The sequence below is a fragment of the Neoarius graeffei genome, chromosome 12 (genome assembly GCF_027579695.1).
Source record: "Neoarius graeffei isolate fNeoGra1 chromosome 12, fNeoGra1.pri, whole genome shotgun sequence".
NCBI lineage: Eukaryota > Metazoa > Chordata > Actinopteri > Siluriformes > Ariidae > Neoarius > Neoarius graeffei.
Genome location: NC_083580.1, coordinates 74,201,300 through 74,262,247, shown reverse-complemented (window position 1 = coordinate 74,262,247; position 60,948 = coordinate 74,201,300). Strand labels below are relative to the sequence as shown.

Sequence of the window (60,948 nt, the reverse complement as noted above, 5' to 3'; positions counted from 1 at the left end):
ACTCATGAAGGAATCAATGAGTTAGATGAATTTACATGAAGAGGATGTAAGAGATGGAGGGATGAGGGTGATATTGTTTCATTATTTCATAGGCTTGCTTATTTATTTACTTATTTACTTAATATTGGCTTTAATGGCATTCCAGACAAGCACCCTGAACGTGAAGTTTTCCTGTTTAGGGAAGAGCGCCACCTCTGGCCAGTTGTGTCATCGCTGTCATATCACTGGAGTTTGCCTGAATACAGTCAGGCTGTAATAAAGTAATCTGGGAGACAGAAACAGAAAGTGTCTTGTTAGACTTTAATGAATGAATGTGCGGATTGCTGAGAGACTCTGCGCGGTTCATTTGGGAGCCATGAAGCTGTTTCACGTCTTACTGAAAGATGTCACGCATAAAATCGAGTATTATTCACGTTTCTCGCCTTCGCCAATGTCCATCAAGCAGTTCTTGGATTTCGGTGAGTACACTCTGACGCACAGGCTTCTCCTGAGTTCAGCCAAACCTACAGAGATGTTCAGAGTGCTGTGGATGAATGGTGTGCTCTGGGATCAGACAGTCTGTAGAATATAGCCTGATTATTATACTTCATATGAATTCTGGAGAGTCATGCACCATATGGGAAGCTGTGTTTACGCACAGGTGCATGGAGACTTTGCCAAGGAGCCCAGGATGGTGCCCAAGGATGCACTAAAAAAAAAAAATTATAAAAATGATTGCATTTTGGTTTGATGGATTTGGCTGTGAAAAAGTGGGATTGCTTCATCGTATGATGCTTTATCATCATAATATGAGGTTGATGGAGAGCCCATAGTGTCCCTGTTGTTTTGGCTATTATTTAGTAAGCTGGGGTGGCACACTGTTACCTCACAGCAAGAAGGTTCTGGGTTCGAGCCCAGTGGCCGGCGGGGGCCTTTCTGTGTGAAGTTTGCATGTTCTCCCTATGTCTGCGTGGGTTTCCCTCAAAGACATGCAGGTTAGGCTAATTGGTGGCTCGAAATTGACCATGAATGGATGTTTGTCTCTAATGACCTGGCGACTTGTCCAGGGTTTACCCTGCCTCAAACCCATAGTCAGCTGGGATAGGCTCCAGCTTGCCTGCGACCCTGTAGAACAGGATACACGGTTACAGATAATGGATAGATTCATTTTTACTTCCACCAGGAAGTGTTCTACAAGTACGAACTTTGATACACAGTATTCTACATGTGGTTGAGTGGAGAAAAATGGCCTATAATGGCTGGAATAATAATGTCTTATGATGATGATACATATTTGCCCTTTTGTTCTTAGTATCTGTGTGTCAAAATATTTTGCTTTGTAAATGTTTTTTCTTGGTGGAAAAGTTAAAAAGTTAAAGTATTTCAAATGCTATATGATCCTATTTGGTGTTGCAAGCCATGTAATGATGCAATGATTGGTGCAGGATAACCTAAAAGTATAATATGAAAAGTGACATCTAGTGTTAATCATGATATAAATACTAAATCTGCATTTATTGTTATTAAGCTATATTGAATTTTATTATATACAGACAAGTGCTTTACTGGGAAATACGCCACTCGTATTTTTCATACGAACTACATCTGGGACATTGAGTAATGTATTTTTCAATATCCTCTCTTGTGAGGAAATCAATGAATTGTTTTGATAAATTTGGGAACTTTTTGTTTGTGAATGTGTCGATATAATAAAAAGAAAATTACATGTTGGCTTGAAGATATGAAGTTTATCTTCTTGTCTTGAAAAACTCACATTTTTCATATGAAATACATCACGGATCTGAGTGACATTTACAGTGGTGCTTGAAAGTTTGTGAACCCTTTAGAATTTTCTATATTTCTGCATAAATATGACCTAAAACATCAGATTTTCACACAAGTCCTAAAAGTAGATAAAGAGAACCCAGTTAAACAAATGAGACAAAAATATTATACTTGGTCATTTATTTATTGAGGAAAATGATCCAATATTACGTATCTGTGAGTGGCAAAAGTATGTGAACCTCTAGGAATAGCAGTTAATTTGAAGGTGAAATTAGAGTCAGGTGTTTTCAATCAATGGGATGACAATCAGGTGTGAGTGGGCACCCTGTTTTATTTAAAGAACAGGGATCTATCAAAGTCTGATCTTCACAACACATGTTTGTGGAAGTGTATCATGGCACGAACAAAGGAGATTTCTGAGGACCTCAGAAAAAGCATTGTTGATGCTCATCAGGCTGGAAAAGGTTACAAAACCATCTCTAAAGAGTTTGGACTCCACCAATCCACAGTCAGACAGATTGTGTACAAATGGAGGAAATTCAAGACCATTGTTACCCTCCCCAGGAGTGGTTGACCCACAAAGATCACTCCAAGAGCAAGGCGTGTAATAGTCAGTGAGGTCACAAAGGACCCCAGGGTAACTTCTAAGCAACTGAAGGCCCCTCTCACATAGGCTAATGTTAATGTTCATGAGTCCACCATCAGGAGAACACTGAACAACAATGGTGTGCATGGCAGGGTTGCAAGGAGAAAGCCACTGCTCTCCAAAAAGAACATTGCTGTCCATCTGCAGTTTGCTAAAGATCACATGGACAAGCCAGAAGGCTATTGGAAAAAATGTTTTGTGCACGGATGAGACAAAAATAGAACTTCTTGGTTTAAATGAGAAGCGTTATGTTTGGAGAAAGGAAAACACTGCATTCCAGCATAAGAACCTTATCCCATCTGTGAAATATGGTGGTGGTAGTATCATGATTTGGGCCTGTTTTGCTGCATCTGGGCCAGGACGGCTTGCCATCATTGATGGAACAATTAATTTTGAATTATACCAGGGAATTCTAAAGGAAAATGTCAGGACATCTGTCTATGAATTGAATCTCAAGAGAAGGTGGGTCATTCAGTAAGACAATGACCCTAAGCACACAAGTCGTTCTATCAAAGAATGGTTAAAGAAGAATAAAGTTAATGTTTTGGAATGGCCAAGTCAAAGACCTGACCTTAATCCAATCGAAATGTTGTGGAAGGACCTGAAGTGAGCAGTTCATGTGAGGAAACCCATCAACATCCCAGAGTTGAAGCTATTCTGTATGGAGGAATGGGCTAAAATTCCTCCAAACCGGTGTGCAGGACTGATCAACAGTTACCGGAAATGTTTAGTTGCAGTTATTGCTGCACAAGGGGGTCACACCAGATACTGAAAGCAAAGGTTCACATACTTTTGCCACTGACAGATATGTAATATTGGATCATTTTCCTCAATAAATAAATGACCAAGTATAATATTTTTGTCTCATTTGTTTAACTGGGTTCTCTTTATCTACTTTTAGGACTTGTGTGAAAATCTGATGATGTTTTAGGTCATATTTATGCAGAAATATAGAAAATTCTAAAGGGTTCACAAACTTTCAAGCACCACTGTAAATAATATTGGCTGGAGTTGAGTGGTATATCAGATATAGTTCATTCAGATAGCATGATATTGAACGAGTCGAAGACGAGTAGCTGAATGGAATATATCTGATATACCACGAAAAAAGGCAGCCATTATTATTATTATTATTATTATTATATACACATTCCTTTCGGGTGTTCAATGTGTCTTTCTCTTTCAAAATTCTCTCAAAACCTTCCATATTTAACGATGCAAACCTGGCAACCATGTTTGTTTATAAATTGGCCCAGTCGCTCGCTAGTGCGGAAGTTTTACATCTCCGACGTGTGACGTCATGTCGTCTTGACAACCATGCAATATCGTAAACCATATTCAACACTGGGCGGCACGGTGGTGTAGTGGTTAGCGCTGTTGCCTCACAGCAAGAAGGTCCGGGTTCGAGCCCCGTGGCCGGCGAGGGCCTTTCTGTGCGGAGTTTGCATGTTCTCCCCGTGTCCGTGTGGGTTTCCTCCGGGTGCTCCGGTTTCCCCCACAGTCCAAAGACATGCAGGTTAGGTTAACTGGTGACTCTAAATTGACCGTAGGTGTGAATGTGAGTGTGAATGGTTGTCTGTGTCTATGTGTCAGCCCTGTGATGACCTGGCGACTTGTCCAGGGTTTACCCCGCCTTTCGCCCGTAGTCAGCTGGGATGGGCTCCGGCTTGCCTGCGACCCTGTAGAACAGGATAAAGCGGCTAGAGATAATGAGATGAGATGAGATATTCAACGCTCATTCTCCATTGGGTAGAGTGACGTAATACACGTAGGATAAGCGATATGCTAACAATATTGCATGCTATCAAACCAAATGAATGAAACCCACTAGAAGGGAGTAGAACACATGCTTTTACTCCATCGAAAAAGTGTCCTCTGTGGATAATAATTCCCGATATTTCCCTCCGATGATGTCACTCCCAGTGTTTTCCTGCTGACTAGACGTGTGTTGCCAAAATGGCGAATCGGTTCAGAATTAAAATTCTTTTGATTAACTTGCATTTTTTTTGTGTGGATGTGTTCATATAATAAAAAGAATATTACCCAGTGGCACAAAGATCTGAAGTTTATCTTCTCGTATGAGCTTCACTTGCTCGTGGAATATGCATTCACCACTTGACGATAAACTTTATATCTTCATGCCACCTTGTAATATCCTCTATATATCTAAAATGCAGGCGGCATGGTGGTGTAGTGGTTAGCGCTGTTGCCTCACAGCAAGAAGGTCCGGGTTCGAGCCCCGTGGCCGGCGAGGGCCTTTCTGTGTGGAGTTTGCATGTTTTCCCCGTGTCCGCATGGGTTTCCTCCGGGTGCTCCGGTTTCCCCCACAGTCCAAAGACATGCAGGTTAGGTTAACTGGTGACTCTAAATTGAGCGTAGGTGTGAATGTGAGTGTGAATGGTTGTCTGTGTCTATGTGTCAGCCCTGTGATGACCTGGCGACTTGTCCAGGGTGTACCCCGCCTTTCGCCCGTAGTCAGCTGGGATAGGCTCCAGCTTGCCTGCGATCCTGTAGAACAGGATAAAGCGGCTAGAGATAATGAGATGAGATGAAATCTAAAATGCATTTAATTGTGTTTCTTACAATTTAAATTGCACTCCAGTAGATTTAAACGTGTAATTTGTTGATACGATTGTTATCATATTTTAAGTATATTGTAAATACCGTGTTCTACTGCATATACTCACAGCATGCCTAAGTTTAAATGCTACTTATACTGTAACTGAATACACTTTAGTGTACAGTTTTAAATGATGCTTTTACTGTGCTGAGAAATCAAACAATAAAGTGTACATATTTTATATACTAAATCATAAACATTGCGCTTTATTTCATTGAAACGATATCCTTAAATGACAATGGCATGACAAGTAAATATAATTTGCTTGAGTATGCTTCAGTGTACTAAGAAATACTGTATATTTATTCAAGTGTAGTTCCTTCCAACATACTGAAGTATAATTTAAAAGTTATTACTTGTCAATAAAAGTATATTTTAGGAAGTGTATATTTCGCGAATGAAAAATATACTTTTAATAATCTGTACATACTTGTAGTATCCTGTTTACACGCTTAGTTTTGCTTGTTTTTTGCAACGATAAGCTATCATGCATGCTTTAGATTAGATTAGATTAGATTAGATTAGATTAGATTAGATTAGATTCAACTTTATTGTCATTGCACATGTCACAGGTACAAGGCAACGAAATGCAGATTGCATCTAACCAGAAGTGCATAGCAGTAACAACATGTTCCCAAACTCCCAATATGAAGGAACCAAAGTCTGCATGTAATTAACCTGTAAAATCCAGCATTGTTGTCTTTCCAATGGTGCTACCATTACAGCTTTAAGCTTTTGCCAAGTCATGGAGTTTAATTTACATAACATACAAGTTAGCACATGGAGGAGTTATCAAGTCCATTCCTGCCGAGTTGTTGCCCTGCATGGTTTCATATTTCTTTTCAGTTCGAACACACCGTGATAGCAGCCTACTTTCTTGAAAACTACTTTAGTAGAGAAAACAGCATTTGCTTATTTGTTTCAGGAGTCTTATAAGACTATAGAATTAGAGGTCATGCTCACTGTATCTGTTTATAATAAAAGTAAACTCTAATATACAAGTATAGAATATGCTTTCAAAACATTTACCATCCTACTGTGTATGTGGTCCTGGCAGATGACTCAACTAAAGATAGTAAAAGTGTATGCTGATACCAATGTTTAGTGTGGAACACTTTCCTGGCAAGGCCACTGGGCACTGACATTTGAAGGGCAGCACTGGGACAGATGCACATATACCATGAAATGTAACTGAAGAAAAATATAATAACCTACATGTACTCTTTCTCTTGTTCAGGTCGAGAGAATGCTTGTGAAAAGGTCTCCTATATGTTCCTGAGGAAAGAACTGCCTGTTCGTTTGGCTAATACCATGAGAGAAGTCGGTCTGTTGCCTAGCAAGATGCTAAATCAACCATCGGTACAGTTGGTCCAGAGCTGGTGAGAGGCGGGGCTTAATAAGGCCATGATGGTGATAAGTGTGAACCCTTTATTCCCCATTGCACACTTGTATACAATTGTCAACCACCTCACCACGGTTCAGGACATAGTAGAGTATACTCTTGAGTAACACAATAGAAAAGTGTTAGTCCTATTGCCAGGCCATTGGGTGCCATCTAGAGGAGTGTACAGAGCTTACAGTCTAGAGTTACACCTAGAGTTGTGTTCAACATTCAGCTGAAGATCATGGTGAAGTGGCATCGCTTGCCCAGGGCATCAGATATATTTAAGGTCAAGTTGGTTTTTACTGTCATTCTACTGTCCCCCTGTAGTAGGTAGTGAGAACAGAAAGAGATGATTTGCTCTTCTCCACAGGAAGTGAAAATGCTGAGATTATAAGATTATTATTTTAAATTGCATGTGTAACAGGTGATTTTTGAAATCGGGTGATTCTAGATTCACTGAGGTGAATTAGGTCGACATTTTTAAAATGGATTTTTGGGGGGGTTCATAAAAGAACACGAACACTTTGACAGCCACTCTCTATTCACCTTTCCTCCTTGTTTCTCACTCACCCCCTTTATACCGCTCTACCTAGAACTATACTTATATACCTGTCTAATTTAATTTGCTCCCCCCTTTTACTGTCCTTGCTGGGAAGCAAACTCAGGACCTCCTGCTTTGAAGTCCACCACTACACCACAGCAGAGTCATTTGTAAGAAAGAAACTAAATATTCCTCTAGATCAGCCAACCCTAAACCTAACCCTAAATCCTAATTCACCTAGGTGAATCTAGATTCACCTGATTTCAAAAATCACCTGTAACACATGTCTAGAAGAGAACTATCATCTATGTGTCTTTAGAAGGCCATAGACGATACCTGTGAGAATCTTGTTCTCATGCATGCTTATGTGAGCACATTATTATCCAGTGACTATTTTATCCAATAGTGAAATACCTGTATGATGTCTGTAAAGCTGTTGGATTAAAAATGGTTCATTTGATTTCTTAGGTACAGTCAGAGCTTTGAGGAACTCATAGATTATGAGAACCGGAGTCCAGAGGATCCTCGCACCCTTAATGAGTGAGTATTACTATTACTGTTTGGACAAAAGCAAAAATCTTTAGTACAATGCTTGTGATATAATATAATTTTTTCTGTTGGCTTTTCTTGGTGGGGGTTACAGTGACAACTGGGTGAGAAGATCTCCCAAGACTTCTCTATCCTTAGGCGTAGATTCCCACTCCTATTGGCCGACTATAGCTAGCCAAGACCTTTCCACTGTACAGATGACCTCAGGCTCTTTCCTGAACATTCCACTACAATGTTCTATCATTTGTTTGCTGACTGACTGACCCCCAACCATCTTTCTGACCAGGTTACGTGGAAATCCCAGTCACCACACACTTTCCAGCAGACCCCACCCAAAGGCCTGGTCCCCAGTAACCCCAATCTGGACAGAGTACTCTTTTTGCCCATCTTTAACTGGAGTCTTTATGGCTGTTCTTTGTCTGTGCTCTCCCCACAGACCTGTTCACCAAGAGTGGCCCCACAGGGAGTGTTTAGTTCTTGGTGAGATAGCCTGGAGTGCCACCAAAGTACACAAACCCCTATACATGAGAAGGCCTCAATCCATGAAGGGGACTATATATGTTTCAAGTTATATTTTTTCTAATAAACATAGTGCATGTGATTTGGTAGAGCCTTTGTAAGTTCATAAGACTACAGTGAAAGATTTTTATTTTATTCTGATCTCCTGGGGTTAGGGTTAGCTTAGAAGTTGAATTTGTGTGTAAATGTTTTGACATTTTGGGTGGCACAGTGGTGTAGTGGGTAGCACTGTTGCCTCACAGAAAGAAGGTTCTGGGTTCAAGCCCAGTGGCTGATGGGGGCCTTTTTGTGTGGAGTTTGCATGTTCTCCCTGTGGGTGTGCTCCAGTTTCCCCCAAAAACATGCCATTCAGTGAACTGGCTACTCTAAGTTGTCCATTGATCAAGCTTGGAGAAGGATGGGCTCTGCCAAGTTTAAAACGTCCTAGACACACCAATGATGGACTGTTAAAATGTCATCAGTGGTACCCTTGCTGGCTACGGGAAAAAGAAGAAGCTTTGTCACTTCATCAGTTGTACTAACTTAAAATCAGTTCACACATGTGGTAATCTGCACACAGATGTCCAAGTGTCTGAGTTTCTTACCGAGTTTGACTTTCACTGGAACCAAAAACGGTTTGCTTGTGAGATCTTATTGTTTTGAGAAGAGTCCAGTTTGTATAACCACATGCTTGAAAGAACTTCTCAAAGCTTATTGGTGCAGTTTAGCCCAATCAACATTGAGTTTGAGTGGATTTCAAACCTAGCCACTTAATACTTAATACTTAGATATACCTGGATAATTGAAAGCCTTCAAATGTATCATGGTTTCTTTGGCACAGTGGTGTAGTGGTTAGCATTGCCACCTCACAGCAAGGAGGTTCTGGGTTTGAGCCCAGCAGCTGACAGAGGCCTTTTTGTGTGGAGTTTGCATATTCTCCCCATGTCTGCGTGGGTTTCCTCCAGGTGCTTCAGTTCCACTCACAGTCTAAAGACATGTGGTTAGGTCAACATGGGACAGCCTTGGGCTGAAGTGCCATTGAGCAAGGCACCTAACCCTCAACTGTTCCCTGGATGCTGTAGCATAGCTGCCCACTGCTCTGGGTGTGTGTGTATGTTCATTGCTCGCATTTGTGTGTTCACTGCTTCAGATGGCTTAAATGCAGAGGACGAATTTCACTGTGTTTGAATGTATCTGTGACAAATAAAGTCTTCTTCTTCTTCTTTCCTTACATGTTCAATCTGTCAGTTTCTTAGACGTCCTTATCCAGATCCGGAACAGACACAATGATGTGGTTCCAACCATGGCCCAGGGAGTGATCGAGTACAAGGAGAAGTTTGGTTTTGACCCTTACATCAGCAGCAATGTGCAGTATTTCCTGGATCGTTTCTACACCAGTCGCATCTCCTTCCGTATGCTCATCAACCAGCATAGTGCGTGGGTTCATACACAGAAGCTGGCAAATGCATGCTGCTTCAGTAGGATGAAATGAACACTTTTTATATGAATATATGATTAACACTTCTAGTTGTAGAATTTAAGACTGTCACTCATCAGCTGCTTTAATAGGAACTCCTGCTCATTCATGGAGTTATCTTATATATTAACATCATCAAGTCAAAGTCCTTTCCATGCCAGCTCTTTGAGGTGCACAGGTGCTGCGTCGATCTCCATTTCCATAGCCCCCAACCTCTCACTTATACAGCTGGGGTTACAGTGAGGGGCTAGCCCTCTGGTAACCGTGAGAGTTTGACTTCCCTACTCGCATCTGTATTGCAGCGTGCCTTGCCAGATGGCAGTAGGTACCATTTTTATGATGGTCTTTGGTATGATCCGACCGCAAGTAGAACTCGCGATCTCCCAGTTGAGAAGCGGACACACTAACCACTAGGCCAACTCGTGGTCATGTTAAGATCTCATCTCATCTCATTATCTCTAGCCGCTTTATCCTGTTCTACAGGGTCGCAGGCAAGCTGGAGCCTATCCCAGCTGACTACGGGCGAAAGGCGGGGTACACCCTGGACAAGTCGCCAGGTCATCACAGGGCTGACACATAGACACAGACAACCATTCACACTCACATTCACACCTACGGTCAGTTTAGAGTCACCAGTTAACCTAACCTGCATGTCTTTGGACTGTGGGGGAAACCGGAGCACCCGGAGGAAACCCACGCGGACACGGGGAGAACATGTAAACTCTGCACAGAAAGGCCCTCGCCGGCCACGGGGCTCGAACCCGGACCTTCTTGCTGTGAGGCGACAGCGCTAACCACTACACCACCATGCCGCCCCATGTTAAGATCATATAACTTATTAAAAACACATCATACCTGGTCTTTTTCTAATCATCAGGTGAATCTGTGCCCATTTTATCTTCAGATTCCTGTTCTTGGCTGAAAGGACTGGAACCCAGTGTGCCCTTGTAGCCCATCTACCTTCAAGGTTGACATGCTTTTCTGCTCAGAATGGTTGTAAAGAATGTTTACTTAAGTTACTATAGTCTTCCTGTTAGCTTGAACCAGTCTGGCCAGTCTGCTCTAGTTAAAGTTCCTTCCACACCAGCTGTTTGAGGTGCACGAGTGCAACGCCGATCTCCATTTCCATAGCCCTCGGCCTCTTGCCTATACAGCTAGGGTTACACAGGGTCTCATTAACAAGGTGTTTCCACCCATAGAATTTCTATTCACAGGATGTTCACAGGAATATTTTCCACACCATTCAGTGTAAACTCTAGAGACTACCATGAGTGAAAATCCCAGAAGATTAGCAGTTTCTGGAACACTCAAGCCAACAGGACTAGCTCCATCAATCGTCCCACAGTCAAAGTTACTGAGAGCACATTGTTTGTTTGGTGTTAAAGGTGCTGACTGCAAAGTTGAATTCTGGGCAGAAATGTTCTATTTCTATTGCTGTTGGAGTTTCGAGATGCTTAGTGTTGAGTTAAAGGTGAAATTGACGACTTGCGCTGCTGCACACACTGTGTATCCTATGCGTAAATGTTTTGCCGAGCTAAAATGAGTCTCGCATTTTACAATTCCAGAGATTGCCAAAGCAAGTGAGCAACAATATCACGTGACCACCGTGGGGCGTGTTTGACCTACTTTTAACCAAAACAAGTCGGCATGGGTAAACATAGCGGACTCGGCTCTCCCGCCAGCTAAAAGCCAGCAGAAAAGGAAAGGAAAATATGAAAGCAAATCAGCTAGAAAGCGTGCCAGAAAAGCGGTGGAAACCAAAAGGTTGTTGTGAAGAAACAGATCGACCGCTGGAATCGACTGAAGGATGAAACGGGCGCGAAATCTGACGAAGAATGTGCAGTGCTTGTCTTGGATTGATGAGTCTGAGTATGGAGTTATACACCTAATGTTTTGATCTTGCAGAGAAAGAAATGATAACACAAAAGCAGTGACAGAGAAAAGATATATTCGTCTTTTGTTTCATGGCTCTGTTCACGAATGTCAACCACAAATTACATCCCTGTGACTCAAAACTCTCCGAGATCAATGCAGGGTCATGATGTTTTCCACGTTTCGCCATCTTAGTGTGACACAGCTCCATAATTATGCTAATTAATTAAAGCTCCTCGCGTTCAGCTGTTTCCTGTTTCCGTAGGGCCATACTATTTCCCTCAAGAGGGAGAAAAACGGTTCCAAAATGGAGAAAAGTGGCCCTCAGAATGATCATCAAAATGATCACATCTCGTCCATATGATATTGTTCTTGCAGGATATAGGAAAATGCCATGCACAATAAAAAAAAATTTGAAAATTTCAGATGACTTTGCAGTCAGTACCTTTAAACATTACAGCAAGAAGGTTCTGGGTTCAAGCCCAGCAGCTGACTGGGGCCCTTCTGTGTGGAGTTTGCATGTTCTGCTCATGCCTGTGTGGGTTTCCTCTGGGTTCTCCAGTTTCCTCCCACATTGTGAAGACATGTGGATTAGCTTGATTGTATGTTACACTGCCCATGTGTACCCGCCACCAGATGAGGCTTTGGGTCCCTCTGGTGTGCTATAATCACCCAAGAGAATTCATGGAAGCTAGCTGATGGATTGCCAACCCTCAACCATGAGGACGGCAGCAGATAGACATACAGAACATTACGTAAAGCTCTTGACTTGTATCTACATGATTTTATGCATTGCACTTCTGCCACATGATTCAGTTCAGTTGGTCGGGTTCAGTGCCCAAACTGATAATCGCATCATCAGTTTTTCATTGGCTAATCAGACACAAGGTATGCCACCACTCTTGCTGGAGCAGTTGGGGGTTAGGCGCCTTGCTCAAGGGCAATTAAGCCAGTCCTGCTGGTCCAGGGAATCGAGCCAGCAACCTTTTGGTCCCAAAGCTGGTTCTCTAACCATTAGGCCATGGCTTCCCCATATGATTGGCTGATTGGATAATTCCATGAATGAACAGGTGTACAGTTGTTCCTCATAAAGTAGCCAGTGAGTGTACATGTATTTGCGCCATTATACAATTAGTTCTTGTCCTCTAATGTATCAGATTTTGATGTCACATGGTGAGTAGATTTAACTGCATCCCGTTGCAGCGCTCCTCTTTAGTGACGGCATCAACCCCGCCCATCCCAAACACATCGGTAGCATTGACCCATCCTGCAATGTGGTAGAGGTGGTGCAAGGTATGAACTTACACCGAAATAAAACCACTAGAACATGAACATCCACTGCATTATTTCAGTGTCAGTGCTCGTTACAGTTACAGTGTCAGACTTCTCATGTGTGACTGTCTACTTCCTGTTTCAGATGCATATGAGACTGCAAAGATGCTTTGTGAACAGTATTACATGACAGCACCTGATCTGGACATCCAGGAATTCAACTGTGAGCTTGTGATACATTGCTGTGAATATGTATTATTATATTATTTTATTAATGTTTATACTGTATATCTGATAGCAAATGAGTAACAGCCCAGCTCTGGTCTGCATTTTTCACGTCTCTTGTCCCACATATCACTGGAATTACAACAATGATCTTATCTGAATCTCGTTGCCAGAACAGAGCAACAACGTAATTGTAATGAGGCCATATTTTGAGTGGTGGCCTGGGAAAACCGTCCACATTTTAACATTTTGACATTTTACTATATATAGTACTTACTGATAACTAAAATATGTTTCTCTTTTGCATGGATCTCAACCAGAAGTAAAGTTTATGGCATTTTAAAAATCTGTATGTACCCAAAAGTGCAGGATTTTACTCCAATTCCATTGAAAGATACCCTTCCTACCTCTGTATTTATCAGCATCATCTGTCTCATCACCTAAAGTAAAAGTCACTGACAAGATCAGTGTTGTAGTCGAGTCACTAAACCTCGAGTCCGAGTCCAGTCTCGTGTCCCCAGTGTTCAAAAGTCAGAGTCAAGTCCAAGTCATTAAAGAAAATTTCGAGTCGAGTCCGAGAACAAGACTCTACCTGCACCATTTGACGGTGGCTGTTGCTGCCTTTATGTGAAAGCGTCTCTGCTGCAGTGTTGGACTAACGTTCCTGCTCGACTGCCCCATTTTAGTTAACAGGCTCCAGATAAAAAGCTTGTTCATCGCTCAGCAAGCCCCGCCCACTATCAACAGGGCAAATAACATGAGAGAGGGTTAACACGAGCTAGTTCATCGCTCAGCAAGCAAGCCCCGCCCACTATCAACAGAGCAATGAACATAGCGTGTCACTTCCTTCTCTGGGTGGAGTCTTGCCAAATGACAACTGAAGTTTGAGGTTGTCCCCGTCGTCTCCTCGATAGTTCTTCTACATATGGACCACGTACTGTAGCAGTGCATTTCTTCCCACTGCACGAGAAGTCTGTAGAAGCAAAGCGGACAATCCTAGCGGCGTTCTCTCCAGGCATTTTAGCACCATTAACGTCCGTTTGTTCCTGAACATGATGTATGAACAGGTGAATGTGCATTCTCTTGCACAAAATTAGTATAAAAATTAATGTAGCTCTAAATAGATTATGCCAAATCATTATGGCATGCCGCTGTGTCTGGGGATCAGGTCGTCGAGGCCCCTGCCTTCGACTGCCACCCAATCCACACTGCACCAAACCCCTACTGCTACCTCTGTGGGTGGTGAACCCACAGGAGTTCCCTGGGGAGGTGTTCCAGGCATGTCCCCCCGGGAGGAGGCCCCGGGGAAGACCCAGGACACGCTGGAGGGACTATGTCTCTCGGCTGGCCTGGGAACGCCTCGGTGTTCTTCCCGAGGAGCTGGCCGAGGTGTCTGGGGAAAGGGAAGTTTGGGCTTCCATGCTTAGACTGCTGCCTCCGCGACCCGGTCCCGGATAAAGCAGAAGAAGACGAGACGAGACGAGACATTATGGCATGTTACAAAAAAAAAATAAAGAAAAATAATCCAAGTCCTCGACTCCAATGTACGAGTCTGAATGCAGTTAATGCACGAGTCCAAGGCTAAGACCGAGCCATCAGTGCTCAAGTCCAAGTCAAGTCATGAGTCCTTAAAATTAGGGCATGAGTACTACAAGCCTGGACAAGATTTAAACACAAGTGACTGATCATCATCTCTTTGCTTGACTGACCAAATAACATCATTATTTAATTATTTTAGCTCATTACTAGCCCTAAATTTCCCCGTCCCAACTTTTCTTGGGCTGTATCTTGCAGGCCTGAAACACAGAAATGGATGTATATTAAAAAATGAAATGAAGTTGACCAGACAAAACGTGACACATCTTGGGTTCATCCTGTCTGCAGTGAAACACAAGTCAAAGTAAATTTAGAAATCACTGCTTTCTTTTTATATCATATGGACACGAGTGTTTTACTGGGAAATACACCACTCATACTTTTCATACAAGCTACATCTTGGACATGGAGATCCAAAACCATGACATAAATCTCGTGAGGAAATCGATGAATTGTTTTGATAAATTTGAGTACTTTTTGTTTGTGAATGTGTCAGATATATTCCATTCAGCTTGTATGATATTGAACGAGTCAAAGACGAGTAGCTGAATGGAATATATCTGATATACCATGAAAAAAAGCCAGCCAATATTATTATTGTAATCCATACACATTCCTTTCGGGTGTTCAACGGGCCTTTCTCTTTCAAAATTCTCTCAAAATCTTCCGTATTTAATGAAGCAAGCCTGGCGGCCATGTATGTTTACAAATTGTCCCAGGCGCTCGCTAGCGCGGAAGTTTAACGTCTCCGACATGTGACGTCATGTTGTCTTGACAACCATGCAATATCGTAAACCATATTCAACGCTCATTCTTCATTGGGTAGAGTGACGTAATACACATCGGATAAGCGATATGCTAACAATATTGCATGCTATCGAACCAAATGAATGAAACCCGCTAGAAGGGAATAGAACACATGTTTTTATTCCATCGAAAAAGTGTCCTGTATGGATAATAATTCCTGATCTTTCACTCCGATGACATCACTCCCAGTGTTTTCCCGCTGACTAGACACATGTTGTCAAAATGGCGAACCGGTTCAGAATTAAAATTCTTTTGATTAACTTGCGTATTGTATTTTTTGTGGATATGTCCATATAATATAAAGCACATTATATAATGGTGGCACGAAGATACGAAGTTTATCTTCTCGTGTTGAAAAATATTTCGCTCGTTCACTTCACTCACTCGTGATGTATACGTTCACCACTTGAAGATAAACTTTGCACGACCGTGTAATATCCTCTTTGTATTTATGTTTTTCTTACTGTCCCAACCTTTTTTGAAGACATCAAAACTATGAAGTAACATATAAGCAATTATATGGTAAGAAAAAAAAAACGTGTTAAAAAAACAAAACGTTTGATATTTTCAATTCTTTAAAGTATCTACCATTTACCTTGATGACTCTTTGCACACTGTTGGCATTATCTTAACCAGTTTCATGAGGTAGTCACCTGGAATGCTTTTCAATTAACAGCTGTGTCTCGTCAAAAGTTAATTAGTGGACGAGTTTCTTGCCTTCTTAATGCATTTGAGATCAAACAGTAAGTAGTAAATAATAAAAATACAATAAATAGCCCTATTCAACACCACAACTGTAGTAATCCATACAGTATTATGTCAAGAAGTGCTCAACTAAGTAAAGAGAAACGACATCCATCATATTATTTGTACAGCACCTCAATCTTGGATTAGAAAAAACAGACTGTTTTTCCCCAAAGGCATATCATCAGGAACAGAGCTTCTCGTTGTGCCCAAAATTTAAAAGCCACACAAGCACTGAAGTTATTTTTTAACCCGGATTCCAAAGTCATGAAAAATGTTTTAAATGTGTCTGCTTTTAGTCCACAGTACACTTGGTGTTGCTATAACTGGCTCATGTCTGGCTAAATTCAACCATATTTGGCCTGGAATCATCTCCTGTAAGGGTATCATATTGTGTAATGACACAAGATGCATCTGTTTTTGTGTCTGGAGGATATTTATTTTAGAAAAAGTGCACAACTACATGATATCATACCACTCTTCATTCTATATATTTTTTTTGTATAAAAGTGTTAATAGAGAAAATGCATATCAAGGGAGTAAAAACATTTCATACTAAACATATTCAGGATAATAGTCATTATTCTGTTAACAATCTACTACTAGGCTATCAGCTCATATCCTTGACTTGCAAGTGATGTCAAAGCAAAATAGAAACTTGGATGTCGGGCATGTTGGTGGATATACAAATGTGGGGTCAGTCAACATTCCATACAGAACATACCAAACAAAACGCGTCTGGAAAAATCCCAAGGGAGTCTGGAGCCAGATTCGTGACGTTACCTGCGGAAGCGCCAGCAGGCTGCAAGAGCTTGCACGGTTTCAGTGCACAGCCTGTGTAGACCAAGCGCTCCCATTTCTCTCTCATTGTCCGGTCTTTTGGGAAACGATGAGTACTAATCCCATCAAGACTGGTGTTGCTACACCCTCCTACAATACATCTGTTAACCGTTTTAATAATTACGTGATAACGTTGAAGAAATTTGCAGAAAACCACCAGGTCGTTTTCTCATAAACAAACCAGCGCAAGGTAAAAAAATTGCACAAAATGCAAAATGTGACAGATATTTGACCAAAGTTTAATATAAAATAGGAGAATTACATTGATCTTACTCCTGAATTTACCCGTGATATGCACTTTAAGCGTTCTTTTAGCTATACCATATCTTTGTGCTGTACATGGTTGTGGTCACAGTGGTACTCGTGATCATGGCACGTTCCGATTTTTTTAGAATTCCGTCCGTGATTCAGAAAGAGGGCGGGGAAACTCTGCGGCTTAGTACAGAGAGGAGACGAGCACGGCTGAACAACATCGGCAGGGCTGATCTAACAGAGGCTAAAACCAAAACGGCTCGTGTTTGCATTTTATCTCAGGTGAAATTCAAAAGCTTTCTCGATAATATAATGGAAGAATTTTATTTCATGTTGCTAGAATTTTGATATAAAATGAACGTTCTCTTGTCGTGGTTCACTTGGTCGTTGTTATAATTTTAACACATGTACTAGCATTTCGCTTCAAGGAGTGCCAGCAAAATTATACGATAGAAACAATCCAGACTGGGCACCCACTCAGAAAACAGGCTACATTTCGTCCAAGGTCAGACTTGATTCTTTGGTAGCCGAACCAGATAGAATGTGATATCTGGGTACTCGATGGTCGGTAGAAGCGTCTTATCTTCAGAAAAGTCTGACTTTTTAAATAATATGGGTCAAAACCACACATATCTATCTTCTCTTTGTATCGAATCTTTGCTTCCGTTCAAATCGTGGTAATACTGAGAAAATTCAGCATTGTTTACAGACATGCTTTCAGTGGCTGCCATCCTAGTTGCTTTGTATATACACCATCATGGTAGACGCTCATGACGTAGCACATTTTGATCACGTGGTTGCAAGTCATCTATACCATGAGTAGAGAAAAACAAAATGGCGGAGCGTGTTGCTGAACCAACCGAGGACGAAATAAAAATTCTACTCGAAAACAAAACCCCAAAAAATTGTTGTCAAGTATTTAAAAGAAATAGAAATAGCTAAAAGGATATAGATTTTTTTTTCCTCTCCAATATCTCCTGTTCCACACTCCAGCCCAGTTGGTGGTGGTAATGCACCTACGGTATAAAGGAGAACTGAAGTCATTTTTAAACTTGCTTTATTTCTTAATTAACATGTTATTCAATTACATTTTCGGTCTTAGTAGCCTTATATCGTGACTCGTATTAATTAATTGAATCAACTAATTGTAATTAAATATTATACTTATCGGCCTATTCGTTTTTTAGCCGTGTTGAATTTAGTTCGTTTGGTCCACGGCAGGCGTCGCTTATCCGCGCGATCTTCACGAGACTTGTGCGAATCTTCGAAACATGAAGCGTCAGCCAGGTGTCAGCGCCGCCATTTTGAAAACTGTTTTCCAAATGAAATGTTGCACAAAAACGAGTTTAAATGACGATTACTGCCTACTTTTTTCAAACTTTCCTGATCGCTATCAAAACAAACAGAACTTCCGGCTTGATTACATCAGCGTTCGAAAGTGGGCGCGCGCGTCTTTTGACATCGTTGGCAGATGTTGGTCACTTTGATTTCCACTGTACGTTTTACTTCCGTCCTACGACGTCTCGCACAGGTCTCAACGAATCTCGTTTACGGCCATCGCTTTGACATACGGACTGATATATTACAGGGCATATTTCAAACACTCATAACTTGCTATAGCAGCGACAAAATAGCGATCAGAAATGCATTCCGATATTTAATAAAATGAGATAAATAGAATTTTGATCATAAATAATGTGCCTTCAGTTCTCCTTTAAGTTGATTTGCCAACCGCCAAAGAAACCCTAAAGCAGAAGAACAAGAACAAGAAAACCCTCAAAAAAATTAAAAAAGCAACAAAATATGGAATGAAAGTATTTGATGGGAAGAACATATCTTTTTATTTTTCAAGAATTATTATCACATTTTTCACAAATTGCGACTGTCATTTCGGCGGTTTGTTTACATTCTAAGCGGAAATTATTTTGTTGGACGTTTTGTATAAAGTTTTTATTTATTGAATTTGCAAAAAATAAAAATGCTCTGTTTCTCAAAATCCAGTGAATGTGGATAGAATAAAACAGTTATTCCACTCAATCTTGTTGTACATGGCTTATAGCCGACTGGGTGCTACGCGCCTCGTCGGCTATCAGCTCATGTACGACTCGATTTCGTGGAATAACTGTTCATTGTTTCCAATTTTAATATCAAATGTTAGATTTAAAACAAACAAACAAACAAACCAGAATCCAGCTCTTTGACATATTTGTATTGTTTGATTTTTGAGCTCTAAATCCCTTTTTATCTTCTACTCCATTTCAAACATATTTTATGAAAATGTTGGGGGAAAAAATACAATTTATTTTTTAATAAGCAAAGTTCTTTCAAAGATGTCAAGTATTTAAAGGCTTATCCATGTGTATCATGTTCAAGGCAAGAACCCTGATAAGCCCATCCAGGTGGTCTACGTGCCATCCCATTTGTTCCACATGCTCTTCGAGCTCTTCAAGGCAAGTGCTTAAGGCAGGGTTACATGGTCTGGTGTCACTCTGTGTTTGGACACTGGTAGTCATAACTGTTCATAAATACCGCCTTTGTTTGTAGAACTCCATGCGAGCTACAGTGGAGCTTCATGAGAACAGTACAGAAGGACTTCCCCCTGTGAAAGTTTGTGTGGCTCTAGGAAAAGAAGATCTCTCCATAAAAGTATGTTACGTTCTATGTTTAGGAAGGCAATTTCCGCAACAGCTTTGCTTTAGAGTATTTACCGGTATATAATGCTGAATGCTGCTTTGCTTTTCAGTTGTATAGGTAATATGTCGTCTTCCAATTGTGTAGTTTTAAATATAAGACGTATCTCTCAGAGTGGCTCTTTTCTGATACACTCACTGGCCAGTTTATTAGGAACACCCATACATCCACGTGCTGTTTGATTCAGTTCTCTAATCAGCCGATCCCTTGACAGCAGTACGATGCATTAAAAAAATCATGCAGATACAAATCAAGAGCTTCAGTGAATGTTCACACTGTTCAAACATCAGAATGGGAAAAATTGCGATCTCAAAGTGTGACTTTCTTTCACTGCGGCATGGGTGTTGGTTTGATCCAGATGAGTATTTTTGATGTGAGGATTTCAGAAACTACTGATCTCCTTCCTGGGGTTTTCACACACAGCAGTCTCTAGAGTTTACACAGAATGGTGCGGAAAACGAAAAACATCATCAAACGAGGAGTGAGCGACAGTTCTGTGGGTGGAAACAAGCACCAGAGGAAAATGGTCAGATTGGTTTAGTAACTCATATAATCACTCTTTACAACCGTGGTGAGCAGAAAAGCATCTCAGCATGCAACAGAAGACCACAGTGGGTTCCAGTCCTACAGCCAAGAACAGGAATCTTAGAATCAAGAACAAGTTCCGATTAAAGTGGCTGGGGAGTGTCTGTATATTGTCTGTACATTTGTAAAGTGTTATGTGCTGTATACATTTTTCTTTATCTTTGGCAGATTAGTGATTATGGAGGGGGTGTACCCTTAAGGAAGATCGACCAGCTTTTCAACTATATGTACTCCACAGCGCCGACACCAACGCTGCATTCTTCGCAAAATGCCGCGCCGTTGGTAACCCCGCCCACCATGTAGTGTATTTCACCATGCAGTTTGTGAGAATTTGTCATAGAAACGGTAACACACTCTTCCCTAATGCAGGCTGGTTTTGGCTACGGATTGCCGATCTCCAGACTTTATGCACGCTACTTCCATGGAGACCTGTGCCTCTACTCTATAGAGGGATTAGGAACGCATGCAGTCATCTATCTGAAGGTGTGTTGTTTTACGTGTCCCATAATTACCCTTTAAACATTATTCAAGCTTTATGGCTTCTGGTTTTGTACTTTTTTTTTTTTTTACATCGAGACTACAACCCCGATTCCAAAAAAGTTGGGACAAAGTAAAAATTGTAAATAAAAACGGAATGCAATAATTTACAAATCTCAAAAACTGATGTTGTATTCACAATAGAACATAGACAACATATCAAATGTCGAAAGTGAGACATTTTGAAATTTCATGCCAAATATTGGCTCATTTGAAATTTCATGACAGCAACACATCTCAAAAAAGTTGGGACAGGGGCAATAAGAGGCTGGAAAAGTTAAAGGTACAAAAAAGGAACAGCTGGAGGACCAAATTGCAACTCATTAGGTCAATTGGCAATAGGTCATTAACATGACTGGGTATAAAAAGAGCATCTTGGAGTGGCAGCGGCTCTCAGAAGTAAAGCTGGGAAGAGGATCACCAATCCCCCTAATTCTGCGCCGACAAATAGTGGAGCAATATCAGAAAGGAGTTCGACAGTGTAAAATTGCAAAGAGTTTGAACATATCATCTACAGTGCATAATATCATCAAAAGATTCAGAGAATCTGGAAGCATCTCTGTGCGTAAGGGTTGCATTAGTGCGTGTGGCATGGGCAGCTTACACATCTGGAAAGACTCCATCAATGCTGAAAGGTATATCCAGGTTCTAGAGCAACATATGCTCCCATCCAGACGACGTCTCTTTCAGGGAAGACCTTGCATTTCCCAACATGACAATGCCAAACCACATACTGCATCAATTACAGCATCATGGCTGCGTAGAAGAAGGGTCCAGGTACTGAACTGGCCAGCCTGCAGTCCAGATCTTTCACCCATAGAAAACATTTGGCGCATCATAAAATGGAAGATACGACAAAAAAGACCTAAGACAGTTGAGCAACTAGAATCCTACATTAGACAAGAATGGGTTAACATTCCTATCCCTAAACTTGAGCAACTTGTCTCCTCAGTCCCCAGACGTTTACAGACTGTTGTAAAGAGAAAAGGGGATGTCTCACAGTGGTAAACATGGCCTTGTCCCAACTTTTTTGAGATGTGTTGTTGTCATGAAATTTAAAATCACCTAATTTTTCTCTTTAAATGATACATTTTCTCAGTTTAAACATTTGATATGTCATCTATGTTCTATTCTGAATAAAATATGGAATTTTGAAACTTCCACATCATCGCATTCCGTTTTTATTTACAATTTGTACTTTGTCCAAACTTTTTTGGAATCGGGGTTGTAAATAGTCAGGAAAATAATCCGATTCCTAGGATATGGGTTTGGTCCAGATCAGAGGCGGCTTCATGGAAGTTCGAATTTAATGATGATTTTGTGTGAGCCATAATAAAACACCAGAGCAGATTATTTTTCGGTCTACCCCAAATCATATATCAGTTATACTTTTCAAACTCTTTTTTTTCCAACAGGTGGCACAGTGGTATAGTGGTTAGCACTGTCGCCTCACAGCAAGAAGGTTCTGGGTTTGAGCCCAGTGGTCAATGGGGCCCTTTCTGTGTGGAGTTTGCATGTTGCCTGCGTGGGTTTCCTCTGGGTGCTCCGGTTTCCCCCACAGTTCAAAGACATGCGGGTTAGGTTAATTGGTGGCTCTAAACTGACCGTAGGTGTGAATGTGAATGGTTGTTTATCTCTGTGTGTCAGCCCTGCGATGATCTGGTGACTTGTCCAGGGTGTCCCTCAGCCATAGTTAACTGGGATAGGCTCCAGCTTGCCTGTGACCCTGCACAGGATAAGCGGTTATGGATAATGGATGAATTTTTTTCAATGAAAAAGAAAATATGTCTGGATAAGAGTTACAAAAGGTAAACGTGTGTAGAATTGTTATCTGAGTTTTGAGTGACAAGAAGATGGAATATAAACCAAATCTGCAATTTGTCCAAAGTTTACATATACTGTAAATATATGTTATTTACCAGCTGGGAGGTCCGTATCGTGAAATACCGTGACCGAGGTCTTGAAAGTACTGATGGTATTTCACCATACGGACCGACCTTAAGCTGGTAAATAATATATTTATTTTTTTCTTTACCAAATTCTAACAGAAAACGAGAGCGCCCGAAAGGGAAAACCGAGCCGAGGCAAGCCGCCATTTTGAATCCTCATTCACGGCTGTAATGCAAATTGCTTTCTCCTCGGTATACAAGTGCACTTCCATGGCAGGAAAAAACTACATTTTGCCGCCTATGTAGTCCCCTATTTATACAAAATTGAGTCATTCAAGATTCAGCCATGTTTTTGCTCGGCGTTAGCAACAGTTACAGGTTTTTAGCTTTCTCCTGAAATGTTTTCTTTTATTTCGTCTTCCTCAGGGTAGTAAAACTCACTTTTGCTGTGAACACTGTCGTTATCGCTATCCATGATGTAAAATTAATGCTATTCTCCTGAGAAATGTGAAAATAAATGTTGACAAAAATTGCTACAATGCTTGTTGTTATTGTGAACGAGTGAGTCGCCAGAGGTCCGTAACCGGGGTCCATAACTGGGGTCCATATTGTAGGATACGGACCCGCTCGCCAGCCGATCAGAGCGCAGGATTTGATGGAAACCGGACCGCGAAAAAAATAACAGTTATTTTAACAAGAAAATAAATTTGTACAAAGGGGGCGTTTTGCCTTGGTGGTGTCGGGGAAAATGTCCTCACTCTGACAAAGCAATTCACTTCATATATTAATAGCAAACTCACAAGATACAGTGGTGCTTGAAAGTTTGTGAACCCTTTAGAATGTTCTATATTTCTGCATAAATATGACCTAAAACATCATCAGATTTTCACACAAGTCCTAAAAGTAGATAAAGAGAACCCAGTTAAACAAATGAGACAAAAATATTATACTTGGTCATTTATTTATTGAGGAAAATGATCCAATATTACATATCTGTCAGTGGCAAAAGTATGTGAACCTCTAGGATTAGCAGTTAATTTGAAGGTGAAATTAGAATCAGGTGTTTTCAATCAATAGGATGACAATAAGGTGAGAGTGGGGACCCTGTTTTATTTAAAGAACAGGGATCTATCAAAGTCTGATCTTCACAACACATGTTTGTGGAAGTGTATCATGGCACGAACAAAGGAGATTTCTGAGGACCTTAAAAAAAGCGTTGTTGATGCTCATCAGGCTGGAAAAGGTTACAAAACCATCTCTAAAGAGTTTGGACTCCACCAATCCACAGTCAGACAGATTGTGTACAAATGGAGGAAATTCAAGACCATTGTTACCCTCCCCAGGAGTGGTCAACCAACAAGGATCACTCCAAGAGCAAGGCATGTAATAGTCGGCAAGGTCACAAAGGACCCCAGGGTAACTTCTAAGCAACTGAAGGCCTCTCTCACATTGGCTAATGTTCATGAGTCCACCATCAGGAGAACACTGAACAACAATGGTGTGCATGGCAGGGTTGCAAGGAGAAAGCCACTGCTCTCCAAAAAGAACTTTGCTGTTCATCTGCAGTTTGCTAAAGATCACATGGACAAGCCAGAAGGCTATTGGAAAAATGTTTTGTGGACGGATGAGACCAAAATAAAACTTTTTGGTTTAAATGAGAAGCATTATGTTTGGAGAAAGGAAAAGACTGCATTCCAGCATAAGAACCTTATCCCATCTGTGAAACATGGTGGTGGTAGTATCATGGGTTGGGCCTGTTTTGCTGCATCTGGGCCAGGAGGGCTTGCCATCATTGATGGAGCAATGAATTCTAAATTATACCAGCGAATTCTAAAGGAAAATGTCAGGACATCTGTCCATGAACTGAATCTCAAGAGAAGGTGGGTCATGCAGCAAGACAACGACCCTAAGCACACAAGTCGTTCTACCAAAGAATGGTTAAAGAAGAATAAAGTTAATGTTTTGGAATGGCCAAGTCAAAGTCCTGACCTTAATCCAATCGAAATGTTGTGGAAGGACCTGAAGGAAGCAGTTCATGTGAGGAAACCCACCAGCATCTCATAGTTGAAGCTGTTCTGTACAGAGAAATGGGCTAAAATTCCTCCAAGTCGGTGTGCAGGACTGATCAACAGTTACTGGAAACGTTTTGTCGCACTTATTGCTGCACAGGAGGGTCACACCAGATACTGAAACAAAGGTTCACATACTTTTGCCACTCACAGATATGTAATATTGGATCATTTTCCTCAATAAATAAATGACCAAGTATAATATTTTTGTCTCATTTGTTAAACTGGGTTCTCTTTATCTACTTTTAGGATTTGTGTGAAAATCTGATGATGTTTTAGGTCATATTTATGCAGAAATATAGAAAATTCTAAAGGGTTCACAAACTTCCAAGCACCACTGTAAGCTGTTTTCGTATTATTCATCCATCCATTATCCGTCACCGCTTATCCTGTGCAGGGTCGCAGGCAAGCTGGAGCCTATCCCAGCTGACTATGGATGAGAGGCAGGGTACACCCTGGACAAGTCGCTGGGTCATTGCAGGGCTGACACATAGAGACAAACAACCATTCACATCTATGGTCAATTTAGCCACCAGTTAGCCTAACCTGCATGTCTTTGGACTGGGGGGGAAACCGGAAAACCCGGAGGAAACCCATGCAGACACAGGGAGAACACGCAAACTCCACACAGAAAGGTCCTCATCGCCCACTGGACTCGAACCTAGAACCTTCTTGTTGTGAGGAAAGTCAAACTCTTGCGGTTACCAGAGGACTAGCTTCCCACTGTAACTCTAGCTGTATAGGCGAGAGGCCGAGGGCTATTGAAACGGAGATCGGCGCTGCACCCATACGCCTTAAAGAGTTGGTTAGTACTGGCCTGGGAAGACTAGATTCTGGTGGGAGAGGGACTTTGACTTTTGACTTTGACCCTGTATGTACAGTTTTATGTGTAGTGCAATGCTGTGCAACATCAGGCTAAAGTAGTTGCTGTGACATTGGCAACTATATAATAAATATTTATTTATTTATTTATTTTATTACCTCTGCCAACTTTGTTGGAGAAGGTTATGTTTTTGCCTCCATTTGTTCATTTGTTTGTCTGTTCCCAACATAACTCAAAAAGTAGTGAACGGATTTTGATGAAATTTGGAGGAAAGGTGAGCCATGGGCCAAGAAACAATTGATTAGATTTTGATGCAAATCCAGATATACTGTTTATGTGAATCCAGGATTTTTTTTTTGTCTGTTCCCACTGTAACTCAAAAAGTAGTGAATGGATTTTGATGAAATTTGGTGTACAGCTTTAGTATTATCCTAGGTTCAAGTGATTTGATTTTGGTGTTGATAACGTGGTTTGGTGGAGGTATGCACTCTATGAAGTGCCCTTCTAATTTTATTTGTCATTTATTCTGTAATTTGCACTTATGTCCACGAAAAGAGTAGGAAGAAGAAGAAAAAGTATCAACATGCTGTATATTCATTATTAAACACTGATTTACACTAATCATGATATTTTGAGGGTATTTAATCATGATAATTTGATATAACACTCATGTTAAGACAGGGTCTAAACTCTAATCCACAGGCTCTGTCCAGCGAGTCTTTTGAGCGACTCCCCATCTTCAACAAGTCAGCGTGGAGACATTACCAGTTAGGGCCAGAGGCAGATGACTGGAGCAACCCCAGCAGTGACCCCCGGGACGCATCCACATTCAAAACAAACAAATAGACTAACACTTCCTGTGTAGCAGTGACTGACACCTGGAGTGTGTATGCTCAGAATTTACACATAACAAACATACAGTGGGGCTTGAAAGTTTGTGAACCCTTTAGAATTTTCTATATTTCTGCATAAATATTACCCAAAACATCATCAGATTTTCACACAAGTCCTAAATGTAGATAAAGAGAACCCAGTTAAACAAATGAGACAAAAATATTATACGTGGTCATTTATTTATTGAGGAAAATGATCCAATATTACATATCTGTGAGTGGCAAAAGTATGTGAACCTTTGCTTTCAGTATCTGGTGTGACCCCCTTGTGCAGCAATAACTGCAACTAAACATTTCTAGTAGCTGTTGATCAGTCCTGCACACCGGCTTGGAGGAATTTTAGCCCATTCCTCCATACAGAACAGCTTCAACTCTGGGATGTTGGTGGGTTTCCTCACATGAACTGCTCGCTTCAGGTCCTTCCACAACATTTCGATTGGATTAAAGTCAGGACTTTGACTTGGCCATTCCAAAACATTAACTTTATTCTTCTTTAACCATTCTTTGGTAGAACGACTTGTGTGCTTAGGGTCGTTGTCTTGCTGCATGACCCACCTTCTCTTGAGATTCAGTTCATGGACAGATGTCCTGACATTTTCCTTTAAAATTCGCTGGTATAATTCAGAATTCATTGTTCCATCAATGATAGCAAGCCGTCCTGGCGCAGATGCAGCAAAACAGGCCCAAATCATGATACTACCACCACCATGTTTCACAGATGGGATAAGGTTCTTATGCTGGAATGCAGCGTTTTCCTTTCTCCAAACATAATGCTTCTCATTTAAACCAAAAAGTTTTATTTTGGTCTCATCCGTCCACAGAAGCTTTTTCCAATAGCCTTCTGGCTTGTCCACGTGATCTTTAGCAAACTGCAGACGAACAGCAATGTTCTTTTTGGAGAGCAGTGGCTTTCTCCTTGCAACCCTGCCATGCACACCACTGTTGTTCAGTGTTCTCCTGATGGTGGACTCATGAACATTAGCCAATGTGAGAGAGGCCTTCAGTTGCTTAGAAGTTACCCTGGGGTCTTTTGTGACCTCACCGACAGTTACACGCCTTGCTCTTGGAGTGATTTTGTTGGTTGACCACTCCTGGGGAGGGTAACAATGGTCTTGAATTTCCTCCATTTGTACACAATCGGTCTGACTGTGGATTGGTGGAGTCCAAACTCTTTCAAGATGGTTTTGTAACCTTTTCCAGCCTGATGAGCATCAACAATGTTTTTTCTGAGGTCCTCAGAAATCTCCTTTGTTCGTGCCATGATACACTTCCACAAACATGTGTTGTGAAGATCAGACTTTGATAGATCCCGGTTCTTTAAATAAAACAGGGTGCCCACTCACACCTGATTGTCATCCCATTGATTGAAAACACCTGACTCTAATTTCACCTTCAAATTAACTGCTAATCCTAGAGGTTCACATATTTTTTGCCACTCACAGATCTGTATTGGATCATTTTCCTCAATAAATAAATGACCAAGTATAATATTTTTGTCTCATTTGTTTAACTGGGTTCTCTTTATCTACTTTTAGGACTTGTGTGAAAATCTGATGATGTTTTGGGTCATATTTATGCAGAAATATAGAAAATTCTAAAGGGTTCACAAACTTTCAAGCACCACTGTACAGTTACATCATGACACACTTTACAGTAACTGCTTTATCCTGGGTATCTTATAAGGGTTGTGGTGGATCCAGAGCTGATCCCAGGCACACTGGGTGTGAAGGTGAGAATACAGCTTCAGTGGGATGCCAGTTTATTGCTATTGAAAGAACATGCACGTGCACACACACGCGCGCACACACACACACACACACACACACACACACAGTCACTCACAAATTAGCATGGATTATCTACCTATAGGCATATTTTTGGGAGGTCAGAGTCCCACAGGAAACCTGTACAGACACAGGAAGAACATGCGAAACTCCAAACCTGAGCTCAGGCTCAAACCACATACTTGCCAACCCTCCCGATTTTGGCGTGAGGCTCCCGATTTTAGCCTCCGTCTCCCGCCTCCCGATCATATTTGTTAAAAACTGGATAATCTCCCGGTTTGGGGAAATCCCTACCGCCAAGTTAAAAATACTCCCCATTATGTCCAATCAGAATCGTATGAGGGGCGGCACGGTGGTGTAGTGGTTAGCGCTGTCGCCTCACAGTAAGAAGGTCCTGGGTTCGAGCCCCGGGGCCGGCGAGGGCCTTTCTGTGTGGAGTTTGTATGTTCTCCCCGTGTCCGCGTGGGTTTCCTCCGGGTGCTCCGGTTTCCCCCACAGTCCAAAGACATGCAGGTTAGGTTAACTGGTGACTCTAAATTGACCGTAGGTGTGAATGTGAGGTGTGAATGGTTGTCTGTGTCTATGTGTCAGCCCTGTGATGACCTGGCGACTTGTCCAGGGTGTACCCCGCCTTTCGCCCGTAGTCAGCTGGGATAGGCTCCAGCTTGCCTGCGACCCTGTAGAAGGATAAAGCGGCTAGAGATAATGAGATGAGATGAGATGAGAATCGTATGAGAAACACTGCTGACATCAACTGATTTTTAACCAATCAACGAACAGAATGACAGTCACTTCCGTAATGTAGGATTGACCCAGGCTGTCCAACATTTTTTACAAGCAGTCATTCATCATGGCCACTAAACCCAATACCAAACAGCAAAAATATGAATGCAAATACCAGATTGCATGGGAGAATGAATTTCCATGGATAAGCAAATGTTCGACCACACTGTAAAAAAAGAATAGTTGAGAATACTTGAAATTTCAAGGCAACAGTCTGCATTAAGAATTTTATGTTTTGCCAATGATGTGCCCATGATAATCCAAACTATAATAAAACTGTTATCTTTATTAAGAATTCTTAATTAAGTCAATTTTCAATTCCTCATTCTGCCAACATAGATTTCTCTTTTTGCTGAACAGTGGCATTCACAGTAGTACAAAAGGGCAATTGAGGTTATCAGACTTTTTTGGGGGGCTTTTTTCACCTTTATTTGGATAGGACAGTGTAGAGACAGGAAATGAGCAGGAGAGAGGGACGGGGAGGGATCGGGAAATGACCTCAGGTCAGAATCGAACCCGGGTCCCCGGATTTATGGTATGGCGCCTTATCCACCTGAGCCACAACGCCATACCCGCAATGTGGGTTTTAAAAACTTTATTTCAATATTGAAGTTTTGTAATTGTGTAGAACAATGAAAAAAGGCATGTATAGTTTAATGATAAATTGTGATAACCTCAGGGGTGTCGTGGCTCAGGTGGGTAAGGCACCATACCATAAATCCGGGGACCCGGGTTGGGTTCTGACCCGAGGTCATTTCCCGATCCCTCCCCGTCTCTCTCTCTCCCGCTCATTTCCTGTCTCTATGCTGTCCTATCCAAATAGAGGTGAAAAAAGCCCCCAAAAAATCTAAAAAAAAAAATTGTGATAACCTCAATTGCCTTTTTGCACTACTGTGAATGCCACTGTTCAGCAAAAAGAGAAATCTATGTTGGCAGAATGAGGAATTGAAAATTGACTTAATTAAGAATTCTTAATAAAGATAACAGTTTTATCATAGTTTGGATTATCATGGGCACATCATAAAACATAAAATTCTTAATGCAGACGGTTGCCTTGAAATTTCAAGTATTCTCAACTATTTTTTTTTACAGTGGCAGTTACACATTTTAAGGTAAAGATACCTTAAATCAGAATATAATGGACATTCGAGTGTGAAATTAAACTAGTCTTCCATACCATTTCAGAAACAAACTGTACAACTTCTAAAGTGTTTAGTGAAATTTTGCATGACAGAGAATTTGTTTGGTGAGTGTATTTGAATAGTGTGGTCATGTCTTAGTGCTATTTTGAATTTATGTTTGAAAGTTTTAAGTGAAAGTTTACAAGTGAATTATCTGGAAAGTGATTGATTTTGATAGAGTTTTGAGGTTTTAAGTGAAAGATGACTAGTGAGTGTATTTTGGTAGTACTAAGATTTTGCATTCGAGTGAATTTCTTTGTGGAGTATATTTTGATAGTATGGTAGTATTTTTGTGCCTTTTTTAAATTTTGTTTGAAAACTTTCAGTCAAAGTTTGCAAATGAGCAAATTCCTTTGATGCATTCCGATAGGATTTTGATAGGATTTCTAGTGCTTTTTAAAAGTTCTGTTGGAAAGTGTTTAGTGAGAGAGATGCATTTTAGTCGTACTAAGACACTGCAGTATTTATTTAATTGAATTGTTACTATTTTGTTTAAATCTTATGAACATTTTATTTAATTTACACTACCGTTCAAAAGTTTGGGCTCACCCAGACAATTTTGTGTTTTCCATGAAAAGTCACACTTTTATTTACCACCATAAGTTGTAAAATGAATAGAAAATATAGTCGAGACATTTTTCTGGCCATTTTGAGCATTTAATCGACCCCACAAATGTGATGCTCCAGAAACTCAATCTGCTCAAAGGAAGGTCAGTTTTATAGCTTCTCTAAAGAGAGAAACTGTTTTCAGCTGTGCTAACATGATTGTACAAGGGTTTTCTAATCATCCATTAGCCTTCTGAGGCAATGAGCAAACACATTGTACCATTAGAACACTGGAGTGATAGTTGCTGGAAATGGGCCTCTATACACCTATGGAGATATTGCACCAAAAACCAGAGATTTGCAGCTAGAATAGTCATTTACCACATTAGCAATGTATAGAGTGGATTTCTGATTAGTTTAAAGTGATCTTCATTGAAAAGAACAGTGCTTTTCTTTCAAAAATAAGGACATTTCAAAGTGACCCCAAACTTTTGAACGGTAGTGTATATATGATGATATAGTTCTCTGTATTTTTACATGAGCTTACAGAAGGAAAACACATTTGATACAATCAAATAATACTTTCATTCACTGTGACTCATCTCATCTCATTATCTCTAGCCGCTTTATCCTGTCCTACAGGGTCGCAGGCAAGCTGGAGCCTATCCCAGCTGACTACGGGCGAAAGGCGGGGTACACCCTGGACAAGTCGCCAGGTCATCACAGGGCTGACACATAGACACAGACGACCATTCACACTCACATTCACACCTACGGTCAATTTAGAGTCACCAGTTAACCTAACCTGCATGTCTTTGGACTGTGGGGGAAACCGGAGCACCCGGAGGAAACCCACGTGGACACGGGGAGAACATGCAAACTCTGCACAGAAAGGCCCTCGCTGGCCACGGGGCTCAAACCTGGACCTTCTTGCTGTGAGGCAACAGTGCTAACCACTACACCACCGTGCCGCCTTCACTGTGACTATTTTAAGAAATTATAAACATTCTTCCAAAGCATCACTTGTGTTATTTTCTGTGGGTCTCTGTATGTATACAATATTCAGGCATGAGATTTTTCAGCTAAAAATCTGATTTAAGACTTCCCTTTCATTGTTGTTATATTAAAATTCAAGACGAGTATTATTTCAGATTTTTCACTCTGAGCTCTCTCATGCCTGATACATGAATCCCATAACCTATAGTAATTGATAGAACAAAATCAACAATTCAAAAACTCTTTAATTGTATAAATTTCAAATGGTTTGCAATTAATTGGGATCCACTGTTTTTATCATTTCAACCGCGCATCATACCCTCGTCCAATTGAAAATGTCGTTCACGCACTTTTCTCCCCCATGAGAATTTTGAAAAGTTGGCAAGTATGAAACCTGGACCCTGAACCCTGCCACACCACCATACCACCTGCTAATCACTTAATAATGTACTTAATACATTACTGATTCATTCTTTTTTTTTTTTAAATCAATGTTTATAGCTCATGGAGCCTCTTATCAAGAAACACTGCACATACTGTAATGAGTCATAAAATGTCAGCACAAATTCGTTCTGTAGCTAGAAAGCATGCAGAACCCATCACTTGTTATGTTGAGAGATTTTTCAGCACAAGATCGAACAGAACTTGAAGAAATTGTGGATTTGTTTTGTCTTCGCAGTGTGGTTTTTTAATCCTCTAGTAAGAAATGGGTGTGTATTTGCATCAACTTTATAATCATGTCACTTTTGTATATTTTAATTTTAAAAAAATTATAAATAAGTTATGTAGTATGTGTGGTGATTTGGGAAAACCCTTCGGATGTCGCTGGAATTCTGGAAAAGTTTTTCTGCAGAGATCACATGGGTTAGAGAAAGAGCTAGTTTAACAAACATGGTTGCAAAAATGATTATAGACTATAAATAAAGATGGCATAAAGATGAGTGCTTTTTTTAAATATTGTATTTATTGTATATTAAATTAAATGCAAATGAGATCACTGAACAGCATTTTCTTTCAGACAATCAGTGCTTTTGTGTTTTACAGTGGAGCAGAAATAGAAGCTTTTTAAATGTAATTTTCGGCCTTTTCTCATTCTCCTTTTGGGGAATAACCAACCTTCATGAAAAAGAAAAACATTTAGTTCAAGAAAATCTGTACCTGAAATTTTATACAGTAGAAAATGTCAATTTCATTATGGAGTACATTCTCCCTGGCTACCACACAATTTCACATACCGGTATCACATGACTACACACTGCTGATGACCTCATATCTCATCTCATCTCATTATCTGTAGCCGCTTTATCCTGTTCTACAGGGTCGCAGGCAAGCTGGAGCCTATCCCAGCTGACTACGGGCGAAAGACAGGGTACACCCTGGACAAGTCGCCAGGTCATCACAGGGCTGACACATAGACACAGACAACCATTCACACTCACATTCACACCTACGGTCAATTTAGAGTCACCAGTTAACCTAACCTGCATGTCTTTGGACTGTGGGGGAAACCGGAGCACCCGGAGGAAACCCACGGGGACAACATGCAAACTCCACACAGAAAGGCCCTCGCCGGCCACGGGGCTCAAACCCGGACCTTCTTGCTGTGAGGCGACAGCGCTAACCACTACATCACCTTGCCACCACGACCTCATATATATATATATATATATATATATATATATATATATATATATATATATATAACTGCTCTGCTCTGTCTATTAAATAACTCCATTATACAATAGGAATCAGTACAATACAGTATCATGAGTAAAGCCGACAGGTGATGAGTTTATGCCTTCATGTGTTGTCCGTCATCCATCCGTCTGTCGTCGTTCACATTTCACGAAAATTGCTTCTTCTCTCTCAATTCTTCACTGATTTTTATTCTTTTTGGCAGGAAGGTTGGTCTGCCTAGGGTGCATATAATAGCTTCTACACAAATTTGAATAATTGCAATTAATAATGAAGATATGGAGTAATATTAATTAATCCCTAACGAGCAGTTTCCACACAAATCACTTCTTCTCCCTCAATTCTTCACCAATTTTGATTCTTTCTGGCATGAAGATAGGGGAACCTAGGGTGCATAGAACTTCTACCCAGATTTGCTTCATTACAATTATTAATGAAGTTATGGACTAAGTAAGCCTTAATTCAACAGCAGTTCAACAAAAATCACTTCAACTCGGTCAATTCCTTGCCATTTTGGATTCTTTCTGGCAAATAGGTCGGTATTCCTAGGGTGGATATAGCTTGTATATGTAGCTTGTATATAGTGTGCAACATTTATTGTGCAAGATGGCCTACTTTAGTTCGTTCCTTCTGGACTAGACGGGGCCGGAGTGCGCTACGCCGTCACCAGTGGTCTCGTATGTATTGTTACGTACAGTGACTCCAATTTGTTTTTAATGTGCATTATAAAAATGCAAATGTTCATGAAAAGACATTGACATTTTATTACAGCTAAATATTGTGTAAGGATGGATTTGAGTTATAACATTTTTATAAAATACATACAGTAATAATGGGTACAAAATTAAGCTGGGGATTGATTGTTGAAATTTTATGGCGTCTCTGAGAAAAACAGGAAATATCACTCACAGGCCACTTTAATAGGAACCTGTTCTTGATTCTAAGATTCCTGTTCTTGGCTGCAGGAGTGGAACCCAGTGTGGTCTTCTGCTTTTGCATGCTGAGATGCTTTTCTGCTCACTATGGTTGTAATGAGTTGCTATGAGTTACTATATCCTTCCTAAACCAATCTGGCCATTTTCCTCTGACCTCTCTGACCAATAAGGCATTTGTTTCCACCCACAGAACTGTTGGTCACTCGCTCACTCGCTCACTCACTCACTCACTCACTCACTCACTCACTCACTCACTCACTCAGTGTTTTTTGTTTTTTGCACCATCCTGTGTAAACTCTAGAGACTGTTGTGTAGCTCAAACCAACACCCGTGGCACAGTGAAAGAAAGTCACATTTTGAGATCACAATTTTTTCCCATTCTGATGTTTGAACATTGTGAACATTAACTGAAGCTCTTGATTTGTATCTGCATGATTTGATGCATCGTGCTGCTGTAAAGTGATTGGTTGATTAGAGAACTGCATAAAATAAAACAGCACGTGTATGGAGGGGTGTATCTAATAAAGTGGCTGTCAAGTGTATGTGAGCATCAGGGTTTCCCACACTTGAAAGGGAAGGACTCGGACACAGGATTCCACTCGTCTTGTCTTTTATTGGTTTTCAGTGGAGCTGACGTTATAGTAGAATTGTGGTAGTAGTGGGGTTTTTCCAGAAGAAAAGGTAGAAGTAGAACCAGAATCAGAAGTAGAAGTAGAAGCAGAAGCTTGAAGGTGAAAAACCTTTAAACATACAAACATAAAAATAAATGTATGAATAAATGCCTATTGTTCTACAACATGGTTGTACATGTTCTACAACTTTTCACTGTCAAGTGTATGTGAGAACATGGTTGTACATGTTCTCGGCACCTGGAATCCACCACCAATCTCGGATGTCAGTGCTGCTCTGGATCTCACCAACTCTGTTTGCGTAGAAGGTTTGGTATCCATAACTTTCTACAACATGGTTGTACATGTTCTACAACATGGTTGTACAACCATGTTCTACAACATGGTTGGCGAGTGTATATGGAAGATGTAATGTGTATAACTTTAAAATGACATGCAAATAAATAAAGTGGTGTAATTTGTAATTAGGCAGTGAATAAAACGGTGGAACGCAGCAGACATGCTTTGACAGGTTTGATAAGGAGGTGTGTGTGTTGGATTTCAGTTCTTGAGTATGGGAGTTGTGTCGGATGGTGGATTGAAATTTGCTCATCATGCCTTCGCATTCCCTGTCTGCTGCTGCTGCAGCCTGTTTTAGCTGAAGGCGGTGCAGAGGTGTGGTAGGGTTCAGAAGGTTGGAGGTGAGAGAGAGCGCCCTCTTGTGGGACTGCTGCTGGGCGAGGTCCGAGGCGACTGGTACGGAGACAGAGCCTGGAGCACACGGCCGCTCTGCTCCTGGATCATATGCTTTTGGGGAAAGAGTGCACAGTATTTTTTTTTTAAATTATAAATTCTTTTTCTGTTTCCCATATGACTGTATTTAGTCCATACAGGATTGTAATGAATGCTTCAGACACTCACCCATGGTCCATCAGGGCCAAAGAGCTCCAGGAAGTTTCCTATAAACTCACGCGATTTCTCTTCCCATTTCAGTATCAGGTCATGGCTTTTTTCTTCCACACGGTGCACTAAGTGTTTCGACTTCTCTTCCACTGTTCTCACCTTCTCTTTCATTTTATCCACCTGGTTCTGCAGACGATACTTCTTCTCCTGTAATTAGGCATATCAGGTGAAAATACAAATTCAATCCAAATTGCTTGAAACTCTCTCATTGAATTCAGAATTGAATCCAGAACAACATATTTTAATTCTGTAAAAAAGTATGTTTATCCTTTCTTGAGATATTACAAGTCAAAGATTGAAGAAACGGCTTAATTTTAGAAATGGCCGTAATATTCTGTATGAGGATCACATGGTCCAAAATGGGCCTCATTACCTCCGCCAAGGAGGTTATGTTTTCGGTAGCGTTGGTTTGTTTGTTGGTTTGTCTGTTAGCAACATTACGGAAAAAGTTATGAACGGATTGCTCTGAAATTTTTTCCAGAGGTGTGACTGGGCACAAGTAACAATCCATTAAATTTTGGCGGTGATCCGGATCACCTTCTGGATCCCGGAATTTTTTAAAGGATTCTTGGCGGAGGTCTGCACTCTCCGAGTGCTTTTCTAGTTAACCAATGAGATCAAATGTTTTTTCTTAATAGCATTTCTATTTTTCAAGATATTTACGTGGAAATTGGCAGGAACATAGATGATTGTATACTGAATACAAAGTTTGAAAAATTAGTAAAAACAAATAATGCAAATAAGTATTGAATTAGTATTTATTATGCCAATTAGGTTAAAACATTAAATCGGTAAACTCAATAAAAAGTAGTAAAAGATTATTTCTAATCCCCTCTTTGTGCTCTGTAGGGCTTTGTATTTCTCAAAAGTAGGGCCTACTAGTGTTTATATGAAAGCATATAAATGATAATATGAACAGCTTTCAAGACGAACCTCGAAAAAACTGTCTGATCCACATCCAATAAACAATTCCATTTAACCGAATTGAAATTGACACTCGTGTTTCTGACTTCCGGTTTTTTAAAATATCATTCTGACCACTAAGATCTCAAAAATGTTCATCAAAACAACTCCAGTTATACTCTAAAACAGTTATTTATTTCCAAGAATCAGTTTGATTTGAAAAAATAAGTAGGCAAAGCTATGAAAACTCACTTTAAAGTCTTCCTTGAGTCATAACATCAAAACTAGCAGACGGAAAATTTTCCTGAATACTTCATCAGAAACAGTGAGAGTGAGAGAACATCTCTATAAATAAACATTATCTGATTGATATTGATGAGTAATCCAGTTGGAAACTGATCAGAAGAGAGAGAGAGCCTGACCACTTTCCCGTGACCCAAAAAGAAAAGCACTGGCAGTTTCCTGACATCACGCGAGCAGAGTTTTTACTCTGTTGTACCGACTTCAACCTGCCGTTACTCCCAAAGTACTGGACAGATCTTAACCAGATGCATTTCTTTGGAAAGCAGAAATTATAAGCTTTTTAATGAGAGTATTCACGATAGAAAATATTCAAGATTTAAGCAATGACAGATTTGGAAACTTAGACGAGCGTCTGCATGGACAATTTTCACAGCACGGCCAGTGAGCGTCTGATATGCCTACTGTAATGTTAGACAGGAAGTGGGATGTTATGGGGTGGAAATTTTGGAAAACTCAAAGTGCATATGACATCTAGCACAGAAATAGATAGAGACTGTGACTAAAGTCACAGTGATTTTGCATTAGCTGTTACAAACCGGAACGTCTGGTCACCGTACCCTATAGATCCGGAATGGTAAGAGATACAGAATGACACATAGTGAGGAAAAAATCTCATTTTTCATGGATCATTCCAGTTCGGTGATCCAGATCAGCACCAAAAGTCAGAGCAATGTAATTCAGCCTAGAGGTATTCTTCATGTGAAATTTGGTGATGATCGGTTGAAAACTGAGGGAGAAATAGCGACTTAAAAATGTTAGGAGAATAATAAGAACAATAAGCATAATAAAGTAGAAAGATCCTGAGTGAGAGTAACCATTTGCACCAGTGCTGCTAGTGCAAATTAATTAGATGCCTAGTTCAGTTTTCTTACATTGATAAAGCCAACGTTCAATTCTCGGGCTGTGTAGCCTCTTTGCAGGTTTCTTCTCACATAGATGTCGTAGTTGCGGACGATGCGCGTGATGAGGTCTGAGGTAGAAATGCCTTCTGTCCTTTGTGTTGCTACAAACATTCCTAAAACCCATACAAAAAAAAATGAAATCAGTACAGTTGATTCCTTTACAGTTCACCTCCTACACTATGCTCATTAATATGGTTTCCTGCTTGGTCTTACCTGCTGCTTTGATATGTTTATACACATCATCTGATCCTGCAGAAGTGTATGGGATATCATCATGGGCCACAAAGTCAATCTGCGGAACAAAGATATTATTACAGGTTTTAATTGCAGTCAAGAACATTTAGACTAAGTATTTGTGAGGATTTTTTTAAAGAGCAGCAGACTTTGGGCTTTGTGCTCATAAGGTGATGATTTTAATTTAAAATGGAATTTATTCTATCCACATTCACTGGATATGAGCAATCGCACGCTCTGATTGGCTACCGGAGCGCATCAAGTTAGATATAGATATATAGATATATTGTTATCAAGTATTTAAAGGTAGACTGCCTTTCAGATTTTTTAAGTTTAGGTCATAAAAAGAATTTTCCCCAACACCCAATTATTTTTGTTTAATAGACCGAAAGCTACTGAATTCGAATCACAGACTTCCAATTTTATTATTATTATTATTATTATTATTATTATTATTATTATTATTATTATTATTATTTAAATAGAACAATTAATGACTTTAGGGCCACATGGCCCAAAATTCTCCACTATTTTTCCCTGCTTCACCATGACCCGATTCAAGATACTACATCATGCATGACGTGGTGGGCTTTCCCCGTTCACGCAAGGCATTGTGGGATTCAAATTTGAAACAGCAGAGAAAAATAGAGTACATGAGTGTGCGAATGAAACGTGAAAGATCGACTACAGTAACGGAAAGTGAGAAGAAAAGACGTTATATTATATACGAAGGAAAGGAAACACAGGAAATATCAAACTAATAAATATCGGCGCTCGGCGAGCACCTCGGTGTGATCAGCTGTTCGTTTAGTGACAGAATGATGGAACTGTCAGTGCACGCTCAAAGGGAAACCTGCGCATGCACAGACACATGGACTTCCTCTGTCTGCTTGACTGCACAAAGCGAGCGATTTCATGCACATTATTTGCTTTAATCCCCTCAAATTAAATAACTTCCCAGCCACAGAATGGCCCAGTTTTTTTTAGATATTATAAAAATAAACATATACCACAACGACCAAGTTTCAGAGGGAACTAAATTTCACTGATTTTATGAAATTGAAAGACCGTCTAGCTTTTAAAAGAAACAGAAATAGCTAAAAGAATATAGTCGTCCCCCTCCCAGTATCTCCTGTTCCACACTCCAGCCCAGTCGGCGGCGGTAATGCACCTTTAAGTTGGTTTGCCAAAAAAAAAACCTAAAGAAGAAGAAGAAAATGGCAGAGTGTGTTGCTGAACCAACTGAGGACAAAATAAAAACTCTACTCGAAAACAAAACCACAAAAATACAAAAAAAAAGCAACAAAATATGGAATTAAAGTATTTCATCGCAAGAACTTATCTTTTTTATTTTTCAAGAATTATTGTTATTATTATCACATTTTTCACAAATTGCTCCTGTCAGTTCGCCGGTTTGTTTACATTCTAAGCAGAAATTATTTTGTCAGTCGTTTTGTATAGAGTTTTTATTTATCAAATTTGCAATAAATAAAAATGCTCTGTTTCTCAAAATCCAGTGAATGTGGATAGAATAAAACAGTTATTCCACTCAATCTTGTTGTACATGGCTTATAGCCAAGTCAGTGCTATGCGCCTCATCAGCTATCATCTCGTACAACTCGATTTTGTGGAATAACTGTTAAATGATTGGGTCACACACTACTGACCTTGTGTTTTTTCAGGAACTCGGACGTGATGGTCCATGGGGCATCACGGACCACTTCGTCTACATAGCGGCAGTGTATAAGAGCTTCATAACGCTCGGCTTCGGTCATTACTGTGTAGCCTTTACACTTGTGCGTCAGCTTGTCACTGCAAACTGAAACACACACACACACACACACACATACAGTATACAAATGGTTACGTTTGGTGCATTATGTCAAGTCTGAAATTTCTCCTCTAAGAGTGAATTCCCAGCACACCGAGCACTGCTTGTTATTGTCCTCACGTCTTCATGTGCTCTAGTTTGTTTTGAAATGTGCCATTGTTTTAATTTTGGTCCTGTCTCAGCCCCTGTCCTGTCCTGTCCTGTTGGTTAGCTATCCTATTCTGTTCACCTGTTCAGCGTTAAACAGTCTTAAATAATTTAAATATACCTATTTCTTGTTGCGAAGTCTTTCCAGGCGTGTCATACAGTCCTGACCATTGTTTATTCATGTATTTTTTTTCTTTACAGTTTTCCAAATCTTGCTCGGATTATCGTTTAGAAATATGGATCGTTCTTTTAAGCCATGCTAAGATTAAGATGATTAAGATTATTGGATTGTCCATATTAAAGCATACGCTGAGTGTGTACACTTGTGTTCTGCTTCAACAAACCACATGTCACAAGTAAGATTGGTAATAATAGTATTATTAAGATAGGGATTTGAACATCCTCCACCCCAACACCCTCCCAAACACACACACACACACACACGCTTTGTGTCATACTGGTCCTCCTTCTTCCCCAGTATATATCATGAGCAGGGATGAAATCTTCTTACCTGGTACTAATAAAATAGTTTATCAGGAATTATTCTATCCACATTCACTGGATATGAGCAATCACACGCTCTGATTGGCTACTCTACTACTAGGATATCAGCTCATATACCGTGAGTAGATAAAAGCAAAATGGCGGCGCGCATCAATTCAGATATATCACTTTGTTATCAAGTATTTAAAAGAAACAGAAATAGCTAAAAGGATATAGTTTTTTTCCCTCCAATAGCTCCTGTTCCACACTCCAGCCCAGTCGGGGGCAGTAATGCACCTTTAAGTTGGCTTGCCAACCACCAAAAAAAGAAGAAAAGAAAATGGCGGCACGTGTTGCTGAGCCAACCGAGGACGAAATAAAAACTCTACTCAGAAACAAAATCCCAAAAAATACCAAAAAAAGCAACAAAATATGGAATAAAAATATTTGATGATAAGAACGTATCTTTTTTAAATTTTTCAAGAATTATTATTGTCGTATGTTTCACAAATTCCTGTCATTTCGCCGGTTTGTTTACATTCTGAGTGGAAATTATTTTGTCGGACGTTTTGTATAAAGTTTTTATTAGTGCTGTCAAAAATGTCGCGTTATTAACGAGTTAACTTGACTCAATTTTAACGGCAATAATTTTTTTATCGCGAGATTAATGCTCTGTGACATGATGCCACGCCCCGCACAGCCAGAGTCCTCTGCCCTCCCCCAAAGAGCCACGGTGCTCGGTTTAAGTTTCGTTTTCCCATCGGCGGCTCCAGCCCCACTTTGCAGTGGCTGTGACAAAACGTGTTATGCTCTGCAATAAAAAAAAAACATTGGTACAACCAGTGTTCGAACTATGCCGATATTTTCGGGGGGTCCTTTTTTTTTCCCTTGGGGGTGCTTGCGCTTGTCTCAGAGCTCGGCTCTCCATCGCGCGCTCACTTCGGATATGCAAATGCTTCCTGTTACACACGATTGCTATGTCAATAAACATCATTTTGCCAATATTTTAGAGACCCCCCCCCCCAACATTTCCCAAATCATGTTTTCAAGGGATCTCATGTCTGTTTCAGGGGATCTCGGATCCCCCGAGTACCCCCGTAGTTCGAACGGTCAGCAAGCCCATTCACTTTTTTATGCTGATAAGAGAATTTACAATGGTTTTTCATGTGACAAAAATGTGCGATTAAATTGCGATTAATCGCGAGTTAACTATGACAGTCGCGACATTAATCGCAATTAAATATTTTAATCGCTTGACAGCACTAGTTTTTATTTATCGAATTTGCAAAAAATAAAAATAAAAATGCTCTGTTTTTCAAAATCCAGTGAATGTGGATAGAATAAAACAGTTATTCCACTCAATCTTGTCGTATTATGGCTTATAGCCAACTTAGTGCAACGCACCTCGTCGGCTATCAGCTCATGTACGACTTGATTTCGTGGAATTACTTTTAATTATATTTTCTTCTTTCCTTTCCTTTCCTTTCCTTTCCTTTCCTTTCCTTTCCTTTCCTGTCCTCCAGTCTCTACATTAGATGTAGAAGATAGATGTGTCTGTGAGTATACTTGTGCATCTGAAGCTCACCTCCAACGATCAACCACGTGTTAGGAAACAGATTCTTGGCTTGCATAAGGGCACGAGCATGACCAGAGTGGAAGAGGTCAAAAATCCCATCAGCGTAGACCCTTACAGGTCGGTGAGCTGTGGGAGAACATACAGAAGGCTTGTGCTCTCTAAACACCATCATTTCAGCCTTTCATTTCAAAGTTCATCACCAGCAAGCACAAAAGGATGTCTTACCAGGAGTGCCACGCCGAGCCTGGGCTAAAGTCACCTTCACATGGGGGACTTCAGAATCATTGCCTGAATCTTTAGCAAAGCTTGCTGGTTCCCTGAGAGTCTGTAAGAATGATACATGGATTTCAAACATGCATTTTCATTGTACATTCCAATGTAAGAATAATCGGCATCTTTCAAGAGAACATGAAAAATGATTGGGTGTGAATATTACATGGAATGACTCCAGTTTGAGATAAACTGCTTATTTTTTCCCAACATGTAAGAATAATTAATATTTTCTTTCAAAAAAATTCATGAAGGAAAATGAACGCCAACAAACTGTCATAAAAATATTTTGAACCACTCTCACATCCAGAAACATTCATATTGTTGATTTTAAGTGTTCTGTTTCTCTGGAGTATAAGTGAGTGCCATCCATGTACCGTATTTCTCATCCATCCATCACCATGGAGACGGACGAAAGAGCTTCATAAATGTGGTAATAGAAACTTTAACCGAACCATTAACCACAATCAGGGTCTTTAATAGAAGCCTTTATTTGTCACATGCACACTCATGTACACTCATGTCACATGGTGGCAGCCTTGGGCCCAAAGGGTCGCCTGTTCGATTCCTGGGACCGGCAGGAAAAATGTGAGGGGAGTTGAGTGAATGAATAGCACTCCCTCCGCTCTGTATCATGGCTGAAGTGCTGTTGAGCAAGGCACCTAACCCTCAACTGCTCTCTGGGTGCTGTAGCATCGCTGCCCACTGCTCTGGGTATATGTGTGTGTGTGTTCATTGTTGACTTGTGTGTGTTCACTGCTTCTGAGGGGTTAAATGCAGAGGACGAATTTCACTGTGTATTAAAAAAAAAAGTTTCAGAAACTCTATCAGGCAGATGACGTATGAGCATGTACGTGTTAAGAAGATAGTTTTGTTATTTACAGACAATGCTTCACAGTAATTGTTGTAATAATTATCCATCCATCCATTATCTGTAGCCGCTTATCCTGTGCAGCAAGCTGGAGCCTATCCCAGCTGACTATGGGCGAGAGGCAGGGTACACCCTGGACAAGTCGCCAGGTCATCACAGGGCTGACACATAGACACAGACAACCATTCACACTCACATTCACACCTACGCTCAATTTAGAGTCACCAGTTAACCTAACCTGCATGTCTTTGGACTGTGGGGGAAACCGGAGCACCCGGAGGAAACCCACGCGGACACGGGGAGAACATGCGAACTCCGCACAGAAAGGCCCTCGTCGGCTGCTGGGCTCAAACCCAGAACCTTCTTGCTGTGAAGCGACAGCGCTAACCACGACACCACCGTGCTGCCTGTAGTAGTTATGCTTAAAAGTAATTGTCGGGTGCCAATAGTTCAAAATTATTATAAAATATAATTTCTGTAGTATAAAAACATCACTACTTGAGAAGACTCTTTTGTAGTGGGTGGCACGATGGTGCCCAGCGGCCGGCGAGGGCCTTTCTGTGTGGAGTTTGCATGTTCTCCCCGTGTCTGCGTGGGTTTCCTCCGGGTGCTCCGGTTTCCCCCACAGTCCAAAGACATGCAGTTAGGTTAACGTGGAGCGGCGTTGGGCTGAGGTGCCCTTGAGCAAGGTACCGAACCCCTGACTGCTCCCCGGGCGCTGTGTGTGGCTGCCCACTGCTCTGAGTGTGTGTGTGTGTTCACTGCTTCAGATGGGTTAAATGCAGAGGATGAATTTCGCTGTGCTTGAAGTGTGCATGTGACGAATAAAGGTTTCTCCTCTTCAAAATATCACTCACTACGCGAGAGAGAGAGAGAGAGAGAGAGAGAGAGATAGGATTATCTGAAGGTGAGTTGGACTGATGAGCTAGCAAACTTCAAATTAAAATCAATCTTAAACAGGTTCATTAGTTATTAGCTCATCTGACCATCAGGCTGTGAGCTGTTGCCATGGCGTGGCGTCCATCATCCGTCTGTCGTCCACAATTCAGTTAAATCTCCTCTGTCAGTTCTCCACGGATTTCCGTTCTGATTGTTTTGTTTGAAAGAACTCATCACTCTGCACCAAACTTGGTTGTTGTTTTGTCAAATTCTTTGCGAATGAGTTACTAATTAGGCCAAATTAATGAATTTTCCAGGCCTCTCACTGGAATTGTATCTCCTCTCTAATTTCTCATCTGATTCCAGTTCTGATTGCTTTGGGTCGATCTTCCCATGATAAACAAAACTTGGTCGTTTGTTTGTTAATTTTCCTTTTGTAAACAATTTGTTTATTTTCAGTTAAATCGTATCTCCTCCCTCAGTTCTCAATGCATTTCAGTTCCGATTGTTGCGTTTGAAAGAACTAGACCTTCTGCACAACCCTTGGTTGTTGTATTGTCAAATGTTTGCTAACAAACTGCTAATTAGGTCGCCTTAATGAATTTTGGGACTTCTCATTAGAATTGTATCTCCTCTCTCATTTCTCACCTGATTTCAGTTCTGATTGATGTTTTGGGTCGATCTTCCCTCAGGGAACAAAATGTAGTCCTTTGTTGAGTTTCCTGTTGTAAATAATTTGTCATGGAGGTTGGTCCTTTCTCACATTGTCACATTTCAGTTCTGTTTAGTCGTCATGATTATTTTGATGGCAGGTCAGATGAGCTCCTACGTCCTTGACGTTCTGGTTTTTAAATGGAAACTACAGTTGTAAGTGTGTGACACATGAAACCATGAGAAATAAGATCCCGATTATGATAATCAACATACTATATATAATATATAAATATTGGCACCATGCATTTGTGTAGCTCAAATATTACTTAATCATTTAAATTGATTCATCTTCTGGCAGAACAAGGAGTTCTTTCATTTCCTTTCACATAATGTCCGAGTGAATTCAATTTCCATATTCGACGGAATAATCTGTCCGACGCCTACAATACATAGTGTTCACTTATATAATTCTTGTCCTAGATACAGTACTGTATGCAAAGGTCTTAGGTACATGTAAAGAAATGCTGTAGACCAAAAATGGCTTAAAAATAATGAAATTAAATGTTTGAACATTAAAAAAGTACTATAAACAGTAAGCCATAATAAATGAAACAAAGTCTATATTTGGTTTGACATCAATTTTGCTTTGCTTAAAAAAAAAAAGTGGTTTCAGGTCCAATGAGTGCAGTTTTATGCGGAAATGAGCTGTAGGTTTTACTGAACGTTTGACTGTCACACTTGCTTCTTAATTTTGCCCCCAAACCCAGTAGCCTTCATTATATTTTCTTTTTTAATCTGAAAAGTGCTCTCTTATGGAATATGCTGCTCAGATATGAATTTTTTTTTCTGTAACATTTAATTTTGTGCTGGAAAAAACGAACGTTCGGAACTCTAAAATGTTTTTGCAATGTTTTAACTCGATAATGTCGAAGTCATAAAATAGAAATCTGTAACAAAGTTTGTATGAAAGAAAAAACAGGGTGCTGAAGACTTTCGCACAGTACTGTGTATGTGGAACTTAGATAAGAAACTGCAATCACAATTACTACACAGATGGATAATAAATAAATGGTACTGTATATGTGCATGACCTGTGATGTTGTCAGTGGCCTTTGGACCATCAGCTGTTCGGGGTGCACTCTCAGAGTCACCAGTGACGCACAGGCAAGAAGAATAATGACACCATCTTTACAACGTATGGCTATTTTAGTTTAAAGCCTGGTTCACAGGTAGTAGGGTGAACATATAATAAAATGCATCTTGTGAACAAACCACAGTTTTGCTCTGTCCCATTTCCCAACACACACTAGCAAGCTGTCCAGAGCAATGTGTACTTAGAGTAAGTGTAGTGAGAGGTGAAAGAGGGCAAAAACGTGGAGTGAAGTGACCGGAAGAAGGTTTGGTAAATAGTGAAGGTTCTCTGCCTTGTAACTCATCGGATTTTTACAACTCTGCATTTACCAGCAAACCAGATGTGCAAATATCTCATTCAAACACACACACACACAGAGTCAACATTAGAGGCCACGTGTTGTGTTTGAATGAAACATCCTGCATGTCACAACAGAAAATAAGTTCATTTTAACACAAGATCAAGTTGTCTATGTATGTTTCAGATTAATGTTTTATTATGGATAAAATAAATTTCATTTTCAGGAGTGGTCTCCAAAGTTTAGATCCTGAGTATGGTTAATGCTTCAAAAACTTGTCAACTAGATCTCGAAAAAATAGTTTGAAATGGTTTCTACATCGGTGGCACGGTGGTGTAGTGGTTAGCGCTGTCGCCTCACAGCAAGAAGGTCCGGGTTCGAGCCCCGTGGCCGGCAAGGGCCTTTCTGTGTGGAGTTTGCATGTTCTCCCCGTGTCCGTGTGGGTTTCCTCCGGGTGCTCCGGTTTCCCCCACAGTCCAAAGATATGCAGGTTAGGTTAACTGGTGGCTCTAAATTGACCGTAGGTGTGAATGTGAGTGTGAATGGTTGTCTGTGTCTATGTGTCAGCCCTGTGATGACCTGGCGACTTGTCCAGGGTGTACCCCGCCTTTCACCCGTAGTCAGCTGGGATAGACTCCAGCTTGCCTGTGGTCCTGTAGAACAGGATAAGCAGCTACAGATAATGGATGGATGGGTTTCTACATCTATACAGCTGAGAGATTAGCTTACGAGCTTATTTGTGTAGCAAGTAATTCTTATTCGTTTAAACTGAAGTGCCATCATAGGAAACTTTTATGAGCTCAGCTGTGTATACTTTCACTTATATATATATATATATATCCACGTTGATATAAACAGCTGTATATATAACTATATTATAGAGACATGAGTGTTTTACTGGGAAATACACCACTCATATTTTTCATCCGGAGAACCAAAACCATGACAAAAATCTTTGTATGTCACTTGCAAGGAAATCGAGGAATTGTTTTGATAAATTGGGGCACTTTTTGTTTATGAAGGTGTCTATATAATATAATACAAAGAAAATCACATGTTGACTTGAAGATAGGGCGGCACGGTGGTGTAGTGGTTAGTGCTGTCGCCTCACAGCAAGAAGATCCGGGTTCGAGCCCCGTGGCCGGCGAGGGCCTTTCTGTGTGGAGTTTGCATGTTCTCCCCTTGTCCGCGTGGGTTTCCGCCGGGTGCTCCGGTTTCCCACACAGTCCAAAGACATGCAGGTTAGGTTAACTGGTGACTCTAAATTGACCGTAGGTGTGAATGTGAGTGTGAATGGTTGTCTGTGTCTATGTGTCAGCCCTGTGATGACCTGGCGACTTGTCCAGGGTGTACCCCGCCTTTCGCCCGTAGTCAGCTGGGATGGGCTCCAGCTTGCCTGCGACCCTGTAGAACAGGATAAAGCGGCTAGAGATAATGAGATGAGATGATACTTGAAGATATGAAGTTTATCTTCTCGTGTCGAAAAACTCACATTTTTCATCCGAAATACATCACAGATCTGAGTGACCTATTTAAATAATATTGGCTGGCATTGAGTGGTATATCAGATATATTCCATTCAGCTAGCATGATACTGAATGAGTCGAAGATGAGTAGCTGAATAGAATATATCTGACATACCACAAAAAAGCCAGCCAATAATAATAATAATAATAATAATAATAATTATTATTATTATTATTATTATTATTATACATTCCTTTTGGGTGTTCAACACATCTTTCTCTTTCAAAATTCTTTTAAACTCTTCCGTATTTAAAGACGCAAACCTGGTGGCTATGTTTGTTTACAAATTGTCACAGTCACTCACTCGTGAGCGGGGAAGTTTATGTCCGTATAATATAAAGAACATTACATGGTGGCACAAAGATATGAAGTTTATCTTCTCATGTTGAAAAATATACACTCACCACTCGAAGACTTCATATCTTTGTGCAACAGCTGTATATATTTTCACTTTTAGCTCTGTATATTTTCATCAGTAAAGCTCTAACTGTCTCCATAACGAAGCCTATAGCTAAGCTGCACTTACCTTAGCAGTGGAAGGTCTGCGTTTCCTCTGACCATGAACATGCTGGCCGCGGGATCCGTTGCGTCTCCTTTTTGACATGCTGTAGAGGCTCCGTCCAGGTCCAGTTCAGCACCTCCACTTCCACGACGTACCACTGAGCTCAAGCACACATGCAAAGGCAGCTCGAGTGATCCATATAATGCAGCGAATGTACAAAGTTCAAAGTTCACCTTGAACACAAAACCGAGAGCGATGATTTTTGTAAGGCACGTCAGTGTACAAATCACCTAAAATAATACCAGTGATGGTGTCATGCGACACAGGGGCACTGAACAACTGCTTGGTGTTATTTTTTATTTGATATATTAAATCATCATTAGGTTGATTATTATTGGTTGTTCACTGAAAGGTTAAGGCTTTATTGCTTTGCATTTTGATGCCAACATAGAACATCATAACAGGAATTTACTTTCTTCTTAAATGCCAGTAAGCAAACATGCACCATGCTCTTTTAATATTCCAATATGATTTTGCTCTCCGTCCAGCACATACAGGTCTGTGTGGCCTTATTATGGTACAATCACTTTATCTTATCTGATTCTTCAGCGTTTTCAATATGCAGTGGTTAGTACCTACCAAAAGTGGTCTAAGGATCCAAAGGACAACCGGTGAACTGGTGACAGGGTCATGGATGTCAAAGAGTCTTTGATTTGCATGAGGCACAAAAGCTAGCCCATATGGTCCAATCCAGCAGAAGAGCTACTGTAGCACAAACTGCTGAAAAAGTTAATGCTGGCCAAAACAGAAACATTACATTACATTACATTAATGGCATTAAGAGTGGATGCTCTTATTCAGAGCCTGGGGAGCAGTTGGGCGGGTTAGGTGCCTTGCTCAAGGGTACTTCAGCCATTCCTGCTGGACCAAACCGGCAACGTTTTGGTCCCAAAGCTGCTTCTCTAACTATTAGGCCATGGCTTCCCATTAAAGGGGTCACTATTAACTTTTTCAGCAATTTGTGCTACAGTAGCTCTTCTGTAGGATTGGACCATATGTTCTAGCCTTTGTGATCCATGCAAATCAATGAGCCTTCGACATCCATAACCCTGTTGCCGGTTCACTGGTTGCCCTTTGGATCCTTGGACCACTTTTGGTAGGTACTAACCACTGTATACTGGGAACACCCCATCATGAGATGTGCCATTTTAGAGATTTCAGATCCAGTCATCTCGCCATCACAATTTGGCCCTTGTCAAAGTCACTCAGATCCTTACGCTTGCCCATTTTTCCTGCTTCCAATACATCAACTTCAAGAACCGACTGTTCTCTTTCTTGCTGCCTAATATATCCCACTTCTTGACAAGTGCCATTGTAATGAGGTAATCAATGTTATTCACGTCACCTGTCAGTGGTTTTAATGCTATGGCTGTTCGGTATAGATATAAATTAGTTATAGGACATTATTTAATTTTATTTTCAGTAACAAGCAATATTATTACATATCCTCTCTCTCTCTCTTTCTCTCTCTCTCTCTCTCTCTCTCTCTCTGTCTACTGTACTGTATTTATTTTCCAGGAGTAGACGATATGACCATATGTTTATTACGAACAAATTTTAATTTGGTGAATACAGTGTAGTCCAGCTGTGTAGCAGTGTGGTTATTGCATTCAGTTTCATCAGGTTATCTAACATAGATAAGTTGTGTCTACTTGTATGTTATTGAACAAGGCAGTACTTCGCCAAGATGGCTTATTGTATGGCTTTATAGCAGAGTTGGCACTTTAGTACTGTATATTGCTTTCTGTTACTATGATGCATTATCAGTGTACAGTAAATTGACAGCACTATAAAGATGCATTTTGTCCTTTAGCTTACATAGAAGATCTTTAGCAATGTTTCAAATGTCACAAAATGCCTGTGAACGTTTATAGAAGAGTCCCATGGTGGCACTATGGATCGCATCGTCCTCTCACAGATCGAGGGTTCTGGGTTAGATGTAAAACTTGGGTTACTGTCTGTGTGAAGGTTTGAATGTTTTTTAAAGGTAGAGAATGTTTGATTTTACTGCACTGATTTAGTATTTTTTAAGTCATTTTAGATATGTGCAATTCACAGCCTTCATATACTTTTCACTCGAATTTCAGACCTTTAAAACACTGATAAATGTTTGAGAATTTTGTCTGTATTTTCTCATTCATCTACACCACATTATTATCCATACAGGACATTTTTCGATAGAAAAAAAACCCTGTTCTATAACCTTTGTCAGTAAAGGCATTGAGGCCAACAGCGCTACGTGAACTACAAACATGGACGCTCAAGACTACAGTGCCTATGAGTCACGGTGCCCCCTGTCACCGGAGTATTGAACTCAGCTGTTGATCATTTCACAATCAGCAACCACGCTACTTAAACCTCTCCCTCACACACCTGCAGTGCGAAGTATTGTTCTGTGTTTTCCAGTCCATACCAAGCCTTTATATCCCTGCCTGCCTCTTGTTGTTTTGACGCTCGCTGTTTTCTTTCGTCGACGCTTCTTGTCTTTCCTACATTGCCCTGTTCGCCGATTGACCAACCCTCGCCTGCCTTTTGACCACGACTCTAGCTTCACAATTTGGCTTCGTTACTGTTTGCTCCCCGCTCTCCCCTGCAAATACATCAGTAAGTGCCTGCATCCTGACACCCTTCTAGCAGGTTTCATTCATTTGGTTTGATAGCATGCAATATTTTTAGCATATCACTTATCCTACATGTATTATGTCGCTCTACCCAATGGAGAATGAGCGTTGAATATGGTTTACGATATTGCATGGTTGTCAAGACATGACGTCACACGTCAGAGATGTACCGTAAAACTTCCACACTAGCAAGCAAATGGGACAATTTGGAAACAAACATGGCCGCCAAGTTTGCTTCATGAAATACAGATTTTGAGAGAATTTTGAAAGAGAAAGACGTGTGTAGTGGTTCCGTGTTGGTGGGTGGAGCAAAGAGGACGGCAGGACAGAGATCAGGTTCGATAATCGCATTTATTGCTATACTTTTCAGTTTAACAATCTTTTCACATAGACACACACACGACTGGTGTCTTGTTCGGGGATGAGCTCTCCTCTGCTCTCTGCTCTCCCTCTTTAAATAGGGTGTGGTCACTGGGAAGACACACACAAACAGGTTAATTGACGTCAGGTGTAGTGATTCTGCCACTTACCTTCCCTGACTCCGCCCTCCTGTCACAGACCAGCGCTTGACCACGCCCCCGCTGCCACATACCCCCACCACCCGACTCAGGCCGGGCGGCCGTCCGGCCTGCAGCCGACTCCCCCCCCCCCCGACGGGAGAGGAAGTCTGCCACGACCTTCTGCGCCCCCGGCCTGTGGACCACCTTGAAATTAAAGGGTTGGAGTGCCAGATACCAATGGGTGATCCACACATTGGCATCCTTCATGCGGTGGAGCCACTGGAGGGGCGCGTGGTCCGAACAGAGGGTGAAAGGGTGCCCCAGCAGGTAGTACCGGAGGGTGAGGACCGCCCACTTGATGGCCAGACACTCTTTCTCTATGGTGCTGTAGTGCCCCTCACGCACTGACAGCTTCCTGCTGATGTACAGGACGGGGTGGTCCTCCCCCTCCACCTCCTGGGACAACACCGCCCCCAGCCCTCTGTCCGACGCATCGGTCTGCAACATAAAGGGGAGAGAAAAGTCAGGGGAGTGTAAAAGTGGCCCCCCACACAGTGCAGCCTTTACCTCAGAAAAAGCCCGCTGGCATTGCTCCATCCACTGGACCGGATCTGGTGCCCCCTTTTTAGTGAGATCAGTCAGCGGGCTGGTGATGTCCGAATAATTAGGTATAAACCTACGATAATAGCCAGCCAGCCCCAGGAACTGTCTCACCTCCTTTTTGGTCTTGGGCCTCAGGCAGGCCGCAATTGCTGCGGTCTTGTTAATTTGGGGACGCACCTGCCCGTTGCCCAAGTGGAAGCCCAGATACCGTACTTCCACCCGCCCAATCGCACACTTCTTCGGGTTGGCTGTGAGACCCGCTCGCCTCAGCGACCTAAGGACGGCCCTTAGATGTTCGAGGTGCCTCGGCCAGTCATTGATATAGACGATGATGTCGTCGAGATAAGCGGCCGCATAGGTGGCGTGGGGGCGGAGGACCCTGTCCATCAGTCGCTGAAACATAGCGGGCGCGCCAAACAGCCCAAATGGAAGTGTGACGAATTGGTGTAAACCAAACGGTGTGGAAAAGGCCGTTTTTTCTCGGGATAATGGAGTCAAGGGGATCTGCCAATATCCCTTCGTCAAATCCAGTGTTGAATAAAAGCGAGCAGTGCCGAGTCGATCAAGCAACTCATCAATACGAGGCATTGGGTACGCGTCGAATTTAGACACTGCGTTGACTTTTCTATAGTCCACACAGAACTGGACCGACCCGTCGGCCTTGGGTACCAAGACCACCGGGCTGCTCCAGTCACTGTGGGACTCCTCGACGATGCCCATTACGAGCATGGTCTCAAGTTCTTCCCGAACCACCTTTTTTTTATGTTCGGGTAGCCTGTAAGGGCGGCTACACACTACCACCCCCGGGGGCGTCTCTATGTGGTGCTCTATGAGGTTAGTGCGACCGGGCAGGGGCGAGAACACATCCGAAAACTCGGTCTGCAACTGGGCGACCTCCGTGAGTTGGGTCGGGGAGAGATGGTCTCCACAGGGGACTGGAGAGGTACGTGATGCCAATGCCCCTTTTTGAACCTCCGGTCCCAGCTCCGCCTTCTCCGGAACCACCGACACCAACGCCACGGGGACCTCCTCATTCCAGAGTTTAAGCAGATTGAGGTGGTAAATCTGTAGCGCCCCACCCCTGTCCGTTCACCTCACCTCGTAGTCGACGTCCCCGACTTGCCGTGTGACCTCAAAGGGTCCTTGCCACTTGGCGATCAATTTGGAGCTCGATGTGGGCAACAGTACGAGTACCTTATCTCCCAGTGTGAACTCCCTAAGGTGCATACCCTTGTTGTACAGGCAGGCTTGCCGTTCTTGGGCCTGCCGCAAATTCTCCTTGGTTAGGTGGGTGAGCGTGTGGAGTTTTGCGCGCAGGTCCATAACGTATTGAATTTCGTTCTTACTTTGTGAAAGTCCCTCCTCCCAATTTTCCCGCAGCATGTCTAGAATGCCGCGTGGCCTACGCCCATATAATAATTCGAACGGGGAGAACCCCGTGGAGGCTTGGGGGACCTCTCGCACTGAAAACAACAAGGGCTCGAGCCACTTATCCCAATTACGTGCGTCCTCACTTACGAATTTTTTAATGATGTTCTTGCGGGTGCGATTGAATCGTTCCACTAAACTGTCTGTTTGTGGGTGATACACGCTGGTGCGGATCGGCTTAATCCCCAATAACCCATACAGTTCGCGCAGTGTCCGTGACATAAATGTGGTGCCTTGATCAGTCAGAATCTCTTTCGGGATTCCAACTCGGGAGATAACGCGGAAGAGCGCCTCCGCAATACTGCGTGCTGAGATATTGCGCAGAGGCACTGCTTCCGGGTATCGCGTTGCATAGTCCACCAGAACTAATATAAAGTGGTACCCTCGTGCTGACCGATCTAATGGCCTGACGAGATCCATCCCAATCCTTTCAAACGGGCTCTCGATTAACGGTAGAGGGCGCAAAGGTGCTTTTGGAATGGCCGCTGGATTTACTAACTGGCATTCGCGGTACGCCGTACACCACCTACGAACATCGCCGCGAATCCCCGGCCAATAGAATCGGGCCATTATTCGGGCTAGTGTCTTATCCTGCCGTAAGTGTCCAGCCATGGGATTAAAGTGAGCCGCCTGGAATACCAATTCCCGGCGGCTCTTTGGAATTAAAAGTTGCGTGACTCGCTCTTTAGTTTGAGTGTCCTGCATCACTCGGTATAACCTATCCTTCATAATCGCGAAGTAGGGGAAGGACGGGGTGGCGTTCGGCTGGAGCATTTGACCATCGATTACTCTCACTTGGTCAAACGCATGTCGCAGAGTCTCATCTTGTGACTGCTTTAATGGGAAATCTGCGAGGGATTCCCCAATAGAGAGAGGAGGGGCCGGCGGCTCCTCACTCTGACGCGGAGATGACGTAGACGGCTCTGTGACTGCTGCTCCCACCAAAGCGACACCGGGACCTCCCCCGTTAAATGGCAGGACCCACTCTCTACTAAGCGTGTCATTAAACCTCGAAATCCCGGCCAATCAGTCCCCAAAATTAAAGAGTGGGTAAGGCGAGGATTAACCGCCGCCTTCACTATAAATTTTTCCCCTCGGAACAAAATGTGGACTGACACCAAAGGGTAGCTGTGAACATCCCCATGCACACACAACACCTTCACCCCCTGTGCTCCCCCCAATGCCTCGTGTTGCACCAGGCTTTGGTGAATTGAGGTCTGATTACAACCAGAATCCACCAATGCCTGATATGTATCCCCTTGGATACTCACCGGTATGCGATACGCTCCGGCCCGATCGAGGGTGGCTTCTGGCGCGTCGGGGATCCAAACCACTGCACCCACCTCCATTGCCATACACTGCTGTTGGAGGTGGCCCGGTTCCCCGCAGCGCCAGCAAACCGGCCTGGGCTTCCTCTCTGCACTGGTGTTCTGGGGCTCACTCACCTGAGGGGGGGGGAGAGACAGACACAGAAGGGAGAAACATGAGGGCACCGCGGCTGCAGCAGGCCGGCTGGGGTGGTGCCGGCCCCCGCCTCCGCGGTGGGGGAATGGGGCGAGGACGGGACACAGGAGGAGGGAGAGAAAGAGAGAGAAAGAAGGGGAGAGAAGAGAAGAGGCGGTCTGCTGTCCTGCGCCGGAACAGCTGCCAAATGGTCCTCCGCCAGCTCGATGACCTGATCCAGCGACGCCGGGCGGCGGCACTGGACCCACTCCACGGTTCCTGTCGGCAAGCGCACGATGAACTGTTCCAGCACCACCTGATCGACGAGTTCTTCAGCGTCGCGGTTGTTGGCCCTCAGCCACCACCAGCAGGCATCCCGGAGTTGCTGGCCAAACGCGAACGGCCGGCCGACTTCCTCCAAGCGCAGAGTGTGGAAGCACTGGTGCTGCTGTTCGGGGGTGCGCCCCACACGCTGGAGGATGGCCCGGCGAAGGTCCGCGTAGGCCAGCCGGCGGTCGGCGGGGAGCTGTAGCGCGGCCAGCTGTGCCTCTCCCGTTAGCAGGGGGAGGAGGCGCGCCGCGCGCTGATCCATTGGCCACCCCGAGGTCTCCGCGACTTGCTCAAAGAGTGTGATGAAAGCCTCGGGGTCATCCTGCGGGCCCATCTTTGTCAGGGTGAGGGAAGACGGGCCCGCAGTGGAAGCGTCGGTTGTCCCCGCCGACGCGAGGACGTGCCAGAATGCCCGTGGGTACTCTTGCTGGGCCAACACCAGGGCCTCGAAGCACTGCTCCTGCTCCTTACGGAGTGTGACTAGGGCCTGGTGCTGGCTTTGTTGGGCTGTGGCGAGGGCATGGACCAGGTCGGCGAACGGGGAAGACTCCATGGGGCGTTTCAGCGTTGGTGCTCCACGTCCCGGGTTTCGGCACCACTGTAGCGGTTCTGTGTTGGTGGGTGGAGCACAGAGGACGGCAGGACAGAGATCAGGTTCGACAATCGCGTTTATTGCTATACTTTTCAGTTTAACAATCTTTTCACATAGACACACACACACGACTGGCATCTTGTTCGGGGATGAGCTCTCCTCTGCTCTCTGCTCTCCCTCTTTAAATGGGGCGCGGTCACTGGGAAGACACACACAAACAGGTTAATTGACGTCAGGTGTAGTGATTCTGCCACTTACCTTCCCTGACTCCACCCTCCTGTCACAGACCGGCGCTTGACCATGCCCCCGCTGCCACAACATGTTAAACACCTGAAAGGAATGTGTATGTATAATAATAACAATAATAATAATATTGGCTGGCTTTTTTTTCGTGGTCTATCAGATATATTCCATTCAGCTACTCGTCTTTGACTCGTTCAGTGTCATGCTAGCTGAATGGAATATATCTGATATACCACTCAACACTAGCCAATATTATTTAATTACTTAATAGCTTTATTTATTTGTCATGTTTGTCTTTGTATTGAATGAATGAATTCCAAGCGAACCAGTCAAAGTTGTGGCTTTGAGAACATTAATATCCACTAGGTGGCACAGTGAGGTAATGAATTTAAAGACCCTGTAGTGCAGCCTGTGTGATCTGGTGTGACCCAGTATTTTATAAAATAAAGTTTTTTTTTAAGCACTTAATTATTTACATGGACTACACTTTGGGAGAATTTTGAGCTAATGCAACAAACTCAACAGCAGCAGTCTATTGAAGATCACATAAAACCAAAGACCTGCTTAGTCAGGAGTGAAAAACGGAGGGACATCTGTGGTGGCATGGAGGGAAACCCAATAGTCACATTGTTGAGGACCTTGGCACACGTGTGTGCACGCAGACACACCCACCCACACACTTACATTACAGGCATTTAGCAGATACTTTATCCACATACAACATACCCAGAGCAGCCTGGGGAGCAGTTAGGGGTTAGGTGCCTTGCTCAAGGGCACTTCAGCCATTCCTGCAGGTCCAGGGAATTGAACCGGTAACCTTTTGGTCCCAAAGCTGCCTCTCTAACCATTAGGCCACGGTTATATGTATATATGTAGGCTACTTATAATTTTAAATAGAGAAAACTTGGACATATAAATTAAACTGAGCTAACATCATTTTTTTGTCATGAGGTGCATGTAATAAACATCATGAGGTGCATGTAATAAATATATATTAAAGGGACGATATAAATTACTCTTTCTTTACTGTAGATACTTTACTGTATCTCCTCTTTATATAATAATATTTTATTCCTATAATAAATATAAGGAAACAATTACATTGTTCAATTTATATCAAATTAAACAAATAATACAATTATACAAAATATATAATCAGGTGTGGAAAATGCTCCTGAGAAACTGTACATAAGTAAAAGTATGGGTACTGTATCAAAATCTGAATTAAAAGCAGAAGTATGGATCGAAAAATTTACTTGAGTGAAAGTCAAAAAGCATCTCCATTTAAACATACTTAATAATTCAATAAGAAGTAAAATGAAAATATTTTTAATTGATAAAAAGAGATGACTATAACTCAAACAAACCTTAGTTAGCTACTTTGCTAATGTTTAATTACACATTATTAGTATGTTAGCAATGAAAACATACCTTAGCTAGCTAATTTAATAAGCTAATTTACATAACTTGAATAGCTAGCTAAATTGACTAGCTAATTTTACTAGCTTAAAGTGAACTAAACATACTTCTTTAGCTTTAATGGTGACCTTTAAAGGCTGATAAAGTAGTTCATTGTAATATGGGTGTAAAAGGAGACGTCTTATCCTGTATGAATGGTGAGGAAGGTGAAATTTCATAGCATCTGAGATTTGTAATGGGTATTTTGAAGGTCAGAATGATAATTAAGGAGTAAAAGGTCTGGCTTTTTTACTCTTGGAAATGTACTCAACTAACAGTACATGTATTCATTTTCATTAATACTTGAGTGAAGTAAAATTTTTCCAAAATATACAGCAGCAGCTACAATTATTGACACCTTAACGATCTTTAGGCCATTGCAAAAGTAGAAAAGACTTTCAATATGTAAATTGTGCATGGATAATTACTCAAACTTCCACTGGAAAAGAATGAGTTGATTCCCGATTACTTAGCATCTCAGATCATGTGACACCATTCCACAATTATTGACACCTTTGTCCACAGTTATCAACACCGTTCCACCATTATCGACACCCAGATGATTATTTATTTAAAAAAATAATTGGTATGTGGTATTAAGCTAACGAAACATAGTTTTTATTTAAAATTTGTTTTACATAGACTTATATTTAGTACAAAATATCTTTTATATAAATATATGGATGTCGGTGTTTACGTAAATGAGGAAGTAATTCTAATGCTTGTAAACAAATGAACTGATAATGTTTAACCTGCATCAGAAAATCTTTTTGTTGTACTTTCTAAGTATTTTCGTAGATCACATTTTGTTAATCCTTCATTGTTGTTGTTGTTGTTTGTATTAATTTCTAGTTTTGTAGTTTACCAATAAATGTCAACAGGCAGTTCACATTGTAACCGCATGAAAATCCAAATCAAAGGTCACATGTCGTTCCTCGAACCAAAATATAAAATGTCTATTGATATTGTAATATGTGGTAGATATTTACAACAAACTGCAAAAAAAAATCTATTTATTGCAATAGGACTCCAGATACTCTATAAACATTACATTCTGTTATGAATCAGAAAAAATTATCATAAATCACAGCACTTTTTTTTTAAGTACTTTATCTACTTCAACAATGTTACACAAAGATCGATCCATAACAGTTGTAAATGTCCTTTAATTCCACAGGGTGTTGATAATGGTGGACACCGGTGAAAGTGATCACTATTATCGACACCTCACGTGACTTCTCAAATGCGCGTCTAGATACAAAATGGCGACTGTCGAATGAAAGAGTAAGAAACAAAGTAGGTTTCGACAAGGAGATCATGAAATATCAGTGAATTTGAGAAGTAAAAACATGTCCATGATCTTTCCACCATGCTCACTTGCGATGACGATAACGTTTGGGTTTTCCTCAACTTGCTGATCGTGCTAAAAAAAATTCCATCTCAGGTAACGAGCTGTGTCATCAGATGACAAGATCAAAGGGTGAGGGGGGTCTTCCGGTTGATTAATTAACCAATAATTACTGTTGTAACTGAAATTCAACTTTGTAAAATTGTTTTTTTTTATTGATAAATCTGAAAAGGTGTCAATAATTATGGACTGTCGATAATTGTAGCCATCGCTCTACTGAAATACAACAACCAAGTAGAATTACTCAAGTATTTCTCACAACTGGGTTTAATCAAATCAATAATCTGTATTAATTAACTAATATGCTCTAATTATATTAAAATGGCTATTTAATTAAGCTTTTAAAGTAAGAGATAAGAAATTTCGATGTTTCGACAGTGAAATATGCTTCTCTTGTTATATATGAGCATTTACTTTACATCCAGCTTCTGAAACATTCTTCCAAAATGTAATAATGGTTATACTTTTAGTCTTACAGTTGTCATGTACTGATATTTCTCACATCATTCAGTTAACAACCATAAGAGTTCCCGCCATAGTTACCAGTAGATGGCAGTAGATCCTCTTGAGGCAGGCCAAGTGTACACTAGAATCCCCAAATCAATTTATTGCTCATATTACACAGCAATCATCCATGACTTTCGAAAGTGAGTTAAAAAAAGAGAGAAAAAGAATCAGTGCTTTCCCAAGCTCACCACTTCATCTGGCCTGAATAATGCTCTCTAGAAGGGCTCCTTGGATCATGAAGGGTTCCTAAATTTCCAAACGGGATCTCTGACCCTCTGTGGCAGGATCTATATTGAACCTTTACAGTTTTGAGGATACTAGACCCCAATCATTGTGTATTCTTTTGGTAATTTGGCTGATGTTTAGTAGCGCTGGGATTTGGACTCATGACCTTCTGATCACTGAACCATCACATCCCTGAACCATCATGATGGTGATAATTGATAAACTCTAAAAAATATACTATATGAAATTAACCTATATGAAATGTACACATCTTTGGAGCATGGATAACCTTTAATTCAGGACATTTCAGGTTTTAGGCAGAACTGTGAAGAACACAAAAGGAGAAGGCAGGGCAAGTGAGTATTCCTGCTATTTGTGCAAGCTGTCCTTCTCCAGCAGTATCCATTACTTCACTGACATCTTTGTTACATTCATTTCAGGGCCATTATTGTAAGAGTACACAACAATCAGCTGTGGTATGTTTGCACCTGTTTTTACCAGCGACAGCTACATGTGCCTTTTAGCTCTGCAAATACTGTATGTAAGGTACACAGCGTACACCAAGCCAGTGCTCTCCATTTATTATTTCATTACCAGTGACTTAGCACAGTACATAGACTATTAATATTATTATCATAAATCTGTTCGTGATTTATGACATCCTTTGTTGCACCAATAATAATCAGTTCAATAACCACAGCAGAAATATATAATACACCAGGTCACTGATTTGTCTCAAAAGGGCTTTGTTAGCAGGACAAGTGAAGCAGGCATGGCCTTGTATTGTCTTCAGAAATGAAATGGCAGTCAGCCATCCCATGTATCTCTGAGGCATTCCCACAGTGCAGGACATATAGCAGAGCAGATTATCACAATCACCTGCCAGGGTTACTCACCAGCCACATTTAGCATTGGCACAAGTCTACAGCTGCTTTATCTGCCACCAGCTTCGG

General features: G+C 41.5%; 2 protein-coding genes across 2 annotated transcripts; one reads left to right on the top strand and one right to left on the bottom strand.

Annotated features, from left to right (window-relative positions):
- The first annotated feature begins 249 nt into the window (after nucleotides 1-249).
- Nucleotides 250-26,527, top strand: pdk3b (pyruvate dehydrogenase kinase, isozyme 3b). The gene is made up of 11 exons (XM_060935224.1): nucleotides 250-458; nucleotides 6,268-6,409; nucleotides 7,424-7,495; nucleotides 9,251-9,435; nucleotides 12,555-12,644; nucleotides 12,769-12,846; nucleotides 19,461-19,537; nucleotides 19,632-19,733; nucleotides 20,532-20,645; nucleotides 20,733-20,846; nucleotides 26,384-26,527. Exons 1-11 carry the CDS (start codon nucleotides 308-310, stop codon nucleotides 26,525-26,527), a joined length of 1,269 nt encoding a protein of 422 aa, XP_060791207.1. The 5' UTR covers nucleotides 250-307.
- Nucleotides 26,528-35,789: 9,262 nt separating this feature from the next.
- On the bottom strand, nucleotides 35,790-48,679 carry pcyt1bb (phosphate cytidylyltransferase 1B, choline b). Its single transcript, XM_060935223.1, has 8 exons — nucleotides 48,602-48,679; nucleotides 42,670-42,769; nucleotides 42,454-42,570; nucleotides 40,075-40,226; nucleotides 38,387-38,465; nucleotides 38,144-38,286; nucleotides 36,024-36,212; nucleotides 35,790-35,909 (listed from the first exon to the last, which is right to left on the bottom strand). The coding sequence occupies exons 1-8, from the start codon at nucleotides 48,677-48,679 to the stop codon at nucleotides 35,790-35,792; spliced, it is 978 nt and encodes a 325-aa protein (XP_060791206.1).
- Between the last annotated feature and the right edge of the window lie 12,269 nt (nucleotides 48,680-60,948).

Coding starts and splice junctions, on each gene's coding strand:
- pdk3b (XM_060935224.1), top strand. CDS start 308: ATGAATGTGCGGATTGCTGAGAGACTCTGCGCGGTTCATTTGGGAGCC. Junction 12,645..12,768: donor TGTGGTAGAGGTGGTGCAAG/GTATGAACTTAC, acceptor TTCCTGTTTCAG/ATGCATATGAGACTGCAAAG. Junction 19,734..20,531: donor AAGAAGATCTCTCCATAAAA/GTATGTTACGTT, acceptor TATCTTTGGCAG/ATTAGTGATTATGGAGGGGG.
- pcyt1bb (XM_060935223.1), bottom strand. CDS start 48,679: ATGTCAAAAAGGAGACGCAACGGATCCCGCGGCCAGCATGTTCATGGT. Junction 42,770..48,601: donor GCAGACCTTCCACTGCTAAG/GTAAGTGCAGCT, acceptor TCATTCTTACAG/ACTCTCAGGGAACCAGCAAG. Junction 36,213..38,143: donor TGAACGTTGGCTTTATCAAT/GTAAGAAAACTG, acceptor GCCTAATTACAG/GAGAAGAAGTATCGTCTGCA.